The 64,512-nt window shown below is 39.9% G+C and overlaps 1 protein-coding gene across 3 annotated transcripts; it reads right to left on the bottom strand.

Annotated features, from left to right (window-relative positions):
- Positions 1-20,985: 20,985 nt before the first annotated feature.
- YBX3 (Y-box binding protein 3) lies at positions 20,986-43,937 on the bottom strand. 3 transcript variants are annotated; one of them, XM_076007659.1, is made up of 11 exons: positions 43,598-43,937; positions 43,425-43,549; positions 39,716-39,779; positions 38,706-38,739; positions 36,441-36,530; positions 33,773-33,895; positions 30,657-30,863; positions 25,407-25,504; positions 23,675-23,846; positions 23,097-23,197; positions 20,986-21,553 (listed from the first exon to the last, which is right to left on the bottom strand). In XM_076007659.1, exons 1-10 carry the CDS (start codon positions 43,681-43,683, stop codon positions 23,132-23,134), a joined length of 1,065 nt encoding a protein of 354 aa, XP_075863774.1. In that variant the 5' UTR covers positions 43,684-43,937; the 3' UTR covers positions 20,986-21,553; positions 23,097-23,131. The 3 variants fall into 3 exon arrangements, with proteins under 3 accessions (XP_075863774.1, XP_012596928.1, XP_012596929.1); XM_012741474.2 differs by having other exon boundaries at positions 43,425-43,937; XM_012741475.2 differs by lacking the exon at positions 30,657-30,863 and having other exon boundaries at positions 43,425-43,937.
- Positions 43,938-64,512: the final 20,575 nt, after the last annotated feature.

Genomic DNA, 64,512 nt, shown 5'->3' with positions numbered 1-64,512 from the left:
CACTTATTTTATCTCTTGGTGTCTCATGTGTGTGTGTGTGTGTGTGTGTGTGTGTAGTAAAACATCTTAAATCTTTCTAGAATAGGGAAGAAGAAAAATTCAATAAACTCATAGAAGTTTTTTAAGTTTAGATTATTAAAATGTCACTTCTTACAAGTCATTTTGTGAACATAGCATTAAACAATCTTTGGCGAACTGAAAAATGGTAAAGTTTATGGGCAGAGCTGAGGGCAGATCCTGCTTTCATCATGTTGTGTTCCTACAAAGCGCAGCATGAAGAGGCAACTAGTCTTTTGTGGGCTCTTCCTTTTGCTTTGCACTCACAATGTAAACAGAGAGAAAAGCGCGGACATTATAGTCGGAAAGACCATGAATGAAACCTATATCTACTTCTTACCAGTTCACACTTCGGAACTGTGGCAGAGACTGTGGTGGGTTCTGTTCATCTCACCTATTACTGCTCCCTAGGTGCACTTAAACTACTTTCCCAGCACCCTTAAATCTAGGTGCGACCAGGTAACTAGCTCTTGTCCATGGGCCATAAGCGTTAGTAATGTGTCACTTCTAGTCTGAAGCAGACTGGCTCACTTCCCTGTCTACTGGCTGCACGGCAGCAGGACAAGTGAAAACCACATGTTAAAGGTGACAGAGCCAAGCATGAAGACTATTCCTAAGCAGCTACTAGGAGGAGAAATGCCCAGGGAGAGCCACCAAACCAGTTTACAAAAGGAAAAAAAAAATGTATTGTATTAAGCCAGTGAGATTTAAGATTGTTGGTTATAGCACCTAGCATTAATTATCCTGAGGAATGCAGGCATATTAATTTTTCAGAGCCAACGTTTTCCACATTTGTAAAAGGGAAATAGTATGTCTCACAGTAAAGGTAAAAGATATCTTTACAATGCTTGGTACTTAGGTTACTTCAGTGGGATATATATGTAAATTGGAAGGAAATAAAGATTTGCTTGTATTTTTATCTTGAAATATATAAAAATATACAGATACATGTCCCATTGAAAAAAAAAAAAAAAAGAAATATATAAAAATAAGCTTTCACTGAAATTCACCAATATTACATACAATGAAGTGACAGTGCAGCCACCCTCACTGGGTCTGTATGTCAGTGGGTCATATACCATGTATGGAACATGAGATATACTGAAGAAAGAACAGCAAGTATGTAAAATAAGGGGTTGATAATTTGCAAGTTGCATTTGTTCATGCATATTTACCATACTGCGATCTAGGATATCAGTGTGGTTTAGTTTACACAATAAAAACCAATAACCAGTATAATCTTAGCAATACCTTAAAATGAGAGAAATTATAATTAGCATGTTTCTTTTATATAGAGGCTTACTATTATCATTTGTCAAAATACTCAAAAGAGATGCCACATTTAAAATATTATTCATTTTTCCTTTTATACTAAGGCAACTCTCCTATGTTGCTATCTTTTCTTGGTAAGTACTGGCAAGAGTATGCTACCAAGCAAACAGTTGTGAAAAAATAAACATCTTCAAGGTAAAAAAAGAAACTTTTTCAAAAAGAACACGTTATGGGATGTTACCATTCATTATCTTGTGTTTTGTCACTAAAATGATAAATATGTCATCTATGAATTCTCTCAACTTACATTACTTATAAAATTTAAAAGAATTTGCTAATCTCTTTAAAAATTATCTTTAGGTTGGGTGCGGTGGCTCATGCCTATAATCCTAGCATTTTTGAAAGATAGCTTGAAGCCAGGAGTTTGAGACCAGCTTGGGTAAGAGCAAGACCCTATCTCTACAAAAAATAGAAAACTTAGTGTGGTGGTACATGCCTGTAGTCCCAGCTACTAGGGGGGCTGAGGTGGGAGGACAGCTTGAGCCCAGGAGTTTGAGGCTGCAGTGAGTTATGATGATGCCACTGCACTCTAGCCTGGGTGACAGATACTCTGTCCCCCTGGCCCCCCAAAAAATCTTTAAATTGAGTACTTCTGGTTAATTTTTAAAGCAATTATGTAACATTTATAACTAGTCTACATAAACTGCTTTGATACCAGTGTAATTGGACAATTTCTATACAAATTTTAACAAAAACATTTAAATAATTGGTCGATGGGATTGAAATATTTATACCATGATACAGTCAGCATACTTTTTTCCATTTGGATCACCACTTTTTTTTCAAATATTGCAGGCATTGAAATCAAATATTATATTACACTGAAAAAAGAAACAGATTTTCAAATAATATATTACAAAGTATTAAGACTATACTTTTATAGATAATGAAATATTTTAAACCACATTATTGATTATTAAAATATCTTAATATGAAGAAGTTTGTTACATTAATATACATTTTCTGAAAGCATTTGACCTACAGTTTATGTTTGTGGGTATTATAACATATGCTATGATTGTGGTCATACATATATGGAGATTATATATGAAAAAATATACATGTACCAGAGGTGCATACCTATTTTTTAAAATAGTTTTTTAAATTAGAATAAATGATTAATTTATTCTAATTAATTAATTGAATTAATTAGGAGAGACAACTTCTCTCAATGATAACTATATCAACTGAAATTTAAATAACTTTATTTGGAACCACTAGGAGAGTATCATGAGAAAAATTGTACAACTTTGTCTTCTCTTGTTTCTTTATTAACTTCAGGAAATTTATCCCTATGAATCATGGTAGGAAAATAAACCAAACAACTCTCTGACAAATCTAAATTACAAGTATACAAATGGGCATAATGGGCAATGAGATTGAGATGTGCAAGTTAAGAGCATCAGGGGTTTATCTAAAATTTTATTAGTCAGAGTTTTTTAGAGAAACAGAACTGGTACACATATACCCACACACACACACACACACACAAACACACACACACACAGGGACTTCAAAAAGTTCATGGAAAAATGGAATTAAAAGATAAAAATAAGGAATAAAAACTTTATTTCTCAATATAAGGTCCGTCAGATTCAACCTTTGCTCCTGACCGGTCCACTTTTGCTTTGAGTGGATCGCGTTCACCTCTTGGTAGCCATTGCTTTGATTGTGCTTTGTCTTCAGGATCATACTAGGAAAGCTGTGTTTCGTGTCCTGTTACAATTCTTTGAAGAAATGCTTCAAAATCCTGCTCCCATTTGTTTAAAATTTCCATTGAAAGTTCTCCTGTTATCTGCAGCTGATCTGGGGTGCAGTGGTTTTGGCAACCACTGAGTGGAAATTTTGCTCAGCTTTTTCAGTCAGGCTTCTGTAAGTGGAACCAATTAGGATGGTGTTGGCTATTGTTTGGGCTGTCAATCATCAGTCCTCTTCAAGGAGAGCACAAAGAAGATTTATTTTTTTCCTAAAAAATTAATGTGGATGATCCTCTACTGTGGGCTTCATCTTCAACATTGTCCTGTCCCTTCTTAAAACAAGTTAACCATTTGTAAATTGCTGATTTCTTGGGGGCGCTGTCCCCGTAAGCTTTCATAAAGCATCAGTGATTTCACCATTCCACCCAAGCTTCACTGTAAATTTAATGTTTGTTCTTTCTTCTGATTTAGCAGAATTCATGTTGTTCTGATAGGCGCTTTTTAAAAAAACTGATGTCTTATCCTTCTTGGCTTCTCAAACTAGATCCTGTTCAGACATGTTACAAAAAGTTAGTACAAGTTTATTTTGGTGCAAAAAATTTTTGAAATATATGCATAATTTTTATCATAATACCCATTTTCTGTAAACTTTCTTTTTGGAGACAAGGTTATGCTCTGTCACCCAAGGTAGAGTTCTGTGGCATCAGCATAACTTACTGCAACCTCAAACTCCTGAGCTCAAGCAATACCCCTGCCTCAGTCTCCCGAGTAGTTGGGACTACAGGTACATTCCACCCCACGTGGCTGATTTTCCTGTTTGTTTTGTGAAAATGGGATCTCACTATGTTGGACAGGCTGGTCTCAGACTCCTGGCCTCAAGTGCTGCCTCAGCCTCCCAAAGTGCTAGGATTACTAGCACTAGTGCTAGGTATGGACCATTGTGCCCAGACTCCATGAACTTTTAAAAGTCCCCTTGGGGGAAGAGGGAGCAAAGAGAGAGAGAATGAGAAAATAAACCTATATGAGGAAGTGGTTCACATGATTCTGGACACTGAAGTCCCACAAACTGCCATCTGTAAGCTGAAGACCCACAAAAACCAGTGGATTCAGTACAAGTTCCAAAGTCTAAGAACCAGAGGAGCCAACAGTTTAAATTCCAGTCCCAGGCCGAGGAGATGAGATGGGATGTTCCAGTTCAAGTGGTAAGGCAGGAGAAAAAGGGCAAATCCTCCTTCTTCTGCCTTTTGCTCTATTCAGGCCCTCAATGGATTAGATGACGCCCACCCACACTGGGGAGGGGCAATCTATTTTACTGAGTATATAGGATAAAATGCTAATCTCTTCCAGAAATACCCTCATAGACACACCCAGAAATAATGTCAAGTTGACACATAAAGTCAACTATCACATGTCCACCTCTTGTCAACTTGGCACCCATATACATCTCCTTAAACCATACCTGATCTCCAAATGAAGCCAATAACAAAGTCATAATTCCCCTTAACATGGTACAATTATCCTGCATATAAACAAAATTGCAGTTACTCCTTTCCCAAAACAGGAGGCAAAATTCTTGAGTGGTGTTTACTCTTCTCCTTGACATCCCATAACTTAAATACCAAGATGTAAAATTAACAATACAGTTGGCCCTCCACACCTGTGGGTTACCAATCCACAAATTCAACCAATTACAGATTAAAAATATATGGGGGGAAGAATGGATAGTTGTATCTGTACTGAACATGTACAGACTTTTTTCGTGCCATTATTCCCTCAATAATACAGTATAGGCTGGGCGTGGTGGCTCACACCTGTAATCCTAGCACTCTGGGAGGCCAAGGCAGGAGGATCATTTGAGCTCAAGAGTGCAAGACCAGCCTGAGCAAGAGTGAGACACCGTCTCTACTAAAAATTTAAATAAATTAGCTGGACAACTAAAAATATATAGAAAAAATTAGCTGGGCATGGTGGTGCATGCCTGTAGTCCCAGCTACTCGGGAGGCTTAGGCAGAAGGACTGCTTGAGCCCAGGAGTTTGAGGTTGCTGGGAGCTAAGCTGACACCACAGCACTCTAACCTGGGCAACAGAGTGAGACTCTGTCTCAAAAAAAAAAAAAAAATACAGTATAACAACTATTTGCATAGCATTTACATTATATTGGGTATTATAAGTAATCTAGAGATGATTTAAACTATACGGGGAGATGTGCATAGGTTATGTGCCAATACTACATCACTTTATATAAGGGACTTGAGCATCCATCAGTGTTTGTATCTGCAGGGTCCTGGAACCAATCCCCCATAGATACTCAGGAAGAACTGTACTTAAGTACTGTGATATACAATAAACACATCTTATGTTACATGATAAGGGAATAAGAGAGGAAAGAAAACAAAGATGCACACAAATGTATTCATAACAAAATAAAGAGGAAATAATCATGAGAATTACAGTCCTTATTTCTGTAACTGGTCACACAGTTGTAGCTGGTATTTGTAAGTTCTACTACCCAATCCATGTTCCTTTTGCTGTTAGCAAATACCTCAGCTGGTCATGGTTTTTTATCTGATGAGGTAACCCAAAACTTCATTCCTGAAGGATCTGGTTCTGCCTAGATTGAGTTGTTATAGTTTTCCATTGACCTTAATCACAGGGCATGGTAATACTAAGAGATGCCCTAAGTTATCTCCTCTTCCTCACCTTGTTTGTGTAGTAGTCCAATTTTCTCTTGGTAGTCAGGGACAATCACCCTAGCCAGCACAATAACTCCCTTCTTTGCCTATTGATTTAGAAGTATGAGCAGCCAAAAGTGGCCAAGCAGCAATCTTAGCTTCCAGCTCAATGAAATCATTGTTGTGTCTCCTGGTGGAAGCATTCCTCCCTCTGGGACAGTAGAACATAAAGTCATGGGAATAGGAAGCAAATATTTTGCTAGTGGACCACTAAGAGGAATAGTGAGTGGTGCCACTCCCACTCCCGGGACCCAAGAATCCTGACTATCAGGGAAAGAGAGCCATGTATTGGGTGCTGATTTGGAGCATGCACACACTTCTAGAGAACCTTGCCCCAGCCATGCAAGGCATTACCACCCAACTAACATTTTAATTGAGTTTTCAACAGATCATTCCACTGTTCTGTAGAGTCAGCTGCTTCAGGATGGTGGGGATCTTGGTAAGACCAGTGAACTCTATGAGCACAGACCATTGCCACATTTCTCTGGCCATAATGTAAATTCCTTGATCCGAAGCAATGCTGTTTGGAATACCATGATGTTGGATAAGGCATTCAATATGTCCATGGATGGTAGTTTTGGAAAAATCATTGCATGTAGGGAAGGCAAATCCATATCCATAGTGTCTACTCCATTAAGGACAAAATGCTTCCCCTGTCCAGTGTAATTAACCTGCCTCCAGGTGATTGGCTGATCACTTCAGGGAATGGTGCCATAGCAAGGACTCAGTGTTGGTCTTTGCTGCTGACAGACTGGGCTCTCAGCTGTGGCTGCAACCAGGTTGGCCATGATGAGTAGAAGTCCATGCTGCTGAGCCCATAATCTCTGTCCCTGTCGCTGTGGCCACTTTGTTCATGAGCCCCCTTGGACGAGAAAAAACTTTCTCTATTCACAAATTTTTAACAGCATATGTGTAGTTTTTTCCACACCAGGAAATTCTCCAACTCTGGACACTAGCTGGTGTTCAACAACTTAATCTAATTTGGATACTATCTACCTAGAGAGTTACCAAAAGATCTCACAGGTTAAAGGGCTCAGTTGCAAGAGATTGCCCCACTTCAGATGCCAATCTCAAATCCAGGCCTCCCATACTTTTGACCAACTGGCTATCAATTGAGGATTCCTGCAACTTCCTCCTCAAGTTCAATAATTTGCTAGAATGGCTCACAGAACTCAAGGAAACACTGATTACATTTTCTGGCTTATTATAAAGAACACAACTCAGGAAGAGCCATATGGAAGAGATGCATTGGGCAAGTTATGGAGAGAGGGCAGCGTGAAGTCTTCACGTCCTCTCCAGGTATGCCATCCTCTCAGCACCTGCACATGCTCAGAACCCAGAAGTTCATCAAATATCATTGTTCAAGAGTTTTTATAGAGCTCAATCTCCAGCCCCTCCTTCCCAGAGGTTGGTGTATGGGGCTTCATTTGTCTTTCTGGTGAGCAGCTTCATCCTGAGGCTGTCTAGGGGCCCCACCCTAAGTTACCTAATTAGCACTAACTCCAATGTGATTAAAAGGGGCTCATCATGATTAACAAAAGACATTCCTGGCCAGGCGAGGTGGCTCACACCTGTAATTCTAGCACTCTGGGAGGCTGAGGCCGGCAGATTGCTCGAGGTCAGGAGTTCGAAACCAGCCTGAGCAAGAGCAAGACCCCGTCTCTACTATAAATGGAAAGAAATTAATTGGCCAACTAATATACATAGAAAAAATTAGCCAGGCATGGTGGCACATGCCTATAGTTCCAGCTACTCGGGAGGCTGAGGCAGTAGGATCACTTGAGCCCAAGAGTTTGAGGTTGCTGTGAGCTAGGCTGATGCCATGGCACTCACTCTAGCCTGGGCGACAAAGTGAGACTCTGTCTCAAAAAAAAAAAAAATAAAAAAACAAAAAAAAAAGACATTCCTATTACTCAGGAATTTATAAGGGTTTTAGGAGTTCTGCGCCAAATATACTTCTTACTCTGCCACTGGTAATGCCAGGGATGGCTGGGGAAAGAGGCAGACTAGCATCCAGAGAACAAGTCATCCTATCCACTTGTCTACTAAAAGCCTCTCCTGCTGAGGTACCCTTTAGTGAACATTCATATGGGACGCAAATATCTTCATGCTTTTTGCCTATCCAGAGAGGGCTACCCATATACCTCTTCTCCAAATATTTTTTGCCACCAATTTTCCAATCATGTTCCAAGTCCTTGAACATCCAGTGAGACCATTGGCCACAGCCTGTGAATCAGTACGTAATCACACATTTGGCCATTTCTCATTCCAAGCAAAGTGAGCAATCAGGTGCACTGCTCACTCTTCTGCCCACCAGGAAGCTTCCCTTTATCACGGTCCTTCAGGGATGTTTCAGAGAGGAGTTCAGCTGTCTACTCTCAGGTGGTGCCTGCATATGGTGAAGAACCATCTGTAAACCAGGCCTAAGTCTTCTCAGGGAACTCCCCATGAGGCCATAGGTGCAGCCTGGAAGAGAGAAGGCATAGCAGGAGCAGGGCCATGGGCATTTGGATCACTTCATGTAACTTGTACCTTCAGAGCCTGCTCAGGACTCATCACATATATACTGCTTCCATTTGATGACGGAATGTTGCCGTGCACGCCCAACTTTATGTTTTGTTGAGCCAGATAACACCCAGTTCGTGACGGGCAAGGTTAACTCGGTGGCCCATAGTCAAGTGTTTAGTCTCTAGTAGGCCTAGTAGCAGGCCAAGAGCTGTTTATCATAAGAATAGTAGTTATCTGAGGATAATGGCAGGAGTTTGCCTCAAAATCCTAAAGGCCTGCGTTGTGATCACCTATAGGAGCCTGCCACAGGCTCCAAACAACACCCCTATCTGCCACTGACATTTCAAGCACCACTGGATCTGCTGGATCATATGACCTAAGTGACAGAGCAGCTTGCACAGCAGCTGGACCTGTTGCAGAACGTGCTTTTGCTCTGGGCCTCACTCAAAACTAGTAGCTTTTTTGGTCACTCAGTAAATGGGCTGGAGTAACACACTCAAATGAGGAATATATGACCTCCAAAATCCAAAGAAGTCTACTAGGTATTTATGACTCTTAGTTGTAGAAGGAGCCAGATGCAACAACTTATCCTTCACCTTAGAAGGGATATCTCAAAATGGCCTAAACCACTGCACCCTAGAAATTTCATTGAGGGAGAAGATCCCTGAATGTTAGTCAGATTTATTTCCCACTCTCTGACAGGCAAATGTCTTACCCTTATGTCTAGAGTAGTTGCTACTTCTACTAATTCCAATCAGCATAATATCATCAATGTAGTGGACCACTGTGACATCTTGTGGAAGAAAAAAGCAATCAAGATCCCTGAGAACTAAATTATGATGTAGGGTTGGTGAGTTGGTACACCCCTGAGGTATAGGTAGGACAGTGAAGGTGTATTGATGGCTTTGCCAGGTGAAAGCAAACTGCTTCTGGTGGGCCTTGTGAACAGGTACGGAGGAAAAGGCATCTGACAGATCAGTAGATGCATACCAGGTACCAGAGGAGGTGTTAATTTGCTCAAGCAATGAAAACACATCTGGTACAGTAGCTGCAATTGTAGGTGTCATCTAGTTAAGTTTATGATAATCCATTGTCATCCTCCAAGATGCATCTGTCTACTGCACAGGCAAAATAGGAGAGCTGAATGGAGATGTGGTGGGAATCACCATGCCTGCATCTTCTAAGTCCCTCATGTGGCATAATCTCTACCATCCTTCCAGGAATGAAGATTGCTTTCAATTTACTATTTTCTAAGTAGAAGCAGTTCTAATGGTTTCCACTTGGCCTCTCCCATCCTAACAGCCCTCACTCCGCAGGTCAGGGAACCAATATGGAGATTCTGTCAGCTGCTAGATGTGTCTGCTCCAATTATGCATTCTGGAACTAGGGAAATAACCACATGATGGGTTTGAGGACCCACTAGAACCACTATGAGACGGATATGAGATAAAACCCCATTGATCAGCTGATTTTCATAATCTCCTACTCTGGTTGGTTATAGCAATATTTGGAGACTCCAGGAATTAGTGTTAGTTCAAAACCAGTGTCCAGAGTCACCAGAAGGCCTGATTATTTTTTCCCCAAATGTGGTTACCCTGGTAAAAGTCAATAGGCCCCTTTGGGGAAGGCTGAGAAAATTTTCAGCAGTGTACTAGGGTCCTTCCTAGAGGGGACCTGGATACTCCTTCACTCAAAGGGTTCTGGGTCTGTAAATTGGCTCAAGTCTGGTAATTGATCGAGGAGCCATGACTGTTTTTATGATTCAGGTTAAACCTTTGCTCACTGGACCTAGAATCTTTCTGCTTATATTGATCAAGTAAGAATGTAGTAGGCTTTCTATCTGTTTCATTTCTGAGAACATCATTAACAATTAGCCAATGCCATATTTGTACAAGTCAGCCTATTCTGATTGATGCTTTGATTCCACTGTCTATTAATGTAACCATGCCCACCTTGACTTTGGTGGTTGAGGGCCACAGCTTGGCCCATGCTACCCTGAAATCCAATTACTCCTATTGCATTTAGGTTTCCCAATTCAGTGACAGCAGTTGCCACTGTGAGTTCTGGCCTACAAAGAGCAATCACAGAGCTCTTCAAGGATGCCACAGTTCCCCTCACAAATTTATTTTTTACAGTATTGCTGAAAGGTATGTCTCCTGGACACGAAGTGTGGGTATGTCATAAATGACTAATTCACTCTGACATTCCAATATCCTTAAGCCTTCTAATCCCTTCCTCTACATTAAACAGGGCATGTTCTGCATATCCAATTCACTTATGGTAAGCCAACTTTTGATTCATGTGTTAGCCAACCAAATTGTTACAGATCCTTCTAACTCCCGAAGTTGAGTTGCAATATTAAATGTAGCTTAGTGAGCTCGTATTAATAAATTCAGCCTAACCCAACTTTATGTGCCTTCCATTATTTTTTTTGAGACAGAGTCTGACTCTGTTGCCTGGGCTAGAGTGCCGTGGTATCAGCCTAGCTCACAGCAATCTCAAACTCCTGGGCTCAAGTGATCCTTCCTGCCTCACCCTCCCCAGTAGCTGGGATGGGACTACATAAACATGCCATGATGCCCGGTTAATTTTTTCTATTTTTAGTAGAGGCAAGGTCTCGGTTTTGTTCAGGTTTGTCTCAAATCCTGACCTGAAGCGATCCTCCCGCCTCAGCCTCCCAGAGTGATAGGGTTACAGGTGTGAGCCACGGAGACTGGCCTATTCCTCCCATTATTTTCCCACACCCTTAGTATCTATTCCCACACACACACCCCTGGATTGTTCTGTACAAATTAGAAAACTCAAGTAGCTCTTTTGGAGTATAACCCCTCATGGGCCGTATATTTTTTATCTCATCTTTAAGGGCCTGCTGAGACTTGAGTCTAGTTGTAGATATAGGAGCAAGAGAGAATCGGCATTGTTTTACAAGGCAACTGCCTCAGGGGAGGTCATTACAGTTTTCTTAGGCATCTCACACAATGCAGGTTTAAGACCATGTGGAAGGGTGATACAGCTGCTATTGAGCATGGAGATTCTGCTGGGGAATGAAGATCCCTTCCACTGTTACGGAAGATTCAGCAGAAGGTAGGGGCTCAATGTCCCCAGCTTCATCAGGGTCTTCCCATACACCCACATGCCAATTTACAGGATCCCGTTTTTTTTCCAATCAATGTTCTCACTTTAGTAGCAGACACCCTGCAAGGCTGGAAGTTTAACTTGCATTGTAATTCAGCCAGTCACAGGATGAGGTTCTGCCTTTGATTTTCAGCAATTTCAGCCCTGCAGCCACAGGAGATAAGAGTCTCCTTCAGGTCACAGACGAAGCTCATAAGTCACCTATGCAATGCTTGAGCTGGGATTTCATATCCCTGAGCTTGTGTTTTTCTTTCACCACTTTGTCTAGTGTCATAGGAACAACCAAAAATGTTTGAAAGTATCATATATACAATCACCTGGCTCCTTGTTTGCTCCAAGTGGTTGATTAGGAGTAATCAATGCAGATATTTTATATGTCTCCATAAACAGTTTGTACCATGGACTATCTATCAATATTCTCTTTACTGTTGGAGTAAAGTCTAAGCATCTTTAAGTCTAATCAGATTAGAGAGTCAGAAACTCCAGAACCAATTCAGAAACTCATCCTTAAAATTCTGTTATATATATATAAGATTATGAGGAATTGACTCATTATGGAGGCTGAGAAGTCTCATGACCTGCTGTCCACAAGCTGGGTTTCAGGGATGCCAGGGCTATGAATGAGTCTGAGTCCAAAGCCCTGAGAACCAAGGGAGCCAGTGGTGTTAAGCCCAGTCTCAGGCTGGAGATGAGATGAGGTGTTCTAGTTGAAGCAGTGAGACAGGGAAAAGGGGGCAAATTCCTCCTTCCTTGGCCTTTTGCTCTATTCAAGCCTGTAATAGACTAGATGGTGCCCACTCACATTGAGGAGGGTAATCACTTCACTAACTCCACAGGTTCAAATACTAATCTCTTCCAGAAACACCCTCACAGACATACCCCAAAATACTGTTTAGCCTGCACCCCCCAACTATCGCCAGTCAGGTTGACACATAAAATTAACCACCACAACCTTCCAACCACAGTCATATTCATTAAGGAAGGTAGTATTGATATACTTAACGACCACTATCTCAGTCCTCCCTGATTACTGCTTATTGGGGACGATTGATTAACAATTGCATGTGGCACCAGCAGTCATTTAACCTTAAAATAAAATTTAACCTTAAAAAGGAAAAAAAAAAAAAAAAGGCTAAGGACTAAGCAGAAAAAGTAGGGGGAAAGGCCTGGAAAATTCATTCTGGCAAGAAAATGACTTCAGGAATTCTTAGCCATTAATTCAGTAAACTTACTTTCAACATCTTCACGGTTACCTCAAACTATGTCAAAAAGGATTTACTACCACAGTTTAAATACACTTTCCTAATGAGAAACCAATGCGCAGAGCAAGCAAGGTGCCTGATCCTCGTTCATTGTTCAGCTTCTCTCTTATCTTCTCTTACCTACCTTGGTCACTTACCACACCATGTTGCCAGACACGAAGGACGCTCTACATTGGCTTTTGCCTCCACTAACTCTGCTCTGCAATTATGTACAGGTAGAGATCACACATCTCAGCCAATAAAATATAATTTTCTGGTGTCATTGCTAGATGTGACCATGACAGAGCCATACACAAAAAAAGACAATGGCATGTTACAGCGGAGGGAGGGCTGGGGATACCTGAAAACCCATGATTCCTACAACGCTCTTCCTTTCAGACAATGATGTTGAAACCACCGGCAGGAATGAGCAGCCTGAGGTTAAAGATTATGAAAGGTTTAGACTTGAACCTAGATCTTGTGATTCCCCGGCTTGTTCTCAGTCTAGCCTCCTTTCTGTGGATTTGAGCCTCCTAATAATTCTGTGTAACCAGCATCCACGACCTTCTCGTTTTCTAAACAGCAACAAAAGCAACTAATGGGGATTGTTGTGAAGGCCTAAAAGGATGCGTAGAATACAGGTACTTAATATGTTTTTCATTTAATAAATAAACTTTACATATTAAAACTTCTTAAGTTAATGATACCATTCTTCTTGACTTTTTTCCACAAAATTGTTATAATCTTTCATTTGGCCTCACCCAGTTTCTTAAACTTTTGAAGTAGTTACGATAGGTTTAGGTTAGATCTCCCGTGAGTTCGCAAGGCAAGTTTCAAAGTGGGGGAGGTGCTAAGATCTTGCCCTTACTTCACATAGGTTGATTTAAACTAGGTCTTTCTGTAAAGGCAGTCACCGTATGGCCCCAGGTTTCCTTTGTCTCCCCCCAAAACTCAGCAGTATCATGTTCATGGAGCAGAAACCACTGGACCTAGAAGGTTAAATGGTCTTTCTATTGATACAAGGCTATAGGAGAGCTTACCAACATCACCAACCAATAGGATCTAATTGACATTTACAGACCACTCCACAAAAAAACAGCAGAATTATTTTTTAAAAGTCCATGGAAACAAAGTGGGACTGTCTCAAAAAAAGAAAAAAATATATATATATATATAAAGCCCATGGAGTATTCACTAAGACTAACAATATCCTGGCCTATAAACAAAAACAAAACTCAACAAATTAAAAAAATTAAAATGATATAATGTATGTTATCTGACTATAATGGAATAAAACTTCAAGTATCAGAAAGATAACAGAAAGACCACAGAATACTTGGAAATTAAAAACCATACATCTGAATGAGTCAAGAGGAAGTCTCAAGAGAAATTTTTAAAATACATTAAACTGTATGAAAATGCATACACAACATTTAAAATTAGTGGGTCACAGCTAATGCAGTGCTGAGAGGGAAATTCATAGCATTAAATGCTTCTATTAGAATAGGAAAAAAGTCTAAAATCAATAATATAAACTCCTATTTTAGGAAACTAGAAAAAGGGATGTGAGAGTGATCTGGCTGTGACATCTGTCACCCCACTGATCACCAGGGTTGGTTCAGCTGATCTGGCTGGCTAGGCGGGTGTCCCCTTCCTCCCTCAGTGCTCCATGTGCATCCCTCCTGGTGCAGCACGCTCAAAGAGGACAACCGTCCCCAATAGAGGAGGACCTTTCTTCAGTCAAGGGGATGTGAGTTAGCTGCGCTCCCCTGCTAGAACCTCCAAATAAGCTCAAGAAATTAAAAAAAACAAGAACAAAATAAACCCAAAGCAAAGGAAGGAAATAATAAAGAGCAATTATCAATGAAACAAAAAACAGAAAACCAGAGAAAAAAATAAATGAAACAAAAAGCTGGTTCTTTAAGAAGACTGATAAAATTGAAAACCTCTTGTAAGACTGACCCCCAAAAAACAAAAGACACAAATTACAAATATCAAGAATGAAAAAGATTTTACTTCTATCCCCACAGATACAAAGAGAAAATAAAGGAATCACTATGAATAACTCCACATAAACGTGGTAATGACTTAGCTGTAATGAACTAACTCCTTAAAAAGCATGAACTACTGTAACTTATCCAATATGGAATATATGATTTAAATAGTCTCATAATTATTAAATCAAATTTATATTTTACAAATTCTCAAAAAAGAAATCTGTATGTGCAGATGGTTTCAATGAACAACTCTACCAAATATTTAAAGAAAATTTAACATCAATTACACACAATCTCTTCAAAAAAATAAAAAGAGGAAGAAGGGACACTCCCATCTCATTTTATGAAGCCAGTATGACCCTGATACCAAAAGCAGAAAAAAACAGTAAAAAAAAACATAAAAAAATTCCTCATGTACAAAAGTATAAAAATCTTCAATAAAATATTAGCAAATTAAATCCAATAATATATTTATAAATTATACAACATGACCAAATGCATTTATTCCAGGGAAGTTAGGCTGGTTCAATATTTGAAAATCAAAAATGGGCGGGGCACAGTAGCTCACGGGTCTAATCTTAACACTCTGGGAGGCTGAGGCGGGAGGATCATTTGAGCTCAGGAGTTCGAGACCAGTCTGAGCAAGAGCAAGAATGGAAAAGAAATGAGCTGGAAAACTAAAAATATATAGAAAAATTAGCTAGGCATGGTAGCACATGCATGTAGTCCCTGCTACTCAGGAGGCTGAGGCAGGAGGATTGCATAAGCCCAGGAGTTTGGAGACTGCTGTGAGCTAGGCTGACACCATGGCACTCTAGTCTGGGCAACAAAGTGAGACTGTCTCAAAACAAAAACAAAAACAATGTAATCCACCATATTAACAGGCTAAAGAGGAAAATCATATGATCACATCAACTGATACAGAAAAAGCATTTGCCAAAATTCAACACCCATCCATGATAAAAACTCTCAGGAAACTGGAAACACAGAGGATCTTCATCAACTTGATAAAGAACACTTACAAAAACCTGACAGCTAACTTGACACTTTTAATGGTAAAAGACTGAATGCTCCCCCCAGTATTTATCCTGTTACTATTTTTAGTTAATATAGCACTCAAAGCCCTAGCCAGCCAGCACAGTAAGACAAAAAATAATAATACTAAGGAAATAAATGGCATACAGATTAGAAAGGAAGAAATTAAGCTGTCCTTATTTGCAGATAACATTATGAACTACACAGAAAATCCCAAAGAACTTACCAGAAAAATTCCTAGAACTGATAAGTGAGTTAAGCAAATTTACAGGATAAAAGGTCAATGAACAAGTGAAAGCTGATATTAAAAACATAATTTGCAATCACTAAGAACAAAATGAAACATTTTGATATAAGCCTAATAAAACACATACAGGATTTGTAGGCTCCAAAGTAAAATGCAGATGAAAGAAATCAAAGACCTCAAATGGAGAGATGTACTGTGTTCAAGAGTTGGAAGAGTAAATGTCAATTCTCTCCAAACTAATCATGGGCTTAACATAGTCCCTACAAAATCCCAGATATTTTGTAGATAAACAGGCAAACTTATTCTATAGAATGTATATGGAAAGGCAAAAGAAGTAGAATAGCTAAAATAATTTTGAAAAAGAATAAAGTGGGAGGAATCATTTGACCTGATTTTAAGATTTACAGTAATTATGGCAATGTGTTATTGGCGGAGGGATAGACTGGACCAGTGGAACAGAATAGAGACCACTGCAATAGATCCACACAAGTAGGGAAAACTGGATTTTGGCAATGATATAAAAGCAATTCAACTAAATTATAATTGTCTCTTTAAAAATGTTGCTAGGATAATTGGACAGCCATAGGCAAAAAAAAAACCCTGAACATCAACTTAAATTTCATCTTTTATACAAAAATTATCTCAGAAGAAAACACCCAGGGAAATCTTTAAGATCTAGGATAGGTAAAGGGTTTAGACCTGACACCAAAAGCACAATCAATAAAGGAAAACAAATCTATAAATTGGACTTCATCAAAATTAAAACTTTTGTTTTGCAAAAAGCACTGTTAAAAGGGTGAAAAGATAAGCTACAAACTGGGATAAAAATATTTGCACATGGCTGGGCACGGTGGCTCACACCTGTAATCCTAGCAGTCTGGGAGGCCGAGGCGGGCGGATCATTGAGGTCAGGAGTTCGAAACCAGCATGAGCAAGAGCAAGACCCCGTCTCTACTAAAAATAGAAACAAATTAATCAGCCAACTAAAAATATATAGAAAAAATTAGCAGGGTGTGGTGGCGCATGCCTGTAGTCCAAAATGACTCGGGAGGTTGAGGCAGTAGGATCACTTGAGCCCAGGAGTTTGAGGTTGCTGTGAGCTAGGCTGACAGCCACAGCACTCTAGCCCCAGGAAACAGAGTGAGACTCTGTCCCAAAATAAAAGAGAAAAAAAAATATATTTGCACACCAGATATAACCACAAAGGACTCATACCTAGATTACATAAAGAACTCTCAAAACTCAAACAGTAAAAAAAAGCCCAAACAGCCCTATCAGAAAGTTGATAAAAGACATGAATAGACATTTTACCAAAGAGGATATACAGATGGGAAATAAGCACATGAAAATACATTCAACATCATTAGCTGTGAGGGAAATGCAATTACCATGCATACTATCTGGGGGATGGGCATACGTAGGACTCAAATGGTACAAAAGCAATTTATGCAACCCAAATATTTGTACCTCCATAATATTCTGCAATTAAAAATAAATATCACCACAGGCACATAAGAATTTTAAAAAGTAACAATACCAAATGCTAACAAAAAAGTGGAGAAATTGGGTCTCATACATTGTTGCTGTGTATGTAAAATGATACAGCTACTGTATCAGTTTGCTAGGGCTGCCATAACTAAAAACCACAGATTGGTTGCTTAAGCAACAGAAATTTAATTTCTCACAGTTCTGGAGGCTGGAAGTCCAAGGGCAAAGTCGGGGCAGGTTTGGTTTCCCCTGAGGCCTCTCTCCCTGGCTTACAGGTGGCTGTCCTCTTGCAGCCTCTTCACGGGGTCACCCCTCCCCCACGCATGTGTGCTCCCAGGACTTTTTCTTACAAGGGTTAACAGTCACATTGGATTAGGCCTCACCTTAAAACAGGACTCATTTTGACTTAATCACCTCTTAAAAGAACTTATCTCCAAATACGGCTGTTACATTCTGAGGTACTAGAGATTAGAACTTCAACATAAGAATTTGGTGGGGACACAGTTCAGCCCATAGCAGCCACTCTGGAAAACAGTTTAGGAATTTCTTACAATTACACACACACACAAATTATCCCCAATATTCTTATTGCGCAGGAAGTTGTTTTCGACTGAGAGGGACTTTTCACCAGTGGTGCCATGTCCATGCGGCCGGCACAGGGGTTTCCTGGAACCGCTTATGTGAGGCCTTCGTGAATTAAACAATGAGAAGATTAATGCATGAAAGAAAGATATTATGGCAATAACAACGTGGTGACTTCTAGTCTCTTTTTAATCACATGCCTCCAATCTATACCCCTTTTGATAGAATACTGTCCAAACTACAGAGGTGCAGGGAGAGATCTGCAAACTAAGCTCCCTGTGTCACGTGACCTGCATGGATCTGTTCCATTACAGCTTACCATCCCCATCCTGAAAATCTGGGCGATTCTGAAGCTAGCTCATCAGATAAAATGAAATGCTTTCACACAAAGCGTTTTGGGAAAATAACAAAGCTGATGAATTCTTATCACTGCTACTGACAAGATCACCTAATTTCAGAGATTTATATCAACGCCTGTTTCCTTTCTAGGCTTTTTCTCATTAAACAAGACATTTTTGTGCCACAATATACAAAACCATTCCTCTGAAGTCAAGAGACTAAGTTTGTATTTTCCTCTCTTTAGCAGAAACCAAGTGCCAGCTCCCAGAGGGCCAATCTATGCCAGTGCTAAGATTTAAAGAACATTATTACTTTAAAATCTCAAATTACTAGGTTTTAAACACATTTATCCACTACATTGAGAGCAAAAGAACTTTCAAAAATTACATCTTTGTAATACATACAAGAGACTATAACTGTCACAATTGAGTACCTGTGATAGGAAGGCACTCAGCATCACTTTTGATGGAGTGGGCACTCAAATATTCTGAGCTGTGCAGTGCTACTGTTTAGTAGAGGCCATGCCATCAAATATGTGCAACTCCTGGGCTTCCAATCAATACCAACCATAGCTAGGGTGCGATCACAGTACAACAGCCTTCTAGTTAATCACTGGCTGTATTTCTTGATAAAGCAATCCAAGTCCCTGCCTCTCTGCTGTACACCAGGCATGCTCCAGGCCCAACCTCAGACCACATCCAATTTGTGTTCCTTCTTTTGTACCTACAACCAGTGTTTTAGGGAGTATACTGATATCCCAAACCAAAGATTTTTTCCTCCGACTATTTGTATTCATTGTTTCATGTTTTTTTCTTAAGAAATAGAATAGCTGTAACACTAAAACAGATGGTATTTGGAGGTAAGGGTTTGGAATTAAAAGATAAAATGTTTACCACTGCAATTTAAAATAACGCTTCAATACCTAATCATAGAAGACTAGCACAATTATCAATAGCTACATATAGCGTAATGTTATGCAGCCAGTACCACTGATGAGAGGCATCTACACATGCTTATAGAACAGGAAAGAAATTAGGGGGGGGGAAATCACTGCCAAAAAGTGTATGGTACATTTTCAAAACATCTTCTAAAGTTATGTTTGAAATAGTCTATATTAAAAATGCTTTAAAATGAACAGCAACAGGCTGGGCCTGGTAGCTCACGCCTATCTGTAATCCCAGCACTCTGGGAGCCTGAGGCAGGAAGATTGCTTGAGGTCAGGAGTTCAAGACCAGCTTGAGCAAGAGTGAGACCCTGTGTCTACCAAAAATACAAAAAATTAGCTGGGTGTGGTGGCGCATGCCTGTAGTCCCAGCTACTCAGGAGGGTGAGGGAGGAGGATCAGTTGAGCCCAGGAGTTTGAGGCTGCAGTGAGCTACAATGACGCTACTGTACTTTACCTAGGGCAACAGAGTGAGACTGTCTCAAAATGAGAAGGAATGGGAAGGAAAACTAGAAAAAAATATCTGAAATAGATACATTTTTAAAAATGTTACCTTGAGGAAATTGGGATTAGGATGGTCAGCTTTTTTAAAAGACTACTTTTTTATACCTTTTAAGTTTTGCCTTGTGCATATTACCAATTTTTAAACTTTGACTTGCAAGAATACAAGATTCGAGAACAGTCTAATTTTACCTGCTTACCATTTATCAAACAGACCAAGCATGCGCCCTCTGCCTGGAACATGTTTTTCCCTCCAGATATTCAAATTGTTAACTAATTCCTCACCTTCACGACTCTATTTAAAAATAAACATATGCCTTGTATTATACTAGTCTCTATCCCCCTACCATGTTTTATTTTTTCTTAACAGCATTTATTGCCATCTTACAGTGAATTTTGTATTTGTTTATTTTCTATACACATCTGGTCACTGACGTATGTTATTGGCTTGTTCCTTCCTAGCCACTAGAATTGTGCTTAGAACAAACCTAGGCTCAATATGTACTTGATTGAAATAACAATTTGGAAGGTGCAATAGATCTGAGAAGTAACTACATAACAATGAGATACTATAGTGTTTCTCAACTTAGGAGAACCAGCCCTGGAGGGAAAGATTTGTAGGTATAGCTGGAAAGAGCTTCCCTTCCTCTTCTCTGAAAGACACATACAGACACACCACACAGCGGCTGGTGCTGAAAACCTCAGACTGGAAGTTCAAGGATGTCAGAACCATTAACTCCTTCATTAATCTAAAGGAAATTACCATTGAATCTGAAGATATTCACCTAAAGGCCATCAAATCATCTCAATGAAGATTATTCGGGAAGAGACAGAGTACCAAACAATTCATGCCTACTACTAAACTCAAATTTGTAACTTGCCAGCTATACATTTCAAAAGGAATCCAATCTTATGATCTCAAACTCATGCCTAAATTTATTAAATAGCATTAATTCACATTTGCTTTGTTTTGTTGAGATAGGGTCTTAGTATGTTGCCCAGGCTGGCCTTAAACTGTTGGGCTCAAGCAATCCTCCTACCTTAGTCTCCCAAAGTTCTGGGATGAATTTACTATTAATCAAGTCAAGTGAAAGTAGGAGGGAAAGATGAAATATATGCTGAGACAGGCGAATATACTCCACTTAAACACCTTTTCCTTTGAAGGGTAAAAATTTTATTTTTTGAGGAAATTCTTACTGCACATTTTCAAAAAGAGTCACATAAGAAAGCAAAAATGTTATCCTCCCCTCATCCTAGAAATAAATAAGAAGGGCATAAAATTTATTTTTAAATCACGACACTTGGAAGTTTAGCACCAGCATCCAAAATAAACAAAAAAGAAAAAAAGCATTTACTATATATCTCAGATTTCTTTGGTTGGGGTTCTTCCCCACATGGTATTAATATTTCTTCTTTCAATTCATATTACCAAAACAGTAAAAACCAGGAAAAAAATATAAACCTAGTGGTTGCTGAAACTGGGGAGGTTGCTCTCGTCTTTTGTGCAGGCATTCCTGGGATCTCAGCTTGCTGGAAAAATCTGTTGACATTTTCCTTTTGCAGTTGTTAGTTTCTGAAAGAATAACAATAAACATTCTAATGTCCAAATCTTGGTTAGTCTTCCACTTTATTGCTTGGATGTTTCTTTGGTGTTGGTAAGGTTGTGGTCTGCTTTTTACTTTGTTTTACTTTTGAATGGTCATTAATTCTTTAGGTCACCTGGAAAAAATTAAAATCAAACTTATAAAGAGTGACAAAATGATCAAGAGTTGAAAAAGGCAAAAATGATCCGCTTTTCATATAATTCACAAAATAGTATTTCAAATACTCTATGTAAACCATACATTAATTTAAAACTCTTACTTTTTAACGAAGTATTTTTGTAAACCAGAAAAGTCAGTACATAATAGCAAAAATTTTATAAAATTGCATAAAATAAAACCATCATGAGGCAAAATAAACAATACTATACCATCAATAACTCTTCATTATCATTTTAGTGGCTGTACCATATCTCCTAATATGGATACACCACAATGAGTTAGGTTAAGTACCCAATGTCAGACAGTCTGTAAATAGTAGGAATATTTTCCCCCATATTTTGGATTATTTCCTTAAAAACAATATCCAGAAATATTACTTGCAAAAAGGCTATAGCTATTTTTAAATGAGTAATATCACGCTAAGTCAGTCAATGCCAAGTTTAAATAGGAAGGTTATTTCTATGATCATCCATGCTATGCAGAGATGGAATTCAATATTTGTAGCACAGCAAATGTCTACCTAATGAAAGGCTGATCCAAAAATCACTGCATATAAAAGCAGACCTCATTAAAAAGCAGGAACTTTAAAAACAACAAAAAACAAAAAACTTTATTAATGAAATTTTAAAAAATTTTTGAAAAATAGCAGACACCAAGTTTTACAACTTCTCTTTTAACTAAAAGCGAATGGAAAAGGCAACAAAAGCAAGAAATATAAAAAAACTAAAGTCTCAGTTAAAAGGGTGAAGCAACTATGGCATATGAACCCTTAACTCTAATTGGGTTGGTCTTTCTAGCCATATTTCTATCTATATAAATAAAATTTCCAAGACCTTAAACAAGACAGAAAAAAGTAGGAAATGACAATGATGCAAATAACAAGCTAACCTTTATCAGTTATTCTTTATCACACCCTACTCTAAGCACTTCATTCATGTGATTTCACTTAATCCTACAACAACCCTAGCTGCCAGGTATAATCCATATTCCCATGTTACCAGTGTCAGATCACCCAGCACATGAGACGGGGGAGCCTACACTGGATGTATAAACTTCGGCTCTTACACATCATATTGCACTGCTTCAAAATAATGTTGATTATCAAAGAAAAAGAGGAAGGAAAAAGACACTCTAGTTTGTTCTACAGGTTAACAGTCTCCTGTTAAAAAAAAGCCAGGTCTTTATTAGGGACATTAAAATTATCGAATTGGGCACTAGGTGCCACAAAAGTGAAGTATCAGTTTTCCTAAGTGGTACTAATGGTTAAAAACTGCCTGTCTAGGAAAAAACAGTTGTTTATACTGCCAAAGCTCATCACAATAAGGTCAATCCCAGAGATATTTAACCACCAAAACCACTTTTCCCCCAGAATCCCAATGGAAATAAAATGTTAGCACAGATGAATCTAAGAACTAGTTTAGACTAATTTGTACTACTGCTGAGAAATCAGTGATATTTAAAGGAAACATCAGCTCAAGGCTGGCTGCCTAAGCTCTTACCCTGCAGATGGTGAAGGTGCCACGGGAGCCTGGTGTTACTCAGCACTGCTCTGCTCGGTGGTGGGAGCAGGGTTCTCAGTTGGGGCATCACCTGCCTTGGTCTAAAACACAACACAAAACCATGAAAACAGAAATGTATCAATTCAGATGACAGTGGAAATCTCAAGACTAAACGTTCTCAAAAGTTTGATTTTATTTATTTAAAACTAAATGTATTTATTTTATACATAACAAAAACTAATACTGCATTTGATTCCCAGCATCTCCACCAAAACCAAACAAAAAATCCTCACAAAAACAAAAAATAAGAAAAAAACAAACAAAAAAAATCAGTACCACCGAGACCGGCTTCCAGATAACTAAATACCACTACTCTCACTGGAGTCCGGGATATGCATTGTTTCCAACTCATGCAGAGCCTGCTTCCTCTCTATGGACACTGTCCTTTATTTGGCGCCCTGTATGGTTCAGCTGTGAACCCCACGGATTTGGGTAAGTCTTTCAGATAGTGTTAATTAGCTGAATTCAAATACTCAGTTTGTGTCACACGGGGCACACTCTATACAGGCTGGATTTACCTCTTTGCCATCTTGTGAAGGAGCGTTAGGAGGACGGGGGCGACGCCGATAGTTGTAGGGACGCCGGTATCCACGGCGAGCAGATGGCTGGTTTGGACCATTGGCTGCTTGCTGATTCTCTTTATCTTCGGCCTCTCCAACAGCTGGGGCAGGTCGTGGGCGAGGAGGTCCCCTATAGCACAGAACACAGGGAAAAGAGAAGTGCAGCGGGACAGGAATTCTCGAGAATGAAGTGTTTTATTTATTTTTAAAGTCAAGCAATAAGTATTTATTGCTAGAATTATTCACAGGCCAATGCAGCAAATGGAACAGAGGTTTGGTGGAAAAAAATCTTATTTTTCTATCATTTTTTCCCTTTCATATTTGTATTGAACAAACATACACTGAACACGTACTATCTTCCTATCAGGCACTTTGATAGTCACTAAGAATAGAAAAAGGACAGTGGTCTGGTCTGCCCTCCAGGCACAGAGTTTAGTGGAGACTAGGGAGATTAAAACATGGGGAAACTACTGTTACTGTGTGCCAAAAGCCTGTGCTAAGCAAGTTTTCACATTAAGTATTTAATTTCAATGCTAATTCTGTAGGTTAGATTTATAATGAGAAAACCCAGAGATTTAGAAATGATTAGTGTGGTTAACTATATGGAAGTATTGCTTTTATAGATAAGAAAAAGGTCCAATATGACTTTCCCAAGATCACATAGCTAGGCACTGACAAAGCTGGGTTTCACATCCTTCTACTGTTTCCTTTGTGTTTCATTAAGACGTTTCTATGATGTCTCCTTTATTCTGAAAGTATTTAGTACTTAATCATTAGTGATTAAGCCTAAAACTGGGATGAATGTTGTGAGGAAAAAGGACATAGACTGGTATAAATCCTTTCCCTCTATAATACTTTCCCTTCAATAAGCCCACATTGACAAATTTCAAAGTAGCATCCACAGCATTCAGGAAGTTAAGTTCTACTTTTTCCACTTATCTCAAGGATAAGGTAAAGGAACAGGCAAGGCTTACAGTTTAAATAGCTTCAAAAGGATCTTAGGGAGTCTATCCCAATTCAGCATTCTCAAGTGATACAAACACAAATGGTGAAATAACTAACCCTTCAGTAATATTAACATCATTGGTGGTATAATTATATCTAATATTTATCAAGGGCTTACTTTATCAGACACCATACTAATTATCTTAGATGCATTAGTAAATTTAATCTTATTGGCAATTGCAGAACATTTGTTAATGTCTACTTTATAGACCTGGTGACTAAGGCTTAGTGAGTCCAGAAATCTGTCCAAGAACATACAGCTACTAAACTGTAGAGTGGAAAATTAAATTCTGGCGATTTGATCCACAGCCTGATGTAACCCCTCTACTGGACTGCCTCGGTGATTCAAATATTCAGTGTCCCAGATGGAGGATTCCTCCATTTGTAGCTCTCCCACTGGATTGATCACCAATTAATTTCTGTTTATCTGATTTAATAAAAATTAATAATATATCAAGTAGCAGTTACAACATATGAATAATGCTGTGGGAAAGAGATAACTAAAAATTCTAGTTAAATAGCAGGGGAAATGTCACTTGGCCACCTGAAAACTCTGGTGTATACTCAAAGCAGCCACATCTTCTAGTTATATAATAAACTCACAGAAGAGACCAATAGTAACCTCATTATACTGTTGCTCACCAGTCCTTCAGCTGGTCATTAGTTAGTGGAAAATGTTACCTACCTACGGTACCTTGGGCGATAGGTTGGATTTCGATGAACGGGTCCCTGAAGTTGTGCTCCCTCTGGGACCCCGTCCTTAATCTCTCCAATCTCACCAGCCTAGAGAGGCAATGAGAGCCGAGTGAGTGTCACAGTGCTAGGTGTAAGAGACACACAGAGCATACAGTGTGTTCAGAACTTTTTTAAGAGGTAAAAAGTAAACTGCTTCATTACAAAGCTGTGCACTTTCAGCTGTAACCGTGAATTATTTGATTAGATCTGTGCATATGAGAGGAAAGATTAAGTCCTACTAGAATGGTCCTTTGCCTTATACCAGAGCACCTAACTTTATTTTACTATATTAATTTAGCATCCTAAAATCTGTCAAGTTTCATTCATCTCTTATAAGAAAACCTATTTTGCAAAAGTAAATTCAATACCATTAACAGTTTCTACAAAGATTCTCTCCCTCAAATCACTATGACGAATTGCATCTAAACTTTAACCAGACCTGCCTTCACCTCCTGTTTCTTCCTTTCAGTTTTTTCCTTTTAACTGCTTGCATTATTTAAGTATAACATCTTAGAAAAAATATGCCTTCTTGATGATATACTTATTTTAAGCTGGAGGAATAAAATTAATTTATAGTACAACTTCCAGGGGGAAGAACTAAAAAGTAACAAACAACTGAACAATCTCCATCAATAATCTCTGAAATTCTTTACCATACAGACATATCTCTACTTTCTTTTCTCAAAACTAACATCCCTTCCTCCTCCACAGATTCAAATATTGCCATTCACATTTCACTAATGGAAGCAATCAGAAGATAATCAAGTCTACCAAACTACCTGCATTTACATTAATTTTCTTCTCTCCCACTAGCGCTGGAGAAGGTCCATGCTCATCTCCAAAAAGAGCCCCTTTACCGTTGGTAAGAGCTCTCTTACCAACGAGAGCACGTTAACTCCATCCCTCCTTTTTCCTTCTCTATACCATCATTTGCATCCAAACACACAAATATGTTGAAATAGCACCAATCTTCAACTTTTTTAGATCTTGAAATAACTTACAGAATAATTGGAATTACAGAACCTAATCTTCAGTTCACCATTTGAGTTTCACCATTTGTCCCAATGCAGCAAACAGATCATTTAAAACCATGCACTAGTCTCCGGCCACAACACCCTGAACGCGCCCGATCTCGTCTAAAACCATGCACTAAATTAACTTTTTGTCTGGAAAAGTTCTTCAGTCTTTACTTGGCTATAATGACCTTGACACTTTTAAGGATCACAAACCAGTTATTTTATAAAAATATTCCTCAATTTGGATTGTTTGGTGTTCCTAATGATTAGATTTAGCTTCTGCCTCTTGAGAGCAGAAGTTGCAAAAGTGACACCAAATTCTTCTCACTGTATCCTGTCAGGTGGTGTATGGTTCCAATTTGTACCACTACTGACAATAAGGGGTTAATCTGATAAGGGGTTAGGGTGCTGTCTGCCAGGGTCTTCCACTGTAAGTTGACTCTTTCCTTCTTTGTAATTAATGAGTACTTTGTGAGGAAGTACTTTCAAAGTGTGTAAATATCCTGTTCCTCATCAAATTATTCAATATAGTCATTTATTTATTTATATCTGTATATGCATGGTTTTCCATTTTATTCAATGAGTTATAATCTGTTACTATCATCACTGGCTAATGGGAATGTCTCCAAGCTGGCTCATGTCCTTTCTGACGTGTTTCCAACATTCTTTGAGTACTCCCTTGCTTTCTGGCACAACAAGATGTTCCAGGCTCATATTGTACTCTCTCTGTCCCAGCTCTGAAATCAGCCATTTCTCCAAAGGAGCTTCTTTTCATTAGAGAGTGTTATTTAGAGATGAGAACTTGGGGCCAGGTGTGCTCAATGCTATTAAGGTGTGACTGCTTTCAAGACCTTTCAGTAAACAGAACTAAGGAACACACACACCAAACGTTACATATGCATATGTGTATGGCAAATATACATGCCTAACTTGATCTGCTCCACATAACAGCTTTAGAGTAAGCTGCTGGTGAGCTAAGGAGTAAGGGAGACGGGGGAACTCATCATTGCACTAAACAAAAGGCAAATCACACAAAAATCTTGCCTCAATTCCACATCCTCCCCCAGCTACTACCCATTTCTTTGAGCTCCTTTACGGACATATATACTAAATAACCACTTCCAACCACCACTACCACCACAGAAACCTCCTCAAGGGGGTGTATGGTATCTCTTCTTCCCCATCCTTTGCTATGCCTTAAATTCACTCTAATCAAACTTTGGTCCTCACCAAACCACTGATCTCCAAGTTACCAAACCCTATAATCAATTAGCTTAATTTCCTCTACTTATCAACAGCATGTAACACATTTCCTTCTTGAAATACATTCTCCCTGGCTGCTCTTTTTCACTGTCCTTTGCCAGGCAGTCCTTACCTTCCTAATTTTTAACAATTGGTGTGCCTAGAACTCAGTCCTAGGATCACATTTCCACCTACACTTATCCTGCCCTGATGGCTTTAAATATGTTGTTTTTCGACCCTGAAATCACAATGAGCCCCAAAAGACTTTGGTTCTAAAATTATACCACCCTTCCTCCAGCCATTTTCTACTTCTTGACTTTGCTCTATTTTTCTGCCTACTTGATACCTCTATTATAGGTGGATTTTAAAGTGGAAAAAGATTCCCAAAGCATTTTCCCCTCTCCCCTCAAACCGATCTCTCTTCAATCTCCCCACATTTGTTTCAATAAAACTATAGAGGTACTGTTTACCCCTCATATCACATATTCACTCCATAGTCAAGTGCTGACCCCACTACACTTAACACATCCTCCAAATCTCCTGATCAGCATCTGACTACTGTCAGCACCTAATCCAACCCACACCCATCTCTCCACTGGGAAATTACAATAGCTGGTCTACCTACTTCTACTCTACTGCTTGGTGGTCCAGTCTCCATAAAACAGTATGATAATCTCTTAAATGTGTCTTCTCCCTTCAGATCCTGCCTGGCTTCTCATCACAGTGAAAGGTCAACCTTGCTTACAGTGGTCTACCAAGCATGCCTGATCTCCTCTAAGACCTCACTCTAATCTCACCTCAACCTTCTCCCTTCACTCACACCATCTCAATCGCATAAGCCTCCCTTTAGTTTCCTAGGTGCACTAGGTTACTTTTTCCTTAGAAACTTTGATTCACAAAAAAATATTAACAAAAACCGCAATTAACATGAGTAAAGGATAAGAGTCTACTAGAATGACAGAATGAGAAGAATACAGACATACTAAATTAGTATCAAGTTGTACCACTTCTTGCCCGTGTAACCTTGCCTATATAGAAGTTGCTGGTTTTTAAAAATATTCAAAGCTCTTCATTTGTAAACAACAAAAAAATATGGAAACCACTGCTTTCATAAGGCTGTAAAGAGGACTGAATAAAAACAAAGTTCAAACATCTGTCACTTGCTAAATGCCAAATGTTGTTCCCTTCCCTCCATCATATAATTCTTTTCTTAAAGACAACCAAGTGGTTGATACTAGCTCAGTGAATGAGTCTCCTTAATTTTCAGATACACAGAAATACTACCTTTAAAAAGCAAAGTCATCTGGTCACTGAAGAATCATATTGTATTATGTCCCTAGTGAATAAGGCAAATACTATTGGATGGATATATATATATATATATATATCATGGCTTTTTTTCCTATTGTGTCCCATAAATTTCATAGTGTTATATATAGTACAAAAATACTGGCAAAGACTTTATAGTGATAATCTTGAAGTAGCTTAGTTATAGAGGAAGAGAGCTTTAGGAATTTTCATTTGATGCTGTTGATTGGCTTAATCAGACTTCTTAGTCACTCAACACCCAAACAGTATGAATCAGAAAGATTCTAAGAAAAAACTGTTGAAAAGATCTCAGAAAACTTTTACTTCCAACACAGACTGGGTAAGAAAGTCAGCCTGCATTAGAAACAACTAAGCAGTTATGAGAATAAGCATACATATTCAAAATTTAGTTTTCAATTAGCTTCTGCAAATGATGCTCTACATGGCACTAAGGATTCACTTTACTCTGAAACTTCAATTCCTAAGGTGAAATATACTTTATTTCAGAAGATATGCAAAACAATCCTCATGAAATGTGATATGTGTATACCAAATACTAAGAATGATTATGAAATAATATGAAAGGAAGGCACTATTAAAGTACTAAAAATAAATGTGTAGCACAATCTCACTGACTTTTCCTGCCCTCATTTCCTAGAAGCCTGCAGTGCTGCCCTGAAGAAACCTACTATGCCTCATGTACCCAATCTCTCCATATATGTAAGTCTCCTTGTTATTTTTAGCACATTTGTCAGGGACAGCTGTTGAAGAGTAGAAGAGAAAAAACAAGAAAGAACACAGTCATGCATGATGGGATAGGAGAAGGGTAGCAAAGAACAGACTGAACATAATGTTCAGTCAAAACATTCAGTGGGGGAAAAAAAAGAAACCCCAAGGACACTAAAGAGGAAAAGTTGTAGCTAGTGATAATAAAAATGATGACCTATTCCTAGTCTTCCAAGTTTCCTGGGAATTGCAAAGTTGATGTAACATTTATTAATCACAGAATAAATTCATAACAGCTGCACTTATAATATTTTGCAATAAGAAATGAGAACCAATAATCAATCTCAATTCTATGTTAGGTTGTTTTAAAAATCAGCACCATCTATCTCACTTTAATCTAGTAATTTGTAAATGTTATCTATGTTGCAGACATCATGCTAAACCCTTTATATTTAATTTAACCATCACAATCCTACCAGGCATTTAATGCCCCCATTTACCGGATGAATTTAATCTCTCTTAAACTTGATTTTCTCAAAACCTCACAAGTAACAGAGATAAGATTCAAATCCGGGCTTTGTCTGACTTCAGAGTCCAAGTTCTTACACATACCATCTGTCTCTCTACCTTATTTCTTTTATTTGTCCATAAACTAGGAATTTCACTCTAGACACCAAGGTCCCCCCTATTGTAGGCATGGCTCATGTGGTTGTGCTTTTAGAAATGTTACTAGAAACGACTGCTCTGCAAAAGCAGACTGAAGGCCTTGCCTCAGCGTTTGCAGCACCAGGAAGCCACAAGCAAGGTTTTAGTTCCGGCAGCTGGTGTTGGAGGAGGAGGAGGAAGAGGAGGCAGAGAAGGATGGAAGGGTGAGGATTGCTGAAGAGAAGTCCCAGGTGCAATTTTACCTGCATTCTGTTGGGATGGGGAAAGACCCGTGAGCGGCGGTCAAAGGTCTGTCCCACGTGGTAAGGCGGGAACCGCCGCTGCCGGTACTGAGGGCGGTACTGAGGGCGGCGCAGCTGATTCCGGGCCCCAGAGAACTGCCGGTCAGTGGCAGGGGGCTCAAATCCTTCACTGCTGCCGCTCCCTTCCTCCTCCTCCTCCCCAGCGTACTAGCGAAGCAAAGAAACAGAGATTCAGAAGAAGTTTCAGCAAGGAAAGAACCAAAGAATACCATTTAGGATGACTATCACCAAAAGGAAAAAAAAAAAACTCCCCAAAGCAATAATCCCTTTTATTATACAGACAAAATGCATTTAGCCCAGATTATCATGTGATTACCTGGGATAAACTACATTAAGATTAGAGTAGATCTGCAGATAAAATACCAAGAAGCGGAAAAGCAAGAGCAATCAATCTATAATGAATTTCATAGTTATCTAATTAGAACTGATGAATCAGCTGACCAACCCCACCCAAAGAATATCTACAAGATTGATAATATTTAGCTCTATCAAATGTGTCTCCCCAAACATTTACCATCCCTTGGGGCAAAGCCAAAAAAGAATACATTTTATGCTGCTATCAACATATTTGACCTGAGTATTAATAGTATACTTCTTTCAGCAGTTCTCACATTGGGGATTGGGTCTCTGAAACCTTCCAGAAGGTCAGCGAGGTCAAACTAGTCCCATAATGTTGCTAAATTGCTATTTGTCTCCTTCCATACCCCTGCCATTCTCTCATGGGTATACCATGGGGTCTTCCAAAGGATACAGTGACATGTGGTCCCTCAGCAAATCAAATGCAGAAACAGATGAGAATCCAGCTATCTTCTACTAAACCATACATCAAAGACTTGCAAAAGTGTAAAGTAATACCATTCTTCTAGCTCAATTTAAATATTTTCATTAATAAATGTTATTTATGTTAACATGTTACTTTAAATCAATTAAATACATTTTAAATTTAATTTCTAACACAATAAATACTAATAGACATAAACACACACAAACAAAAACTCTAGGATCCTCAATAATATGTAAGCATATAAGTGGCTTCAAACCTGAAGTCTGAGAACCCCTGACCCATGGCATGATACCCCTTTATGTTTAGGAGAAAAGTTTTAATTATACTTTAACAGGAAGTAGTAAGTCCTAACACTGGTAGTTTCTAAATATAGACCTTATTAACAAAGGGAATCAGTGACTCATTTTATATTTTTCCTGTATTTAAGCAGTAGTGGATACTACCATGTTATATTTTTTAAAAATTAAATAACCATGGGAGGCTGAGGCAGAAGGACTGCTTGAGCCCAGGAGTTTGAGGTTGCTGTGAGCTAGGCTGATGCCATGGCACTCTAGCCAGGGCAACAGAATGAGACTCTGTCTCAAAAAATAAATAAAAAAAAATTCAACCACCAAACATCCCTCAAAGGGTATGTGATTTCAAATCTGACTTTCAAAGGGAGATATGCAAATATCTTTATGGGAAGTAACTGTAGTTTTAAAAAATGAATAAATTAAAAACAGAATGACCCATTTCTTACTTTGTGGGACAGTATTTAAGCTTTAGACTCCTCTAGACCAACCCCAGCTGTGTAACTATGTATTTTCAAAAAGGAAAACCTCAACTAGTCTAATTTCAGAAAAATCTTCTTAAAACCCGTATCAAGATATGATTCACAACTATGCAAAGATTAATTATTTGCATAGGGAATGCTCACCAAAATGCTCAATGTGAGGCTGTATGTATACTTTTGAGATTTGAGGTTTTATTGCTAAATCTTTTACACGAATGACTTAAGAATTTCCAGCTTTCAGAGGGGAAAAGTCTTCAAGAAAAATTTTTCTCTGGAAGTTTTCCCATCACTTTTACTTCTGAATTAACTTAGGAGTTAAAACAATCACAGCTATAGCTCTGTGAACCTGATGAACTTGAAAGAGTTAACATGATGTAATAAATGCTACAGCAGCTCATTTCTACCCCTCCCCCACCTTATCATTAAAAATCAAACAAGGAAAAACAAGGGTAAGAAAAATACTGAAACACATAAAAGTCCAAAGGAATCTGATTAAATCAATTTGGGCAGGTTGTGAGGATGACAGAAAATAAAGAGGAAAAGCATTTAGGTAAGCAGAAAGGTATAAATCTACTAAAATAGAAATCAGTCATTCTCAATTGCAGGTATTTTATTCCGCTGAGATTTTTCAGAAGTTTTTCTTTGGATGATATGGATAGGCACAATCTTATGCTCTCAAATACCCCAAGTTTCAGGCTATGGTGCCAATCCCTTGTTCTAATTCTAGAAACATCAAAAACTGATTCAAATTTAACAAGGTCCTCATAATCACATATGAACTGGGTTCATTTCGGGTGCCTTGACAACAATTCTTCAAATTGAGCCTCCTAATTAAGCTCCAGCCAGATTTGCTGGTAAACTTTTTCACCTGGATTGGGACCAATCTAAAAAAATCCAGAGCATTACTTACTGCTTCTTTGAAATAATGCTAGGCTAAAATAAAATGGAAAATGCTAGGCTAAATAAAATAGCCACTTAATCGAGGTAAATTATTTAATACTTCTGTAAGCCAGCACTTTTATTGTCTATACACAAGCTAGTCCTCATTCTTTCTCACCAATCAAATGCTGGTTTTCTTAGAGGTCAACACCATTAGCGCCAAGGAGTGAACAACAGGTTTAGGTCCATGGCAAAACCCCACGCCTCTTTGCCAATGCATGTCACGTGACTAGGTTCTGGCCAAAGAACCAAATGAAGAAAATCTCTTTGACAACCTCAGCACTGCCGACCTTAAGTCAGTCTTCCTGTTAAAAGGAAGACTAAATGTCTATTACTTGCAGCCAAATAATCCTAATTGATAAAATTTCTCAATGGCAAGTTTCCAATGAGACCAGTGGCTATGCATAAATTCTGAGCACTAAAAATTTTCCCTCGAAGGAAAAAAGGATCAATTGTCCTGTCTCCAGGAGAAAACATGGCATTTATCTGCTCCAAGTATATTCACTTAATTTCAGACGTGAAGAATTTTTCTATCACTGATTAGTAACAGAGACAACGTACATTCCGGGGAGGCCCACGGCGTCTGCCATAGTACCCACGTCTGTAACGGCGCCGGTCAGCAGCATAGCGACTCCCTTCTACAGGAACTCCATCCGGGCCAGTCACATTGGCTGCCTCTGCACCCTGGGAAAGAAAATAAAGATGGCCTCAAAATTAAAAAGATAAATTAAGCCAAAAACCAGCCTTGGACAGCTAGAGTATAAGACTGGCAGAACATACTAAGAATTCAACTGTGATCTTAAAAGCAGACCCAAGTTTTTAACAAGGTGAACAAGGTGCTTAATGTCCTGATTTAAACATATATGGCTTGTTTGCTCACACAATCTAAGCTTTGCTTTCTTGTCTGGTTATGCCAAGTTCAAGAGCAATATGTACCTCTTTAAAAAACATATACTAGTAAATATAACACAACTGTAAAAGGACAGGTAATGCTATACCAGGAAGAATATTCCTAAATGGAAAAAAATTGAGATACTGTTATCTTATAATATGTTGAAATTTATGTTACTCTAAGAGGTACTAAGAGAATCTGTACTCATGGGCTCACAGGGCTCTGTCTAGCACTAAATTACTGAAAAGTGAAACTTCTCCCATCTTGGCTGCAACAGGAAGAAAGAAGTCCTTGATTTAGTAACATATAAAGTCTCCACACATGTAGTTTTTCTTTAGACTTTCCAATTATCCTTGAGACAGAGTTCTTATCCTCATATGGACAAATGGATAATACTTCAAAAATATTTTTAAAATTAGGATAAAGCAGATTCAAAAGAGTGTATTTGACACCCTATACATCAGTTTATAAAATTTTAAGTTCTGAAAACATGAAGGAGTAAAATCAACCTTGCAAAACAAATCTTTAAGAGCTGGATAGGATATCAGAGATTATCAAAGGCCAACATGAGCTGGTGGGTAATTTGAAACTCCCAAGAGATTTGTAAGACACCCTAGGTATCACACTGGTAAAGACAACCACTTAAATTTCTGTATCACATGAAATAATGTTTTTCTTTTAGAATAGTTTGAGAGTTGCTAAAAACATGGACTATGGAATGGTGTGTACGTGTGTGGAAAGGGCACGTACATGAGAGTTAACTAGCCTTTCATTCAGTTACTTTATAATTCAGCTGCCATGGCAATTGTACCATACGCAGTTTTAAGATGTTTATCTATAACAGTGTTGATTAAAAACAAAGCAAGCCGGGCGTGGTGGCTCACGCCTGTAATCCTAGCACTCTGGGAGGCTGAGGCGGGCGGATTGCACGAGGTCAGGAGTTCGAAACCAGCCTGAGCAAGAGCAAGACCCCGTCTCTACTATAAATAGAAAGAAATTAATTGGCCAACTAATATATATATAAAATTAGCCGGGCATGGTGGCGCATGTCTGTAGTCCCAGTTACTCGGGAGGCTGAGGCAGAAGGATCACTTGAGCCCAGGAGTTTGAGGTTGCTGTGAGCTAGGCTGACGCCACGGCACTCACTCTAGCCTGGTCAACACGCTAGACTCTGTCTCTCAAAAAAAAAAAAAAAAAAAAAAAAACATAGGCCGGGCGCGGTGGCTCATGCCTGTAATCCTAGCACTCTGGGAGGCTAGCGAAGGCGTAGAGCTCAAGGTCAGGAGTTCGAAACCAACCTGAGCAAGAGTGAGACCCCATCTCTACTAATAGAAAGAAACTAATTGGCCAACTAAAAATATATAGAGGCCAAGCATAGTGGCTCACACCTGTAATCCTAGCACTCTGGGAGGCCGAGGTGGGTGGATTGCTCAAGGTCAGGAGTTCAAAATCAGCCTGAACAAGAGCGAGACCCCTGTCCCTACTATAAATAGAAAGAAATTGGCCAACTAATATATCTAGAAAAAAATTAGCCAGGCATGGTGGCACGTGCCTGTAGTCCCAGCTACTCAGGAGGCTGAGGCAGTAGGATCGTTTGAGCCCAGGAGTTTGAGGTTGCTGTGAGCTAGGTTGATGCCATGGCACTCTAGCCAGGGCAGGGCAACAGAGTGAGACTCTGACTCAAAAAACAAACAAACAAGCAAACAAAAAAAACAAAGCAGAAAGGACATTACTAATATTGGGATTAAATATAAAACAGCATTAAAAGATTCTGTAGACAGTCTTCAAGATGATCCATCAGCTTCTAAGATTGAATTCACTTGAACAATGCTGGTACAGTCTATCAAGATGCCTTCAGCTTCCCAAAATACAAGCCAAACAGAGAAAATACAATGAATTTAATTTGAATTTATAAACAGAAAGAATTGCTTACCAATCAGTTTGAAAACTTTATTCTGATAAAAAGAAATCTTTCTCCCCAAAGTGTTTATTTATTAAATCTTTTTAATGCCATAAAACAGTGAAATTTTAATCTAGTCTTAAAGACATACATTTGTTACAAAAATAAAAGTTACTTTAAAATTTTGAGAAATTAGCTTTTCCTTCCATAAACAAACTTCATCATTTATTAAATGAGAAATCAAAATGACTTTTTTAGTATATTGAGGAATGTTTACAATAACAGTCAATAATAATAAGTATTTCTATTTAAAAGTCACTTCCTCCTATTATCCAAAAATTCCAGAATAATGTCAATTCAGAAGGGCTGAGAGACCATCTACTGTGCAACAAAACTGTGTGCTAGCACACTTTGATGGCAACCGCAATTTCCCTCACCTTCTCTCCTTCAACCACATCAAACTCTACAGTTTCTCCGTCTCCTACACTGCGCAGATATTTCCGTGGGTTATTCTTCTTGATGGCAGTCTATCAAAAGAGAACACAAAGTTTTATCGAAAGTATGTTTCAATACTGGTCACAGATTTCATTGTTTTCAAGTTTACTAGAGTGAACTGGAAGAAACTTCTGACCTCCCTCTTATTACTTTTTCCAAAACAAAACAAACAAAAGCATTAACACTACATTCCACATTACTTTGTGTTATTCTTCAAATTTCATCTTGACAGGTAGAGTGTTTCTACTGTAACAGTGTGTACAGTTGTTACACACTGCTGTTACAGCCTCGTTTCCTCAAACCATTAAGCTTCTGAGATTCAGCCTGTAGCTCCATCAGCAAGGGGGAAAATATGCCTTCCTGTTGCATACACATACCAATGCATATTTTAGGTACAGAAGTTCTTAAAGACAAGAATGCCAAGGAGATAAATATTTCTGATAGAGCAAACAAAATTACCTTAAGAATCAAAACAGTAGTAATAATGTGGCCTTCCCTTTCCCTCCCATTTTATGGATGAGTCGATATGAGGCTAACAGTTAAATGATTTATCTGAGGTCACAAAGATAACAGCCCTAAGGATGATGGGGTGGGGAGGAGAGGGAGTTCACATCCCTGTACTCTATCTACATAATATTTATTCAACATTTTTCGTATCATATCGCATTCATATGTCAACTAATCCTACTATATTCTCTGATAATACATTAAAATGTTAATGAAGGTGTTATTCTTTATTAAATATCTACACATAAATAACTACTTATGAATAGGTCTCTCTCTTTCAATGGAAGGCAAAGAATAATTCCTGCAACGAATATTCACATCTTTGGCTGGTATCTCTAAACAGTTAAAGGGGCTTTGAGTTTCTATGGAACTAGGTCAACCTTATTTTATAAAGCGATTAAGTGTGTGTAATCCAGCCCTTCCCCTACTCTGAGTAGGAGGGAGAAAAAAGAAGAGTGAGCCAATAGAGCAGATACCTCACCCACAGAGGAAAAAAGGCAGTTCAGGACAGGAGAAATGCGCACGCAGCAGGAACATTCAGGCACTCCAAAAACAGCCCCTCCCTGCAAGCTCGTTCCCTTTTTCCTGTTAAACTGGGCAAGCCTCAACACACTGAGGTGACTCACTATACGGGGGCTGGATTCAGGTCATATACTCACAGGTTAATAAGCTGGCAGTACAGAAACTGTGAGGACTTTCACTCTAGTAGTCATCAGATACAGAGTTCTCACCCCAAAAAGTTCTGTTAACTTCCAGATATTATAAAGCAACACTTTGTTTCAGTCTGTTACACCTTTAAGTCACTGTATCTGAACAAAAAATCTACTCAAATCATCTAGGTACAATTGACATATCCAATCAAGCAGAAATATTAAACCATGGGAACCACAACTGGAGAGCTTTATATCACTATCTCCAACCCTTACACCCCACCCCAATACATACGCACTAAACAGATGGAAACAAAAATATAGAAAATCAGATGCTTGACAGAGCCCTGCAAGTAAATGTGCTGGCATTCGTACATGCCCGGTATACCTTTCCTTATTGTTATATGCTAAGAACAACACATATATTTCAGACAATTCATTCAAAACTAAATCTACAAAATGAACATACAGTAAGGACAGGTATTACTTCTCTTAACTTATTTTGTAAAGCAAGTCCAGGATACATAATAATAATAATAATAGGATAAATAACATAGTAGGCTAACAATATAAAGAAAGACTGAGAGACCTCATTTACCAGGACTACCCTGGGAACTAGTTTTCTCATGTCTTACCATCTGCTTCACTGTGCTTTTTAAGAACTGCCATGATAGAAGAGCTTTAACCAACATCTACCCAGCCAGGTTGGCTCCAGCCAAACATTGAGGAGGAACCACAACATCAGAATAGGATGTTAACATGGAAACATTTTTTTGCTAGGGACTCAAAGGCTTTAGAAAATGGACCATTTTCTAAATGGTCCAACTAAATATTATGTCATTCAAATACAAAAATAAAACTATTTGAAAACAGTTACTATGACAGGACAGAAGAGCTTTTCTGCCAATCTCAAAATATGGAATTAAGCTCTCATCCCAAAGTGAATCACATAAATAATTTAGAGTAGAATAGTAACTTATAGGACTTACTTTAGGGAAAGTGACAATAGCAGATTACACACACCCCTCCCTCACATATAATCCCTCTTACCTGATGTACAAATACATCTTCTTTGGTGTCATTTCTGTTAAAAGACAAAAAGCTCACAATTAAAGGTACTAGGTATGTGGAAAAGCTTAAAAGAATAGATGTGTTATGAATTTAGATCCCCCAAGACTTCAGAATACGATATAAATTTTCATTTATCCTGGAAACTCAATTCAGACACTAGACTCAATCTTGTTAAAACTTCTAACTCCACAAGATATCCCCTTACTCCCCCACATCACCACAGTGCTTAGATCCAAGTGTACAGATTCAACATACAGAAACATCCCTTTCCTGTCTCTTTCTGAATCACGTGGCATGTAATCAGAGCTCTAGATTTTCCTCCCAGCAAAAGCAAAGCAAGACAGTTAAAAGGACAGGGCACAGCTGTGAACTAGGCTCTCCTTACACTGAAACTTAAAACAGCCCCCCGCCCCCACCCCACCAAAACAGACAAGAAAAGAAATTGGAGAAATATTTTTAAGGGGTGGGAAAGCAAAGCAAATGACTATATCATGTAAAACCATCATGATACTCCCAACAGCTTGCAGTTGTGTTCACTTCTATATGGTTAGAAGTTACCATAGTTTAAAGGAAATACTACAGTTTCTACACCGGACATGGACCAGACCAGGGTTACGGATCCAGCTCAATTACTCCCAAGTTGGGTGACCTTAGGAAAGTTGCTTAACCAGTCTAAGACTCCATTTCTCCATCTGTGAAATTATGGAAATGGGCTCAGTTATCCTAGGGCCCTTCCCACTTCTGATTTTATCTGGCCCTCCTTTTTTTCTTTTAATGAATAGATTTTATGAAATGAGTTATTTATTAGTGTCCTGGAAATGTATTTTAATTAATATTTAACAACCAGCAGCTTAGAAATGAGAATGCTTATAGTGCTTAGAAACTTAAAAAGTTTATTTTTTTAAGCCATTAATAAAGTATGTTAAGGGATTTATAACGGCTATTGCCACAACATAAATATAAATTTAAATGTAGATACACACACATACCGATTTATAAATCCATATCCATTTCTGACGTTGAACCATTTGACAGTGCCAAGGACTTTGGTGGCTAAAATAGGATTAAGCAGATAAATTAGTATCTGACCTACAAAGAGATAAAGCTCATATCACTAAGATCTTGATAACATTATACAAAGCCTAAACATACCCAAGAAAACCATTAAAAGCTTACTTCAAAAATATATTAGGAAAAGAAAATGAAGCCAGAATATAAGCAAATAATTTTCAGAAGACTAAACCTTTCTTCTTTATTAAACTTTTCATAAAGTTGTAAGACAAGGAGGGGTCATATGTTCTGCAACAATTAAAACTGAAAAACAGTGTTCAAATGTTCTTTAAGATTAATGTTCCAAGACTTAACCTAGACAAATTTTTTAAGCACAAAATTGGGGCCACCATGAAAGAGTATAGGCAGATGAAAGACCTTAACAGGTCACTTCCACACTTTGAAATATTAGGCAAACTTTAATAAGTGACCCAGTAGATCCTTGTTAATAGCCAATCTACAAAGATATAAAGTAACTTGTCTGGTTGCCAAATGGGGGCTGATCAGGAGTGAAGAGTAATAATAGAACTGAAGCTGTCTCATTCCAGTTCTGTACTTAGCCATCCTGGAGATGTGATGTAACAGGCCTTTTCAAACCACAGTGATGACTTTGGGGTTCATTATTTACGTTGCTCTCTACAGTTGGTAGAAATCAAATAGCATTTTCTGTAAAATCCCCCTCTTTAACTTGATTGTCTCTACCTTCTGTCATGAACAGGACCACTTCTCTACAATGCCAGAATTTAGCAGAATTCTTTATGAGAAGGAATCTAAACAAAATATAGCTTCATGTAACTTATACTTTGTAGATTCATATTTATCTCAACTATTTTAAATATAATCCTTGGAATCAACTGTGAATGTCAAATCCAATGCCTCTAGGAATGCCTATGTCTAAAATTCAGGAAATGCAGAACGCAATTACAAAGACTCAAGGAAACAGGAAACATGACAATAAACTACCTTAAAAGAAAAAAAAAGTTTAGTAGAGAATGAAAGTAACTATTAACATTAATCCATGCTGCCTCTCTATGAAATACAAAGTTCCTCATTTCCAAGGATAAACAATAAGTCTTTGCTTAGTAATTAGGACTTGTTCTGTTGTGGGCAGGGTTAGTTCTGAGTTTTGCTAGACTGACACACTTGGGGAAGTATTTTAGTTCTCTCTGTAAAAAATACAACAAAAAACCCTCCCTCCTCTTTCTGTCGCCAAAGTCATTCAGCCCACACTAACTAACCAGTCTCCAGCTCTTAATTCCAAGTAAGATCTCTCCAAGGGAGAGATCAAACCTCTGGAATCTTTAGTTTGAGGCCATTCTAATTAGAGCAGCAGGGAAAAGGAGGAAAAAACATTTGGTGTTTTAGATGCAAATGTACACAGAAGAGGCCTGTTTTTGATAAAATATATGCATTTTTAAGTCACATATTATTTCAAATGGTATTATTTTTATACCTCCTTTCATTTGCCCAAAAAATTATTGACCTGGGAAAATATAAAGAAACTGTTCTTAAAGTCTAACACTATTGAAGGAAAAATCTTGAATAAAAAGGCAACATTAATAAGAGAGAAAAAAGACGAGAAATGATTCAAGTCTAACCTCAATCCTGGCTGAAGGTTATTTTTAACTCCCCAGTGTAGCTTACAATTTTTTTCTAATTCTACAATATTTCTAACGAGTTCATATGGTCAAACAAATTCATTCCCACTTCTTGCTTTAAACCATAAACTCACTGCACATACACAGGGGAAAAGGGGGACAGAAGAAGGCGGGTAAGGCTTCCATAATGCTCATTAGGAGGAAAGTTTTATTTCACTCATGTAAATAAACTATTCTCCCCAGCCTATGTGCTATATAAACTGAAGTTAAGGCCCATTTGCAAATACTAGAAGGAGAGAATCCAAGAACAGATATCCATTTCAGTCAGCACTGTGCCTAGCACATTTTAGGCATCCATGTGTTTGCTTGGCAAAGGACAGGAGATGGCAGAACATACTGGACAGAGAAAAACAGTGTTGAAGTGCCCAGTAGAGAAGGCTGTCCTTCACTTTGAGAGAGTTGCAGACAGAGTGGAAAGAAAAAAAGACACCAGACTCATCACCAGGGATCTGGTGGAGGCAAAACAGCAGTTGGCCATTCGTGCAATTAACCTTAATTTATCTTTTTTCTTCATCTCTAATGATAATCTGCTTTCCTTATTCTCAGAGGGTACACTCGTCAAGTGAAAAACTACAAAAGTTCCTTTACACAAAAATAAGGTATAATTAAGAAAGTATCTTAACACTGCTTTGGATAACACAAGGTTGTCTTTGTCAGACATTTTGCACGGAAATGTTCCAAGAAACACTGCTGGAAGCTATACCACAATACGGTACTGACTAGATTTAAGCAACTTTTAGACTAGCAAAAAAGGGGTTATTTTGTTTCTTAACCTACACAAATTACATTTAGCATATTGTTTGCAGGAACTGAGTAAAAGTTCTGAAAAAAAGAGGAAAGTAGTCCTCAAGGTGGGGGATATTATCACCACATTATACTTTTCTCACATTATTCCCTCAACTTTCTTCCTAATGAGGAGGCAAGGCTCACAGAGATCAGACACGCCCCAAACAAAACCGTGAGGATCTCTCTGAAGCATCCTCCACCATCTGCTAACTTCCCTGCTTAAAAGGGAGAAAGATATGCACACACACCCTTTGGGGAGATTATTCACCGCCCACCTGCTTTGCAAGCCTGTCTCAGGCCTCACACAGGGCGTTACTTAGGAAAGAGGACGCTGAAGTATGTGACAATACCAACAACCATCACACAAGCCCTCTGCAGTCGTCTGCCCCCTAAATCTGAACGTCTCAGCTTCCTGTTTCCCTTCCTAGGTTACAAGTCCCACGGTAACAATGTTTTGGACGAACGTCATACCCCGACTTCCGACGAAGTTTTTTCAGCTGCTACACCACGTGCGTTCCCACAGTCCGGGAAGAGGGGACGCGCGCGGCGATTGGCGGACCGGGCGACCGCACGGCGGCAGCGGGCACCGAGGGAGGAGGACGCGGGGCCGAGACCCGTCCCGGAGCGGATTGCAACACCTCTCGGGCGGCATGTGGCCGGCAGGAGCATGGCGCCTTTCCCGTGCCCATGTGGGAAGGGCGTCAGGGACGGACACCTGAGCCCTCCTGGCAACAGCCTTTCCACCTCGGCCTCCTCGTCTCGTCCCTGCGCCCCGCTCTTCCCCGGAGGAAGCCTTCTCCTCACCCAGATCCCAAGCCGGACTCCAAAGTTCCGGGACCACGTGTCTGCGCCTCCCCTGCCCCCGCATGCATCCCTGCCCAAGGTCCCTCTCCCGGGCCGCCTCTCCCTTCCTCTTCCGACCGGGGCATTCTCCCGGGGGCACGTGCGACAGTGCCAGCCGGCGACACGGCTGAGAGCCCGCTTGCCGGCCCAGGCCCGCAAGACAGGCGCGCAGGGCGGCCGGGCGCTCACCCGGGAGCGCCTGCGGGGCGGGCGGCCCGCGGAGCCGGCGCGGGGGGCGCGGAGCCCGGAGCCGTCGGCGGCTCCCGCCCGGGCGGGAAGCGTGGCGGGGCTGCCACACGTGCTCGGCGGCCGCGCCGCCCGCCCCTCGGGAGCAGCCTCTGCCTGCCCGGGCCTGACTCACCGAGAACTTTCTTCTCCGCGTCTTCGCTGCCGGCGGGCGCTGCAGAGGCGGGGGCCGTGGTGCCCGTGGCTGCGGGGGCCGCGTCCCCGCCCGGGTTTCCCGCGGCGAGGGCGGCGGGCGCGGGGGCCGCGGCCTGGGGCGCGCCGCCGCCCCCCGGGCTCTTGGGCGCGGGGTCCTGGGGGCCCGCGGCGGCCGCCTCCGCCGGAGCCTGCGGGAGGGTGGTAGCGGTGGTGGTGGTGGCCTCGCCCGCCTCGCTCATGCCGCCTCCTCTGCTCTCCCTCGGCACCCTGGTGGCGGTTGGTCGGCGGTTAGCGCGGCTGGTGGTCGCGGCGGCCGGGCTCGCTCTCGGAGGCCGGTGCGGATCTCGCGGCGCGGGCGGCGGCCGAGGTGGGGTCGCGCGGCGGAGGCGGCTCGAGCTGTCGGGCGCGGCGCTCGCTCGCGGGCTCCTCGCTCGATCTTACTGCCCCAAAAATGGCCCCGCACAAGTTTTTCTAGGCGGCGCGCCGGCCGGGCGGGGAGGGCGGGCGAGGGAAGAGGGTGGGGAAACTTGGCTCCGAGTTGGGCCTCGGCTCATTAGCATTTAAAGGCGCCCGGCGCCCTTTCCGACCCACCAATCCGCCCGGCCGGCGCGGGGCGGCCCGCGGAGCGCAGGGGCAGAGCGAGGGCGCCGCGGGGCTCCGACTCCGACTGAAACCCGGAGCGTCCCGGCCCGCCCGCGCTGCCGCCCCCGTGATGCAGCGGGGCGGAGGGGTGTCCTCCCTCCAGACAACCTGACACCCGAAAAGAGCCCTTAGGAGAGGTTAGATACAGCATCCCAATTACGCTGCTCTTCGTTCTCCCCAACACTCGGTTTTAAATCGTTCACCTTTGGTCATTCAATGTGTATCAAGCACCAGAAACTATTCCAGGTACCGCAGTCACGAACTGGAATAATAAAACCTAAGACTATTTGGCAACCAACTCCTGAAAGGTAAGCTACCCATAATGTCATCTATAATCCACAGATGAGGAAATTGAAGTCCAGACCTCAGATAATTAATATAATGTTTATACCAATTTAACAGCAACAAATAGTGAGCTGTCAATATGTATTTGATAATGCACTTGAAAAAAAGCTGAATAAATCCACGTCCTACCTTCTGCTCCAATTGCCTCTGCCAGCTGGTGAAAGCTTAAGCAACTGAGCCCTCTTAGCCTTGAGGGTGAGAGTTATGGAGAAACAGATTCCCCAATAAACATTACTCTCGCTCTGGAGAGTCCACGTGGCCGTTAGAGAATGGGCTGGATGATGTTTAACACGGCCAAGGGAGTGCGACCTGCACCCCAGGACTATCTAGAAGGCAGGACTGTTTGGCCTCTAGTGTTCAGACAGACTACAAATTCTGGCGCTGCTCTTTACTAACAGTTAGCTTTGGCCAGATAATCAATGTCCTGTGTCGGTTTCCTCCCATGAAAGCTTCTCAAAGGTCCCAGGAAAAGTAGATGAGATTATCATATGTGATTATTGTATGTAACTCCAGCGTCTGCTGCAATAAAAGCTCTTTTTTTTTTTTTATTCCCTGTCTCTCCAAACCATTACCTATTGTTTTCCCCCTGGAACTTATGTGGCTGTCTGCCCCACATCAGGAGAGCAACTATCAAGTGTAATTCAGCTTTGTGTCTCCTCTGGTTAGCATAGTACCAGCACAGAGTTTGAACACAAAGTGTTTACAACATTTTTGTTTGTAAACATTTTTTTTCTCTTTTTTTATTTTTTTTTATTTTTTCCCACACAGAAACACCCAAGATGTAAACATTTTTTGTTTACAAACAAAAAGGTGCACTTCTTCCAAACTCAATTACTTATATCCACTTTCACTATCAATTATTATGAAACTATCCTGCCTTCTTTGTAGGGGACTGACATATATTTTCCTAGTTTGAGAATTAAAGTTAGTGAGTAATGTATGTCTTCCGGACAGGCTCCCTGTGATAAACAAATCTGATGCCTAGAGGCATAACAAAGGACCTGAGTTGCAAGTAAGCAAGAGCTGCCCTGCCCCACAGCATTGGGGGTCTGGAGGCCACAGGATTAACACCCCATAAGATGGCTGGTTAGTCAATGACCTCAAGGGAGGGGCGACCTAAGCCAGGCACAGCCACCAGGGTTTAGCTGAAGATCTTAGGGGGTCACCCTTAGAGAAGCTGGGGATGAGAAAAGCCCCCTGTGGCTTGCCTTGTTCATCCTTGCTAATCTCAGTCTGTGATCTATGCCTAGCACCTGGAGCAACCACCTTGAAATTCTGAGCCAGGGGATATCTGCTTCCCTAAGGCTACACATTCCGGAATTTGTGGCCATTGCTGAAATGCCTGGGTGGTTACATACAAGGAACTAACTTTAATTTTTTAGAATATAAAAATAAAACTGACCCAGTGTATTATTACTCAAGTCAACCGTCTGTATGTGTTGGCGTTTTTCTTTGTGTTCTGCATTTGTGTTTTGTGTTCCATGTTCATCCTCCGTCCTGTAAACTGGCCAGGACACTTCTTATTTTACCCATAAAAATTACAAATTAAAGAAAATAAATTCTTAGGAAAATAGCAAAATATGGATTGGGGGCTTTTCCACGTAATTCACCTATATTTTAAAAATTACACACTCCTAAATGCTGGATTCATATCTTAGTTTGACTTCAATATAGAGCACACAGTAATGTTCTATGAATGTGGATGCTTAAAAAAATGCAGATCTCATTCAGTGCATGATTACGTTATTTCTTAAATTTAAAGATTATGGTCTTAATTAAAATTAAATTACAAGCATGATTTATTCTGGTGAAGACTGGCAATTGACTTTCTTCTCCAAAAGATGATTATCATTGCTATTTACCATTCAGAATTGAATTGCAAGAAAGAAAAATGAGAGAGGGGTTGAGCTCTTTAAACTGATCCAATAGTCAATCCTGTTTTTTCTTTTCAATATATTCTTTCTTGGAAAATAATTCATAACTAACAGGTGTGGTCTCCAACCTCTGGAAGACCCTAAAATAATTACAGATGCACTCTGGGGTTTCCTAGAATTTGCACTGGACTGGCTCCCAAAACTACTCCTCATTTTCATCCAAAAAAAGCAGTGAGCAGCTGGGAGTTCTTGGTACTGTGCTAAATAAATCTAGAGAGAATTAGAACAAACATAATCAATGTTGTTTTAATAATCATAACTAGGAAGCAACTTGGGTACAGATGCACATAAATTCATCTGTTCCTTCACTCACTCATTAATTCATGCACTCACCCACATATTTACTAAACACACACTGTGTGCCAATGTGCAACATTATGAGTATCCAATGTCGGTCAAGATGGAACTTGCTCTAAGTTTTTCTTGATGCAATGTTAAATTTTTTTTCACTATCATTTCTACTGAAGAAAAAATTTCTTAAATTTGAGATTGAGACCAAAAAAGAGTTATAATCTACTTGCTGATAACAATCATTTTAAAGCAATTACTGTTTGGTCAGAAAAACAAAAGCCACTGTATTCCTGGTATGAAGGACGTGAAAGCTTCTACAACTGTTGGAAGGGCTGAGGGAGGGAAAGTCTGAGAGGCTTCACTGAATATCTCAGACTCCAGTCCCTAAGCCAGTGGTTCTCAGTTCTCCTGAAGCCACTGGATCACAAGATCTCTGGGAAGCTCTCTGCCATTCAGGGCTAAATCTAGGTTTTGTGACACTTAAAGCTAATACAATTTAGAGACCCTCTTTCAAAAAAATAATAAATTACAAAATTGCTAGGGCCACTCCCAGAGGCTTAGAAAAGGTCCAGGAATTTAAACTTCATTGCTTCAGGGATAGTCCACCCTTGCACCAGCTATCTCAGTTGGCAACACAGATGCAGGAGCTCCTCAAGAAGTTCACCAGGAAGCAGCTTTGATGCCCGCACACCTGTCTGCAACTGACTCTGGAAAATAATGGCCTCCGCTTCTTCTGCCTTCTAAATCTTCAGTGTCTTTCATTCACACATTCCAACCTGGAACTCTACGGGGAATGGGATTCTGGGAAATGTAGTTTTTGCCTTTGAAGAGGCTGAGGAAGATGCCCAACTGACAGGAGACTATCTAGCATATCACCCTAAGGAAGAAAATGCAATTAATTGGCGACAAAGAGGAGGGAGACTTCAAGTCATTTAAGGGACTAGAGCTTAAAGTAAGAAAGCATTGATGTGTTGTTATAGCATATCTGAAACTGGAAAACAGTGAGGTATTAATTTAAACCTGATTGATGCTTAAAACAACACAGAAGGAAAAGAGTCAGTTTGGAATAAAAAAAAAGTAGAAGAATAAGAAAGCAAAGGTTTCTCAGAGTGTCTTTAGTGATGTCAGGGGAGAGGGGACTTTGATTATTGTGCTCTGTTTGGTACTCACTAATAATGCATTCAGCACAGTTATTGATCATTCCTGTTATGTGTTAAGAACGTAATGCAAAACTAGACAGGAACAGCACCTGTTTTTAAAGAGCTTATGGCATAGACCAGCATGGTCCCAAATGAAATACAAGTCAAACCCCTAATGTGAGCCACATAAGTAATTTTAAATTTCCTAGTGGCTACAATAAAAAAGTAAAAAGAAACAAATGAAATGAATTTTAATATATTTTATCTAACCCTATATGTGTATATATATATAATTTCCACATTTAATCAATATAAAAATTATTAGTGATATATTTTACATTTTTTTAGTATTATCTTCAAACTCTGGTGTCTATTTTATACTTTTACACTTATGGCACATCTCAATTTGGACTCAGTGTCGATAGTGGCTACCACACTGAGTAACACAAGCCTCCTCAACAACTAGAAGTTCAGCCTGAATAATTCTCCAGGAACCCATTGTGAAAAAGTCCTGGATCTGCAATCTGGACCACATCTCAGTCTGTGGTGACCCATCAAGATAACACTACCTGTCAGGCTGGCTTGAACTTCCTTTATTACATATAATTTACAAAGAATTTACATGAACCATAATTCCATAATTTTGAATAAATATATGATGGTGTCACTAATAAGCTCTAGGGTATGTAAGCAAAGTTAAGTTACAGTATCCATTCCATGCCACCATGGAAAGCACAAAGAGTGCCTTCATAGACATGCACTCTCCTTCTTTAACTTTCATATATATTGGCCTACCAAAGTGAAGCTATATCATGGACTTTCTTCCTTTTCATTAAGAGAACTAGGGGCCGGGCACGGTGGCTCACGCCTGTAATCCTAGCACTCTGGGAGGCCGAGGCGGGCGGATTGCTTGAGGTCAGGAGTTCGAAACCACACTGAGCAAGAGCGAGACCCCGTCTCTACTATAAATAGAAATAAAATTAATTGGCCAACTAATATACATAGAAAAAAATTAGCCGGGCATGGTGGCACAAGCCTGTAGTCCCAGCCACTTGGGAGGCTGAGGCAGGAGAATTGCTTGAGCCCAGGAGTTTGAGGTTGCTGTGAACTAGGCTGACGCCACAGCACTCACTCTAGCCTGGGCAACAAAGTGAGACTCTGTCTCAAAAAAAAAAAAAAAGAGAACTAGGAGTAGGGTAGATATTGGCTGTGACTTGACTCTTCCCTATGGGAAGCTGGATTTCAGGTTCAGAAAATGTTTGTTGTATTTGTTTTGCTTTTATGTTTTAAATCAACTATTTAGACAGGTTCTTAATGTTTCTTTAAAGACCAGCAAACTGGTACAGTTTTGATGGAAGAATTGAAAAGATTGTCTTATAAATAAGAACTAGAAAGAAACCTTATAAATTATCCATTTCAACCCCCACTTATTTTAGAAACAAGGAATTGAGGCTCAGAGAGATTAACCAACTTTCTCAAACTAATTCATCTATTTAGTGAGGAAGCTGGAACCCAAACCTGAGTCTTCTTACAACCAATTCAGTGCCCTTTCCACTATGCAATGCTGATTGGAAAAGTCCCCATGCTCTGGCATTGAGAATAAGAGTGTTTCAACGCTTCTCTTTGACTAAGTTCATCATAATTAGAATCTGGAAAAATGTTGGAACCGTGCAGAGAAATATGTAAACACTCTAAATTCACCTCAGAAATAGAGCAAGTCTCTCTCACCACTAAACATGGTCAGATCTTTCCAATTAGGACCTCTGGAGAGGAAACCAAACAGCTGTGTGCAATTTTATTTTCAAGCATTTTGGAACTAACTTTCTGCAACAATGAATAAAATATATTCTCTTCTTCCTGAAAAAGCTTTCTTCTGACTCTTTCTGCACACGTTGTCTTTTTTTGTATTTTAATTTGCTTTCTTTATTATTTTATCTTATTCATTACTACTTCCCTTTATGTTCTCACTTGTTTAGGAATTAAATCTCATGGAATATCTAACTTATATTCTTTTTTAGAAGGTATATCTTTTATATTCAGATGGGATAATTCTGGAAAATATACTCTCAACCAGCAAATGAAAAAAATGAAAAGTATCCAATATAGCTTTTCAGCTTTACTCTTCAAAATTCTTCCTTTTCTTCTCTTCAAATTGAACTCTTCCTTTTAGTCAGACTTTGATTTAATTTTTTATTAGGATCGCTAACTGCTCACTGCAACGATCTGTTTAATACTCATGTTTTGGAAATATCTGCTTAACAGAATTTTGATGCTCTCCCAATATAGGAACTTTGGGGTAGAAATTGAGAATGAGAAAATTTGGGAGGGTAAGAAGGAAACTGGCGGGCCGGGCGTGGTGGCTCACGCCTGTAATCCTAGCTCTCTGGGAGGCCGAGGCGGGCGGATTGCTCAAGGTCAGGAGTTCAAAACCAGCCTGAGCAAGAGCGAGACCCCGTCTCTACTATAAATAGAAAGAAATTAATTGGCCAACTGATATGTATATAAAAAAATTAGCCGGGCATGGTGGCGCATGCCTGTAGTCCCAGCTACTCGGGAGGCTGAGGCAGAAGGATCACTCGAGCCCAGGAGTTTGAGGTTGCTGTGAGCTAGGCTGACGCCACGGCACTCACTCTAGCCTGGACAACAAAAGCGAGACTCTGTCTCAAAAAAAAAAAAAAAAAAAAAAAAAAACAAAAAAGAAGGAAACTGGCTCCTAATAAATTGCAAGAGAGAAAGATTAGTTAAAATTCTTATATAAAATGGCTTAGTCAAAATAAAAATTTAAAAAAAAATTAGTTAAAATTCCATCAGAGTTTTGACTTCCATATGATAAAATCATAATGTTGCAGAAATAAAATACATATATACACACAAAAAAAATTGCCAGAGGACAGCAGTATTTGCTACTGCAGATCTGAATGTATATTTATTTTGGCATTATGGACTGAATATGAACAAGGACTGTAATATCTACCTCTTCCGTGTGTTTGGATCTCCAGAAATCTTACAGCACTGTGAGCAAGCTATTTCTAGTTTTTTTTCCTTTTCTTCTGGCTCTGTCTGAATCCCTTGCATCCATCACTATTGGTCTTTTAATAAGTGTGGGATGGTGGGGAGTTTGAGCAAAAATGAATGTTATTATGGGATACGTTTTGTCTTAGTTCATTTGGGTTAATGTAACAAAATACTTTAAACTAAGTAGTTTATAAGCAACAGAAATTTATTGTTCACAGTTCTGGAGGCTGGGCAGTCCAAGATCAAGCCACCAGCAGGTGAGGGCCTATTCCTCACAGACAGCACCTTCTTTCTATGTGTTCTCACATGGCAGAAGGGCAAATCAGCTAACAAGCTCCCTCTGGCCTCTTTTATAAGGGCACTAATTCCATTCAGGAGAGCCCACTCTCATGATCTAATTATCCTTCAAAGGCCCCATCTTCTAATACTATCACCTCGGTGATTAGGTTTCAATGTATGAATTTTGGAGGGACACAAACTTTCAGATCATAGCACCTATGTCCCTACCAGATTATATTTTACTACTATTTACAATTACAGATAATCTTGTTGCAAATTTCTGGAAACACATCTACCTAATGCTGTTTTACTTTGAGACATGAAATATATTTTCAAAAATAGTTTTAATAAAAAAGTTTTTCTTTTATTTGTATTCTTTTTGAGGCAAGTTACAGTGATTTGCAACATCTTGACTCTCAGGACAGTTTTCTCTTTTCTTTGGCATTGAAGATGAAAAGGAGTAATCAAGGAAAGAGTGTTTTCATTGATAAAGATGAAACAAATTAGAGTTTTTCAAGATAAAAATAAATGTTTGAGAGTTTAAAACTATACCACTCTAGGAGTAGCCACTGTGAAATTTTCCATGGAAAATAAAAATACGAAGAGTTATGAAATTTCAAAGGGGTAAACAAATTCAAGTAGGTTAATTTGTAAAAACAACATTGCAAGAATCAAGTGGAATGGTTTTGTTTGTTTCCTGAGGATGTTACTTTGTTTGAGTGGTGGTGAAGTAGTGATAATTTTTTATGCATGTATAATAATAATTATTATTATTTTGCTATCCTAAAAAAACTCAACTAATCTAAAAACCTGTATGTCACGGTGGCAGACAATATTAAGAAGTGTGTTACAGTGAAGACACATATTATAGTGTTTGGCTATGACGACTCCCATTCTCCTTTACCTCAATTTCATGAGTGTGTGTTCTGATTCAAGGTTTATAACCTATAACTTCCATGAAATGAGATATTTCCTTAAAGCTAAAATATGAAACCTGACATTCAAAGGGACTTTTCAGGCATATTGAGGCCTAAGAAAATATTACAGAGGAATGTCATTTTATCTGAATTGCGTTAATTAAGTACAATAATGCTAACTAGCTACTTTGTTATAGCAAATAAGAGTAAAACAGAAGAACACAAGTCAAATTGTACCAGGAAAGATCTCAGTTTAGTAGCATCAAAGTGTAAAGGGGGAGAAATTCAGTCATCTGATAGAATGACTTTGAGGTGTCCCTTTGAGGTACCCCCAATCTTTGTGGGCAAAGGGCCATGGTTTGATGTAGTCTTGACTTTCTGTGAAAAGCCAGTAAGGATATGCTTAAATGGTATCTTATTAACCAGACTTGATGAGAGTAGGAGTCTGCTCTCGAAGGCTATCCACACTTCACTCCATCACTCAACTCTTCTTTCTAGATTAGGAAATAAGAATCACTGTGACCGCTCAACAGGTATAACAGGGCACACCTTTGCCTTAGTTTCTGATCTCAATATATTCTGGTCCCTCAAGATTAGTTGGCACTTTCCTGACCTCTATTATGACTGAAACTCTTAAGCAAGCTGCACACACCTCCAGAAATAGGCCACAGTGCTGGCTGAGATGGAAATCTGTCAGGAAGATGCTGGATTGTTATTACTGACACCTTTAACTCCAGATGGGGACCAAACTCATATGGAGACTAAGTTTTGTAATCAGAGGATCCCTCCCATCTCTCCCACACAAAAACTGGGGAGAAGAGACAAAAATATCTTCTGAGTAGAAACTGATTCTTCTCTTTAGCTGACCCTTGTAATTTCACTTGCCCTTAACGCCTCTCAGTCCAGTTCATCTTTTAATCCTTCAAATTCTCAGGCCCTTCTCTCATTTGCTGTTTTCCATGGTAGTGAGGGTGGCACAACTACTTAAATATTAATAGGAAGTATTAATTATCTGGTGCCCACCATGGTCTAAGTATGAAACTGGGACCTTATATTCTTCATTTTTAATCCTTACACCAGCTTTGCAGGGTTGGTGTCATTATCCTAATTTTACAGATGAGGAAACCAAAACTCAGAATGGTTAGATGACTTGCCTAAGGTCCTAAAGCTAGTAGATCATAGAAAAGGGATGCAAACTCAGATCAGTCAAGGTCCAAAGCCAGGGCCATCTCTTCAACTTTGCACTGACCCTTCTCTTGCTGTTATCCATCCAGATTATGTGAGACTACCAGCTCTAGGAAGTAATCAAGCACGCATTCAGAGAGGCAAGTTTGTTTTAAAATCGTACGTCAAGCCATATCACTCTATGGTTATCTTCATCCTCCTTCCTCCCTGACTTCTGTCAATCTCAGAGGCTCAAATACTTGGAAGCAAAGTGAGGAGGAGAAAAACGACAGAGGTGGAGTGAGATATGTGACAAAGCTATGGCTGGTTTTCTATCTTTTTCTATACTGGTTTTCTTTTTTTAATTTTTTTTCTTGTTTCTATCTTACATGCATGCTAGAATTAAACTCAATTTCCCCTTCTGGTATGCTACCCCAATTCCATTTAAGTTTCCAACTTTATTTATGTAAATTAAATTGCATGTTATTTATGTTGCAATAGAACAATCAGAGAGAATTCTGGCTATCACTGGGTTTGTTTCTGTGATTTCCTTTTTCCTTACTCCAAAGAGAAGCCAAAAAGAAAGATTTTGGCCATTAGTATAATAGTTTGCAGGGCCGAAAGCAGAAGGTGCTTCAAAAAGACCTCTCTTTATGTTGTGAAAATCCAAATCCACTGAAGGAATTATGCCAGGGTGTTTAGAGCAGAAGGAGAGAAGAGTTAGTGTCTTTGAAAGGAAATATACAAAAGCATGGCTGGGCATGGTGGCTCACGCCTGTAATCCTAGCACTCTGGGAGGCCAAGGTGGGTGGATCGCTCGATGTTGGGAGTTCAAAACCAGCCTGAGCGAGACCCCATCTCTACTAAAAAAAATAGAAATTAATTGACCAACTAAAAATATATGTACAAAAGATTAGCTGGGCATGGTGGCACATGCCTGTAGTCCCAGCTACTCGGGAGGCTGAGGCAGTAGGATCGCTTGAGCCCAGGAGATCGAAGTTGCTGTGAGCTAGGCTGACACCATGGCACTCACTCTAGCCTGGGCAACAAAGTGAGACTCTGTCTCAAAAAAAAAAAAAAAAAAAAAAGGAAATATACAAAAGCAGAATCCAAGGCAAGGAGATTCTCAAGCCTGGGAAAGGGACAATGGGTTACTATGCATAATTGGGACTGTGGCCTGGTCCTTCCTGAGCTCCCTGGAAGGACTTCAAAGTGTGGGGGATGTCTTCATGGTGGGCGCATGTGGGTAGCACCCTGTTCCTCATGGTTCTCACCTCTGGTAGAGATTCCCATGAACACTGAGGCACAGACTCACAGAACCACTGGACGTGGGCATTCCTGCAAGCTGGACATGCTCATCGCAGCAGAGAGTGTGAACAGAATCTAGACTAAAGGCTAAACAGTTTGCTCTACTGAGTCTTAGATGGGATGAGCACGGATAGGGAGGAGAGGCAGAGCCCCTTTAACTAATTTTAATCTGTTTCAGTTAAATAATTTAACAATTTTAAGTTAAAGAAAATAATGTAGGCTGAATACATTTTTGTGCCTTATATCCATTCTCCACCTTTTTTTCTCCCCACTCTGTGCCCCGGGGGACTAACCATTTCAGACTCCCTTGCTCTCTGGCTTCCAGTTGGGACCAGTCACTGGGAGGCTCTGGCACGGAGTCAGAGGAAGTGAATAGAATGAGTTGGAATATTTATTTCCAAGGATCCCTCCCTGTGGATTGCTGGGTCCCTTTACAGAAGGTAGCAAGTCTTTGTCTGGTGGCCCTCCCTAATACCTACTCTCTCTGGTTTGGGTTCTATAACTATTCCTTCTCCTTACCCTCTCAAACCTAGTAGTGTCTTTAGAAGCTTCTCTGTTGCTGTTAGCTGTATGTTTGCTGCAACATGCCTAGCTGATTTCTCTTAATGCTAACTGCACATTTTTAAGTAGTTCCTTTGTTAATTCTCCTCAATTAATTGCTGTTTATCATGCCATCTTTTTCCTGCCGGGCCCCGACTGATACAATATGTGACTTTTCGCCCCCACATCTACATCTGTGGACTGTGATTCATATCCCTTACATGTACCATTTTTTTTTTTCTAGAATTAACAAAAATACTTGTGCAGTCCATATCAGAGCCATGCGTAGATTATAAGTCCTGGCACTGAAGCCGAATCATTTTGAAGTTTTAGCACTGAAATTCCTAAGTCCTGGGAAACGTGTTATTCCCAGGCAAACCACATGACTGGTCAACCTAGGTGTGACTCGGGTGTGGAGTTGTGTGTGCACTCTCAGGGATCCCTGGTCATATGTGTCTAGTGGACTATGATGAGACAGTTTTAAAGTTACAACACAATACTATGCATATGATTATCCAACAGGAGATAAAGAAAGGAAATGGGGGGGGGGGGCGGGGAGCCTTGTTCTAGTGTTCAGCAATTGCCTGGAGAATGTTTTTATTGGAGCATGGATGTAAGACCCTCATTTCAGAATGAATTGTTAAAAATTAAACCTCTGAGTGAAGATGGAGGAACGATACTGTCAGAATCCTGGGTACGAGGTGAAAATTATTTCCCCAAACCTGGACATGCCATCAGACACATGATTTAACGTGTTGGAATAGATGATAGAGCCCGGAAAAGGCCATTTAGATTGCGATAGAAACGATTACCTACCAGAAACTGAGAGTGTTTGCAGAGGATGCAATTTCCATCCCAAGAGAAAAGACATTTCTATCTTGATTATGGCTCAGTAATGAGGTGGCAGGTAGCTGAGAAAAGGACATGACCTAGGGAGCAGCTGAGAAGGACAACCAGAAGAGGCCACTGGTGCTCTCAGGTATTGTGTTTCTGTGACTATAGTTGAAGGTACTTGAACGCTGGCTCTGGGGACTTAAGACCAGAGAATATGGTAGGTGAACTTTCAAAATGTTGCCAGAAAGCTAAGAGAAGCTGACTATATTCATAGCGAGGTTAGCTAGACCACTCACCACTGGCACGGGGGGGGTGGGGAGTGGGGTGGGGGGGGTGGGGGGGGGCGCGGGCCGGGGGCCAAGCTTGATCTGAGTGAACCCAATCCACTTCCAAACTTTTCCCAGCTAGAGAAGCTAGTAGAAGGCAGGGAAGAAAAAATTGTTTCCTTCCTCAGCAGTGGGGAGGGTATAGGCAGACAAGCCTTTGTTTGTGGATTGGCCCAGGCCCTGGCAATAGACTGGATGGGGAGTTAACATGGCAGTTCAAATGTCTGAATGCTACTGTTCAAATTTTTAGGTAACTGGAAGGCTAAATGGACACCTAATCTGGATACCCTTTTCCTGTTGTCACTTGAGAGTCAGCTTCTGCCAGGAGTGGATCCTGCTGCCTCTGCTGAATTGTCATAGACTTTAACCTGCCATCAACATGGTGGCCTGAGCCACCTGCACAGAGCCTATGTCTTGAAAGAGACTGGACCCCAAAGTGAGACCAGCTCTGAACACCATCTATAGAGATTATGATTGAAGATCTGAAGCTGTATTTGTTGGAGTTTCAATCTTACAAGCTATGCAACCTTGGGAAAATTCATATCTCTTTGCTTCAGTTTCCTCATTGGTAAATGGAGATAATAATAACAGGACCTTTTTATAAGGTTGTTGTGATGATTAAATGAGGCAATGTACATAACGGTCTTAGGATAATGCCTGCCACAAAATACTCAGTAGATGTTTGCTTATCCTCTTATCTTCATCACCATAAGGGAAACATTTATAAGACAGCTGTTTAGGGCGGGTGTGGTGGCTGATGCCTGTAATTCTAGCACTCTGGGAGGTCAAGGTGGGAGGATCACTTGAGGTCAAGAGTTTAAGACCAGCCTCAGCAAGGGTGAGACCACAGCTCTACTAAAAATAGAAAAAATTAGCTGTGCATGGTGGCACACGCCTATAGTCCCAGCTACTTGGGAGGCTGAAGCAGGAGCATTTCTTGAGCCCAGGAGTTTGAGGTTGCTCTGAGCTATGATGATTCCGCTGCACTCCAGCCTGGGCAACAGAGCTAGACTCTGTCTCAAAAATAAATAAATAAATAAAATAATATAGCTGTTTGGAGTTCAAGGTGTACAGTCACCCTTTTTTTTAAATTGTGCTTTTGAGGAAGAGTGACATTCCATACTGGCCACATGATGAGTGCTTGTCAAGAAAAAAAAGCTAAGCATGGGGGATTTGGGGAGGGCCTTCTTGTCTCAGTAGGGGCCACATTCACTTGACACCTCTTTTTCTTGGCTCATAACCAAGTGAATCAAGCGAAACTCAGCTCTCTTATGATCCACAAATCACATAGTTAGGATTAGCTCTACATATTCTGCTTAGAAACTGAGAAAAGGTAACTAGCTGTTACCAAGTAATTTCTCTTTAATAGAGGACCTATGCTTGGGGAAGGGTTTTTAGAAAATACACTGGAAATTGGAAAGAGAGGAAAGTGTAGCTTCAATCCTCACCTGGTAACGGATAAAGGGCAAACAGGGATGCAGGTGAGCAAGGGAGTTCCACCAACGGGCAGGGGGAAAGAGGGAGGGAGTGCCCCCAAGGAAGATGAAGAGGCTCAGCTGAAGACTTGGCTTGGGGGAGAAACTCACTGTTTCCCACCAATAGAAAAAGTCTTAATCCCTGTTTAAGCCCCACACAGCCACTCCCTTATCTGAGACTCCAAGTTATCTGAGGCTAGTACAGACCCTGAGCAGCTCTGCCAATGAGCAGAACTGTTCTGGGAGAAAGAAATTTTCCAAGAGGACTCAGTTCCTCAAAGGCACAGGCAAGTAATGTCACGTGTGCTCAGTTTACATATTCAGCTCTTAAGGAAGTCAAGAAAAATATTGCCTACATCCAGGCATTGATTTTTCTCAGACAGCTCCTATCTTTGAAGCACCTCTCACTCAGGCTAAAAATGGTTTATTTTTTTATGCTGTGAAGAAGACAACAGAATAGGGTTAAATTTTCTTTACAGAGACATAAGGATTGATAATGGGAATTGGGCAAAACAATATAAAAATATAATATGAAATTATATATCTTTTTGCTAGTCTGGTTGGATGAGAGATTAGGTTTACTTTAATTTCATTTAAAGAAAATAAAGTAATGTGACAGTTCCTAAATATTTTAGTTTATTCCAGCTTCATGTCATTTGTGAACTAAAGTAAAATTTTAAGGCTTAACCCCCACAGGCTGCCTGAATGGACCCCCTCGTGGCCAAATGAGTATCCTAAAATTAAATTGTCTGCCAGGAGGAGGGAGGTCAGACATGCCTCATCATGCCCCCTTCCCTTCTTGGAGACATCCTTCGTAACCCAATAACAGGCCTGAGGGGATGCAAGACAAACCTACAGATCCTCAATTTACACAACAAATCTATGTCAGGTGGCTCATCTCTGATAACAGCTTCTTATATTAAAACATTCCAAGCCTTTACACAAAACTCATGTCTTTAACCAATTACAATCCAAAGAATCTTTAACCACACCTATAACCTGTAACCCCGTCCTCCACCTTTGAGATGTCTTACCTTTTTGGGCCAAACCAATGTATGCCTCCCATGTATTGATTTATGATTTTACCTGTACCGCCTGTCTTCCTGAAATGTATAAAAACCAAACTGTAATCTAACCACATTGAGTCCACTTGCCCAAGGCCTCTTGGCAGTGGCTCTGGGTCATGGTCCTCAAATTTGGCTCAAAATAAATCTCTTTAAAATTATTTTACTGAGTTTGGCTTTTTTCCATTGACACCCTCATGTTATTACTTCCTCAAAACCTTTTTGGAACCACAGTAAGTTCTGTAACAGGTGGAGATGTCTTTTTTTTTTTTTCTTTTTTTTTGCTGCTAGGTTTGTTATGCAGTAGGAAAGGTGGAGATGTCTTGGTACCAGAGTCTACCATGTCTGAAGCTCCACACTATAGAACTAATTTTTTTTTTTTTTTTTTTTGAGACAGAGTCTCACTTTGTTGCCCAGGCTAGAGTGAGTGCCATGGCGGCAGCCTAGCTCACAGCAACCTCACACTCCTGGGCTCAAGCGATCCTACTGCCTCAGCCTCCCGAGTAGCTGGGACTACAGGCATGCGCCACCATGCCCGGCTAATTTTTTCTGTATGTATTAGTTGGCCAATTAATTTTCTTTCTATTTATAGTAGAGACGGGGTCTCGCTCTTGTTCAGGCTGGTTTTGAACTCCTGACCTCGAGCAATCCACCCGCCTCGGCCTCCCAGAGTGCTAGGATTACAGGCGTGAGCCACCGCGCCTGGCCTATAGAACTAATTTTAACTAGTTAATTTGTACACCCAGCTAGTTGAATAGAATAAGATTAGTTTACAGGCCATAAATGACTGGAGTAACTCCAAAATATATTTGCCTTTCTTATGTTAATGCATTACATAATAAACAGAGCATTAGGAATGCCCACTGTCTCAAAGCCCAGTTCTTTTTTTTTTTTTTTTTTTTTTTTATTTTTTTTTGAGACAGAGTCTCGCTTTGTTGCCTAGGCTAGAGTGAGTGCCGTGGCGTCAGCCTAGCTCACAGCAACCTCAAACTCCTGGGCTCAAGCGATCCTCCTGCCTCAGCCTCCCGAGTAGCTGGGACTACAGGCATTCACCACCATGCCCGGCTGATTTTTATATATATATATATTAGTTGGCCAATTAATTTCTTTCTATTTTTATGGTAGAGACGGGGTCTCGCTCAGGCTGGTTTTGAACTCCTGACCTTGAGCAATCCGCCCGCCTCGGCCTCCCAGAGTGCTAGGATTACAGGCGTGAGCCACCGCGCCCAGCCAAAGCCCAGTTCTTATTACTTCCGGCTGCCTCTAGAGTGCCCCAGGGACATTTTTTCTTTCATAATGTTTTTATTTTTTCATTTGATTAAAAAAAAATAGGGAGAAAGTGGGAGGGATATGTACTATTTATTGTAAAAAGTTTAAACAGTAAAGAGTTTATAAAACATTAAAATCTCCCTTTTAAGCTTTTCCTCCCATATTCCACTCACCAGAGATAACCACGATTAAAAGTTTGTTTTACATAATGACGTACAGTAATGACTCATGGACCATTGGGAAAAAAAGGATTTAATGAGTCATACTGATAAAAAATAAACAAACAAATGGAAAGAAGAGAGGACTCTTGCTTCACAACAGAATGCGGAGTGCTGACTGGTGAATGTGGAAGGTGAGTGGAGTTGCAAATCATCATTTTGCAATTATTATGGTGCAGATTGGGTCAGGTAGGATTCATCAATGGACTTCAAATCTAGGAAGAAATTTTGGTGAGGAGCAGGACATTTCCATGCCTTTAAAGTCTCTCCCCACAGATTGTTTATTAGCTGGAAAAGAACACATGGTAGGGTGCTGCTCTTTTCCTAGAACTGTCTGATTTGAGTATTTGTAGCTTTTTTGATATCAGAAAAAAAGTTAAGTTGTACATTAGAAAACTGCTTAAGCGAGGGAAAGGACTATCAAAGTGACGGAAGGTTAAAAGAGACAAGAACTGGGGCCGGGATAAATTAAAAAAAAAAAAAAAGAAAAAAAAAAAAAAAAAAAAAAAAAAAAAAAAAAAAAAAAAAAAAAAAGAACACATGGTAATTTTACAGTGGCAAAACTGAATAACACCTTGACCAGGTAGGTGACTAAAATTAATACCACCACTGAAGGGTAGATGGACATCTTGTGTCTCTAGATAAGATATGAGGATAAACATTACCTACAGCAGGTAGTAGTCCAGCTGCAAATCCATAATCTGAAACTTTTTTTTTTGAGACAGAGTCTCACTTTGTAGCCCAGGCTAGATAGAATGAGTGCTGTGGCATCAGCAACCTCAAACTCCTGGGCTTAAGCAATCCTTCTGCCTCAGCCTCCCAAGTAGCTGGGACTACAGGCATGTGCCATCATGCCCGGCTAATTTTTTTCTATATATTTTTAGTTGGCCAATTAATTTCTTTCTATTTATAGTAGAGACAGGGTCTCACTCTTGCTCAGGATGGTATTGAACTCCTGACCTTTAGCGATCCACCCGCCTGGCCTCCCAGAGTGCTAGGATTACAGGCGTGAGCCACTGCACCCAGCCCATAATCTGAAACTAATAATGAGGAAATATCAGAGAAACCCAAAATGAGGAATGCAGTATAAAAAGAGAGGAGGCTGCATTCTTTTTTTTTTTTTTTTTTTGAGACAGAGTCTTGCTTTGTTGCCCAGGCTAGAGTGAGTGCCATGGCGTCAGCATAGCTCACAGTAACCTCAAACTCCTGGACAAAAGCAATCTTTTTGCCTCAGCCTCCCAAGTAGCTGTGACTACAGGCATGCGCCACCATGCCCGGCTAATTTTTTCTATATATATTAGTTGGCCAATTAATTTCTTTCTATTTTATAGTAGAGACGGGGTCTGGCTCTTGCTCAGGCTGGTTTCAAACTCCTGACCTTGAGCAATCCTCCCGCCTCAGCCTCCCAGAGTGCTAGGATTATAGGCGTGAGCCACCACGCCTGGCCTAGGCTGCATTCTTTAAAAATGCCAAATGTTGTAAAAAACAAACAAACAAACAGCTATAAATTTGGTCCAGATTAAAGAAGCCTAAAGAGACATGACAACTAAATGCAGTACTAGATTAGATCTGTGCACTGCAAGAAGGGAAAAATGCTATAAAAGACATTATTGGGTCAATGACAAAATTGAAATTCAGACAGTAGATTAAAATATTGTATCTAATACTATGATGTAATGTGAAATGTATATGTTGATAACTGTACTGTCATTATATAAGGGATTATCACAATTCTTAGGAAACACACCTTGAAAAGTTTGGAGTTAAGGACCATGATTTATGTAACTTACCATGAAATGGGTCAGGCAAAAAGAGAGAGAATAATAAAGCAAATGGGGTAAAACATTAATAAGCGAATCTAGGTGAAAGGAATGTATATGATCTATTTTTGTACTGTTCTTATACTTCCAACTTTTCTGTACCATTAAAATGATCTACTAATAAGTAGTTAAAAATTCTAAAACTATGCTTTTAAAAATACTTTCAGGCTTTTTCTATGCATTTATAATGTTTGCATATATATATACTTTCAAATACATTTTTCTGTCATTATACATCAAATTTCTTTTTTGAATTTGTTAATCTATCGATTGCTATGATAAAACCACACAGACAGGCACGTAAGAGGAGTTGCAGTCGTTCCCAGTGGTGCACCAAGAAGCATAAGACCTCAAAACAGAAAAGTGTGGCACCTTTGTAATCAGTTATGATTCTTGTGGTCACCTGCCAGAGTAGGGAACAGAGCAAAAGAAGAGAAGAAAAGCAAAATGTGAACATCTTCTATGTCTGAACATGCAAATTAAAGCATAAAACACATTAGATCTATATGATAACTACGGGCCATTATACATTTGATATATTTTGTTACCTATCCATCTTAATACATGTCAGATTGGTAATTGGTGCAGCATCTACCATATTTACCATACCATAATTAAATCTCTTTGAGATTTAATTAAATTCTCAGATAACTAAGAGAACATTATTTTATTAAGTTCTGTTGGTCAATTACAGTGCTCATGACCAAAAGACAAAAAAGACCTCAGTTATAAGAAAGACTCTGCTTTTGATTGTCAGCCCTTCAGAAAATAACCTGCTAAATTGAGGCCTCTTTTTTTTTTTTCTGTCTTTAAAGGGCCATAATAATGCTGATTCATTTCTCAGCAAAGCTCTGAGGAGTAGCTTGTAAAAAGTGGTTAAAGACTTTAATAACTTAGGAGTGCCTTATGAAAGTGAGTTAATAATGACAGGTTAGTTATGGGTGAATGTGTCCCCCAAATTCATACATTGAAGCCCGGTCAACGTGATGGTATTTGGAGGTGCAGCCTTTGGAAAGAATTAGGTTTAGATGAGGCCATGGGGGGGGCATGATGGAATTATGTCCTTATAAGAAGACTGAGAGACCAGAACCTTCTCTTTCTGCCTTGTGAGGACTCAGCACAAGGGCAGCCACTTGGCAGCGGGAAGAGAGCCCTCACTGGAGCACCAAGTGGGCTGGTACTTTGACCTTGGGCTTCCTGCTTCTGGAACCGTGAGAAATAAATTCCTGTTCTTTAAGGCACCCAGTTTATGATATTTGTCACAGCAGCCTGAGCTGACTAGGACATCAGGGTATCTCTGTCCCATACAACACTGTAGTCCGATTGTAAAGAGTAGAGTGAGAGGGAGTTCTCAAGACCTGTTGGAGCTTTAAGCAATATTTTATATGAATATTGTGACGGTCAAGATATAACTTACTATTGTTTATTTGAGGATTTAATTCCTAGAGTAATGCACAATGTACCTGAACAGAATCAAATGAAGAGCGAAACAAATATTTTGAAACACCTACCAAAAGGAAGGCTCTCACAGAGTCCAGCAAAGTTATTTCAGGTACTTACCTACTGCTCCAGTTAACTTGGCTTGATTGTCACCACTCACCTGAACGGTAGGGGGAAGAAAAAAGATAATGGAATTCCCTGAGCTTGCATCAGCATGCCCCCCCCCCCTTTTTTTCTTTTTAAAGAAAAAGACAAAGAAAAGAATTTCATTCTTCCTGCATCTCAGCCCCTGGTCCACTCTTCAGCAGCTCTAGTGTCTGTTTACTCTTAAATATAGACAGAAGGCTGTCACCAAGGAGAACTAACTTGAGTTATTCACACTAAAATCTTTCCCCACCAGACTGAAACTCTACCAAACAGAAATTCCTACATTTCGGTGAGTGTGGCTTTGGCAAAGAGACTTCATATCCCGTGAAAACTTCAGCGGGTCAGCAATGGTTGCCTGGCCTGCCTTGCAAAGAAGGCCTTTGGGGACCCATCTGAGCTCAGGACAGACAACTGCGGTGGACTGGTGATGTCTGGCGTGGCTACATAAGGGATAGTGGGGGGGACATTCCTGTGTCAGATCTGCCTCCCACAGGTAAATGTATTGCCTCCTCTAGAAATCTTCTTTTTTTTTGCTCCATGCATTTTTACAGACTGTTTCACCTATCTGGAATATCCTTTCCCCTTTGTTCACCTGAGAGCTTTTGTCATTCCTTCAAAGCTGTGTTCAGGCTTCACCTGCTCTGGCAAGCTTTCTCTAGCCTCTCAGAGCTGCTTCTGACATCCCTGCATGGTGAGCCCTCATTCTTATCTTTCTCTCCACACAGGGTCTGCGGCACCAGCAGAGGGCCTGCCTAAAAGTGGGCATCAAAAGAGTGATAAGGGAGTATATGTTTACTCTCAAGAAAGATCACAACCTAGTGGAAGAAAAAAAGCCAGAAGTATTGAACATAGAAAGTTAAGCATGAAAAGAACACAAAAGAAAAGGTGACAAAGTGTTGTA

Source organism: Microcebus murinus, chromosome 10, assembly GCF_040939455.1.
Source record: "Microcebus murinus isolate Inina chromosome 10, M.murinus_Inina_mat1.0, whole genome shotgun sequence".
Taxonomy (NCBI): Eukaryota; Metazoa; Chordata; class Mammalia; order Primates; family Cheirogaleidae; genus Microcebus; species Microcebus murinus.
This window is presented reverse-complemented; position numbering and strand designations above follow the sequence as displayed.

Coding starts and splice junctions, on each gene's coding strand:
- YBX3 (XM_012741474.2), bottom strand. CDS start 43,683: ATGAGCGAGGCGGGCGAGGCCACCACCACCACCGCTACCACCCTCCCG. Junction 38,740..39,715: donor GGATATGGATTTATAAATCG/GTATGTGTGTGT, acceptor GTCTTTTAACAG/AAATGACACCAAAGAAGATG. Junction 23,198..23,674: donor CTTCACAAGATGGCAAAGAG/GTAAATCCAGCC, acceptor GTTGTGTTTTAG/ACCAAGGCAGGTGATGCCCC.